Source organism: Beta vulgaris, chromosome 5 (genome assembly GCF_026745355.1).
Source record: "Beta vulgaris subsp. vulgaris cultivar EL10 chromosome 5, EL10.2, whole genome shotgun sequence".
Taxonomy (NCBI): Eukaryota; Viridiplantae; Streptophyta; class Magnoliopsida; order Caryophyllales; family Amaranthaceae; genus Beta; species Beta vulgaris.
The window spans coordinates 32,069,961-32,137,523 of record NC_079206.1 but is presented as its reverse complement, the minus strand read 5'-3'; the positions used below and the strand labels follow the sequence as shown (position 1 = coordinate 32,137,523).

The following is a 67,563-nucleotide window of genomic DNA, read 5'->3' as shown; positions in this document are numbered from 1 at the left end:
CTCGTGATTCAATAGATTAACAACAATAACAACATCATAGCAATGATAACAACAAACGACAACAACTTGGAATTAATTAACAAATAGAAAATAAGAAAGAAGAGGAATAGGTATATTATACCTCTGCTCTTGAAGCAGGGGAGACCACGACAAAGGGAGGAACTTTCCTCCGGCAACGACGGCGATCACCGACAACGATGAACAGAAGCCCCACAACCGTCGTCCACCGACGAACAGAAGCAGACCCACGAACATCGACGAACAGCCGAACAGGGCAGGCACGAGGACGAAGAAGAAAGAGAAAACAGAGAGTTGTAGCACGGCAGGCTACGAGGCTCCGATGAGCAGCAAAGGGGGTGAGGGAAACTCCGGCACAGAAACGCCGGCAAAGAGCAGCTAGGTGAGCGAGAGAGTTTCACGAGGTCTCTGGGTTTTTGGGTCTCACGAGTTTGGCGGTTCAGTTTGGGGTTTGGGGTTTTCAGTTTTGGGGGTTAGAAGACACGGGGAGAGAGAAGTAATTGGGGTGGGTTTGGGGTTTCATTAAACCGACAACAAGAAGGGATGAGAGCCCGACTTTGGTTTCCTAATCGGGTAAATACAAATCCACATTTGGCTAACTAAACGCGATATATAAAATAATATAATAATAACTCCATAAAAAATTAATATAACGAATATATTACAATAAGACAAATAAAATAAAACTCCATAACTCAATTAAAATAAGAATTTTCTAAACATAATTAACTTAATGAATATAATTAGCATTTAAATAAACGTTCTTAAAAACAGGGCTACTACAATATCCTAACAACCCAAATAATTTCACCCTACACATTAATTTCTCTCAATTCTCACGTCATTCTCTCTCCCTCTACTCGACTTTTTCTCTCTCCTCCTAGTTCATGCGTCTTTCTTGATTTTTCTCTCAAAATTCGTTTCTTCTTCTTCAAGTAACGACAAGAAACGTCACAAATCTTTTTCAAGAGCCAAGAACCCCGACCGCCAATCCCCTGTTGTGGCTGCTGCTGTCCGGCGCCTCCTTCCATCCTTATTGTTGGTTGTTTTCTTTCTTCCTTCCTAAGATTCCATTAAAAACTAGTTTTTATGTTATTTTACTATTATTTTTCATGTTTGCGAATTAAATTACTGTTTTATTTGTGTAAATAATTTTGGCTATCATGATTATTATTATAATAAATTTCAGATTTATTAGGTTGAGTTTATTTTTAGTTTTAATCATAGAAATAAGAGTTTTAAGGGTTTTTAATTTCTAAAAACTAAAGTTATATATTATAAAGTATGAGATTTATTTAGTACGTAATTTTAAATACGTTTTATATGTTTTGAGGATGGTTATTAAATTTTATAAGTGTTGTAATTTCAGAAAAATAGTATTTATGGAGTTTTCAAGGATTTTTAATTGCTAGAATAGTAATACTATACTAGAAATGAAAAATAACGTAAGTATGGTATTTAAAAACGATTTTTAAAACGTGTTTTATGGGGTTTTAATCGTTTTAAAGCTGCTGGAATTTTTGGTTCAAGTTATTAATTTTCATTACTTTATTTTCTAGGCGGAGATTACGTTGTAGGAGACTTTTAACGACTTAAAAGTGGCCTACATGCTAGTGTATACAAGGTAAGTACATTATCTACGTGCTATGTGATTAAGAAGCATGCTCTAAGAGTATTTTAATATTAGTATCATGTATAGGAACTTGTCTGTTCATATATGTGAATGCTGGAATTTATTTTACATGTTATGTGCCATGTGCAACATGTGATCTAGAAGTGATTATGTTATCAGATTATAAATGTTTGTATGGAATGTTTGATGCAAGCATGTTAAGTTAGTTTATTTATTAATTCGTGAGTGAATTAATATCATTTAAAGTGAATCATGTATTACATGTATTCTTGAAGTATTATTTAATATCTTATAAGGACTGTGGACCTTATTTGGTAAGTTACAAGTTATTGTTGGCTAGGTTCAACAAGTAAGTTAGTAAAGTATAAAAAGGAAGTTAAAGGAGTCTTGGTTGATAAGTTGTGATCACTTGTTAATCCAAAGATAAAAGATATTTTGTTATGACTGTATGGTTATTAATTATGTGTTACTTGCTTGGTTGTGTCAACACAAGTAATAAAATGTAATTAATGTAAAGTGCAACGAGAATAAGTTATAGACAATAGACTGGTGCACGTCTAGAGTTGGACACTAAGGGTTGGAATGCATGGTGAGCGTGCCATGTGTTCTTCTAGGAATGGATTGATCACCATCCATCTTTCAGTTTAAAGGTTTCTCGATATCGCAGGTCATTTTTGGAATATGTAGTAGCTCCCATATTTCATATTTTTAGATAAGTCAACTCGTCCAATAACTATTCCATTTAAAGAAAGAAATAATGTTTAGAGTCTAGTTCAGTAAAAGTTGTCTGCAGAGTATTATATGCTTATATTATTATTTATCCCTGCATGTTATTTTTGTAGTACCATGTTTAGGATTAGTTATGTCTGATATGTAGTACTCAGCTTTGCTGATTACGTTCTTGTTTGTGTGTGTGATCATGGCTTTCCCTATTGATCCTGTGATGATCCTTCTGGTGAGTAGAGTCAGTATTGCATTGACATTACAGGTTCGCAGATGCATCTCATTGGGAATCTGGAATGGATAGGCTATTTATATACCTAGCTTAGTTTAAATTCTGTTTTCGTAGGAACATCTTTATTTCAGTTTGTGGTTTATTTAAGTTGGTGTGTTTTAGTTTCAAACACTTGTCATTTATTTAATAAATTTTAATAAAGTTGGTTTTTAGTAAGTTGTTTTCCGCTGCAAAATTCTGAGTAAGCTGATACGTTATCACACGGGCTATAATGCCTGGGTAATAAAGGTTTATTATAAAAATATTTTCTAGAAAGAGAGAATTATAGGAGTGTTACAAAGTAGTATCTGGGAGCTTTAGGTTAGTTTAAGACTTATAGGCGCCTAACTAACTAGCTAGCTAGCTTACTAAGTCATTTAGTTTACTAAGTCATTTAGTTTACTAAGTCATTTAGCTTACTAAGTCATGTAGCTTACTAGTTATTTGAAGGAAACCTTAGAATTGCTCCTATGTATTCATTTCGAAAACTTAGACATAGAGTAATTTTTTTTTTAGAACCAAATTTTTTTTTTTTTTAATACCGAAATTTTTTTTTTCGTAAACCATGAGGTTCGAAATTTAATTTTTTTCGGAATACAAGAGTTCGAAATTTTTTTTCTTTTCTCAAATTGTAAGTCCGAAATTTTTTTTTTATTATGGTAGAGTTGAAAATTTTTTTTTCGAAAATTCATAGGTTAGAATTTTTTTTTATTATTCGAATTTTTTTTTTCAAACACTTAAGTAATGTTATTTATAAAAGTGTCTGCATTATTTTTCATGCCTTTAAGGTTTATAGTATTGCATTGTGAGAATGAGTAGTTTAGGAAGGGCATATAGGATAGAAATATTATATGCCTGCATCATTATTATTTTTCTTCACTGCAAATATGCATATTATCATTTGTTTCTATAATGATGCACACTTTCCTGCTAATGATGCATGAATATTTTTCTTCCCTGCTAAATGTTATATCCTTCTTGCCTGCTAAGGTGTTATATTTTTCATGCCTTTGTTTTTGTTTACCCCTATTATCTTATGGGAACACGTTCGAGAGTGCTAAACCACTATGGTTTATTGTGTTGTAGCTCTTCAATCATGTCTGCTAACCTAGGAAGCTATTTTAACCCCATCATCCTGAGCGACGACGAAGTCGACGAGTTCCATGCACCTAACGACCATAGAGAGTATAAAGATCTTCACTAGACGATGTGATGCATCTTAAGAAAAGGTTTTCCTAGTGATGATGAGATGATATTAGAAATGGATCATGCTCGAGGCACCACTAGGGACGATATCTACCATGCTTACTTCAGGTATGAATCGGAGACTGAACCTGAAGAGGATGAGGACACCATACCCATTAGAAGATCAAAGATACAGAGGAAATTCATTGATTATGATGAGGATGGGGAAGAAGAGGATTATGAGGATGCTACATTCCTGCCTGAACAATATAAGGAAGATAAGGATAAAGATAGCAATGTAGTGCCATAGGTTATATATATATACTTATATGTTTTTATATATATATATATATACAGATATACATAAGACATTAGTTATAGGAACAATGTTGGATGTGTGCCAACAAGGACCAAGGTGTTTTATAGAGTTATCATTTTAGGAAAAATATAGATACTATTATGTTATTTTTATTTTTATATGATTTCCCTTTTATGGAAGAATAAAGATATTATTTACCTTACTTGAGTGAGTAAGAATTTATTTTGGGCACGTGATGGGAATATTTTTTTTTATTTTTCATTATGTGATCATATTTTTTTTTTACTTGCTCAATTCCACTTCATGTTGATATGAATATATTTTACGTGAACAATTATGTGATTATTAGAGAACACTTCATGTTGGAACTTAGTGGAATTGTTTGTTGATGCGATCTTTAATGATCAAATCAAATGTTGCCTTATTAGATGACTATGTAAGTTATCTTGGAACCTAAGTAGAGTTATATTACTTTCAGGTCCCGGAGTAGAATGGCTAACAATACTGAACTAGCTGATGCTATTCGCCTCTTGGCGGAGAAACTGACTCAGGAAAAGGTTGAACGTCTTGAGACTGCTGGAGAGATGTTCGAAAGACTGGCCAAAGTGAAACCACCCTACTTTAAGGGACAATCTGACCCTACCTTCTTAGAGAATTGGATTAGGGAATTTGAAAAGTTGAGGTAGTGAACTGCCCTGCTAATATGAGAGTAGGTCAGGCTGTGCTATATCTGAAGGATGAGGGTGACCTATGGTGGAGAGAAAATGGTGCTAGATTGAGTGCTGCTGAGGGATTCAATTGGGAAGCCTTCGTGGTTGTTTTGAGGGGAAAGTTTTATCCTGCCTTCATGAGGAAACAAAAAGCTCAAGAGTTCATCAACCTTAGAATGGGTAGTATGACCATTTCTGAATACTATAGCAAATTCATAGCCCTGTCTAGGTTTGCACCTGAGGTTGTAGCTACTGAGGAGCTTAAGGCTCAGAGGTTCGAACAAGGGTTGACTGATGAAATTCAATTAGGATTAGAAGGTGAGACCTTTACATCCTTAGATGTGGTGTATGGGAGAGCTTCGCATATCTATGGGTTGCAATCAAGGAGAGATAAGAAGAATGGGATAGTTGGTGAGAAGAGGAAAGATGTTAGTGCTAGAGGAAACCAAGGAAATTTCAAGATAAACCGGAATGGTAATGGGAGTTTCCAGGGGAAGAATAACCAGGATAGTCGCAAAGGAAAACCTGAGAGAGTGCATCACTGCAAGTCTTGTGACAAAAACCATCCTGGGATAGACTGCAAGGGAGATTTAGTAACCTGTAACTATTGTCAGAAGAAGGGTCATAGGGAGTATGAGTGCTTCTCCAAGCACGGTAAAGATCTGAAGACTCAATGGAATGGTAATCAGGCTAGATCAGGGTCCAATCAGTCAGGGAACCAGGGTCCTAAGCCTGGAGGTCAGCAGAATAACCAAGGAAACTATAGTAAGCCTGCAAATGAGAATCCTAACCAGAATAAGCCTGCAGGAAAAATGTTTGTGATGAGTCGTAACGAAGCTGAGAGGTCCGCTGATGTGGTCACTAGTAATTTTTCTATCAATTCAGTTTTCGTTAAAACGCTATTTGATTCGGGGGGCGACTTATTCTTTTATATCGTCTTCTGTCCTAAAGACTCTGGGGTTAGTAGATTTCAAATCAATTGACTTGTCTATTAGTATTCCTACTGGGGAAGTCATAAGCTGTACTAAGTTGTTCAAAACCTGCCTTTTTTTTTGCTAAAATTTAGAGTATATAATCACCAAAAAACAATTACAACCTATACTCTTTCCAAGTATGAACAGCCCAACTAGGTTGGCCCCCTCAAAACCTGGAAGAGTTCACAACAATGTAGCTATACATTCATCAACGTTTGCTCTATCCAACTTTGATCTCTAGTACTAATTTTCTGAGGGAGCACTAGTCTAATTCTTTGCTATACTAGCTGCTTCAATTTCTTGAATAAGTTTTCTGGTTTCCAAACAACATGATTCCAGATAGCTTCATTCCTAGCCCACCACAGTTGATATACTAGCCCACTGTAAACAGCAGCCAGCACTTTCTTTTGCAGCCCTGATCTTTTGCTCTTCATAATATACTGTAGCTGTCTTGCAAATATATTATGATGATTTTTCATTCCAAGCCAGCCCCTGATCAGATTAAGGCATTGAGTTGAGTAAGGGCATTGAAAAAAGAGGTGATTATGGCTTTCATCACCATGCTCACACAACTGACAGGAGCTTGAATCCTGAACTCCAATCTTCACCATTATGTCTAAAGTTCTTAGCCTTTGTTTCATCACCAACCAACCAATCATCCTGTGCTTTGGGATCACTAATCTATTCCAGATTAGTTTATCCCAGTGTACAGCAGTATGTTCCCCAAGCAGCTTTTGGTAGACCTTCTGCACACAAAACTTAGGCATACTCTTCCATTCAGTCTCACTATATAACATCTTCACTTTGCTTTTAACTTTGCAAATTTGTTTCCAATACCAGGAGCTATCAATAGGAGGATCATGATCCCACCAGCTATTATCTTTTACATATACCTCATGCACCCATTTCACCCACAGGTTATCTTGTTTTGTAGAAATAGCCCAAACATATTTGGCTAGTGCAGCCACATTCCAAAGTTGGATTTTTCTAAAACCCACACCCCCTGCTTGTTTTGGTAAACAAACATGCTCCCAAGCTACATTACCTGATTTATGACTGCTCCATTCTCCCGTCCAAAGGAAGGCTCTACAAATTTTCTCAATTTCTTTTAAAACAGCTTTGGGGATGATAAACATTTGAGCCCAATATTGATGGATGCTGAGTAGAACTGAATTCACTAGAGTTACTCTAGCCATGTATGAAAGATTTCTACTACTCCAAACTTTTATTCTTGCACACATCTTCTCAATGATCCCATTACATTCAGCCATCCTGATTTTCCTTGCACACATAGGCACACCCAAGTACTTGAATGGAAGCTTGCTGTAAGTGAACTTTGTTACAGCTTTGATTCTCTGAATACACTCCTGATTAACCCCTGCTGTATAGAAGTCTGACTTTTGTTCACTTATTTGTAAACCAGAAGTAGCAGAGAACAGTTTGAAGGCCTTTAGCATAGTATAAACAGAGGGGAAATTCCCTTCGCAGCATAATATTATATCATCAGCAAACACCATATGATTCAACTTGCTCTTTTTACATCTTGGATGATAATTGAAATGTGGATGACTCTCCAAGGTCCCCATAAGCCTTGACAAATATTCCATACAGATGACAAATAAAAGAGGTGATATAGGGTCTCCCTGCCTTAATCCCCTTTTTGAGCTAAAATAACCATGCATAGAGCCATTTATCATTAAAGTAAACTTTGGAGTTTTCACACAGAGCATGATAAGACTCACAAACTTATCAGGGAAGTTGAGAGCCTTTAGCATTTCTTCCAGAAACTCCCATTCAATTGTATCATAGGCTTTTTTTAAATCTAGCTTCATAATACAACTTGGCTTGCTATATTTTTCCTCCCATAATGTCTTACCAAATCCTGACAGACCATTATGTTGTGTGCTATAAATCTTTCTTTCACAAAAGCTCCTTGGTTCTCAGCTATTATCTCAGGCAAAATCAAGCTCAATCTTTTACAAATCATTTTGGTTATGCATTTATATAGAGTGTTACAGCATGCTATTGGCCTAAACTCACTAACAGAACTTGGGCATCTAACTTTAGGAACTAGAGTTAGAGTTGTAGCGTTCAGTTCAGAAAGGAGCTTATCAGAGTGTATCATGTCTAACACAGCTTGAATGATCTCCTCACCTATTACATCCCATGCATCTCTGAAAAAATGAGTTCCATATCCATCTGGACCAGGGCTTTTATCACCTGGGATAGAAAACAAGGCTTCTTTCACCTCCTGAGCAGTATAAGGCATAGACAGCAACTGAATGTGTTCTCTCTTCAGTACTGGCCCTTTTGCAATCACCTGAGCATAGACTTATTTTCTATTAGGCATAGCAGAACCTAATAGTTGCTCATAATAAGCTAGAAAAGCTTTATTTACATCCTGAGGGTTATCATGCCACTGCCCTTCACTATCATTAATTGCATAACAGTGTTCTTCAATCTTCTATTCTTGATGGATTGATGAAATATTGCTGTATTTTCATCTCCATCTTTACACCATTGCATCTTAGCTTTCTGAGTAAGAAACTCTTGGTAGCTCTTGTGAATCTGCCTATATTCAGCAGCTGCCTGATCCTCTTCTCTTCGAGCTTCTGCACATCTAGGGTTCTGTTGCAGGTTCTCTTGACATTTGATCAATTTCTGATAAGCCTGAATATCTCTACATTGTATGTCAGAATATCCTTCTCTATTCAATTTCTTCAAAGCTAACTTTGTATTTTTCAACTTTTGCACCACTTGAAACATCAATGTACCTTGCACCATAATGCTCCAACTACTTCTGACAATATCAAGAAAATTTGGAGCATTACTCCACATTTTATAGTACTTAAAAGGGTGTCTACCAATCTCTAGATTTGGATAGACTGTTATGACCACAGGGCTGTGATCAAATTGCCCCTCAGGAAGAAAATGGGTGACTGCAGTTGGATAATGATCTAACCACTTCTGATTAACCATAGCCCTATCAAAGCTTACACAAAACCTTACTCTCTCCCTGTTGCTTGTTGTTCCATGTAAAATAGTTGCCAGTACTAACCATATCCTGCAAAGCACAAGTCTGCACACAACATTGCAATCTCATAGTCTCTTGTTGTCTCACAGTAGAGCCTATTCTTTCATCTGGAAGCAGCACACAGTTGAAGTCCCCTACTACCACCCAGGGTATACTATTATGATTTGCAATATTTTCTAAGTCCGTCCATACTTCATCTCTCTCATTTGCATCATTTGATGCATAAACAATAGAACAGCAGAATTGAGATAATCCACTAACTGGCTTGACAATACAGTTCATTAATTGACTGGTACTTTTCCCTATAGTGACATGGAAACTTAGAGGATTCCAAGCCAACACAATTCTTCCCCCTTTGTGATAAGCAGAGTTAGAGGTGAAACACCACCCTTTAAACAAACTAAGGTAAATCTCCCCCATTTTAGGAGCCTTTACTTTAGTTTCAAGGAGTCCAACAAGACCAACACTTTGGTTATTCAAAACCAATTTCACTTCCTTTTGTTTTTGTTGGCTGTTGAGACCCCTTACATTCCATATAAGAATCTTATCCATGGGCTTCAGGAGGTTTGCCGCCTCCTGAACCTTCCCCTATAGCCTCACAAGCTATCATTCCAACTATCACAGCTTCTTCAATCAATTCCTCCTTCTGCTCATTAGGCCTTTCATCCTCTTTTCCTCCTTCTATCTGCTCTAATACTGCAAAAGTATTGTGAACTGGCGTCACATTAGTACTAGTCAGGCTTCGTTTGATTGGATTCCGGACAGGTTGCAAATCTTGCTGTTCTGTTCTCTGCTGTACCCTCTGCCCCTAATCCTTCTGTCTCCACTCCTTCCTCACCTTAGGTTTTACACATGATGAAGTATCATGCCCTATCTTCTTACAAATGTTACATAATAATGGCTTCCACTCATAATACACAGCCACTTCTACCAGCTTATTATGTTCATTAAGGAATTGCAGTTTCTCAAGAAACTCCTGCCCTATGCATACCTCCACCATGATCCTGGCATATTGTAACTTTTCCCTCTTGCTTGTTGCCTGGTCAGTTTTTATCATTCTTCCTATTGGTCTGACAATCTTTTCCAAACAGGATTCCCCCCAATATTTGAAATCCAGTTGTAACTGGATCCATATAGGCATAACTTGGATATCCTCTTTGCTTAGGTCAATATCAGCTGACCATGGTTTCACTACAACAGGTTTACTATCAAAAAAGAGGTTGTTCCCAGTAAGAACCTTGTCTCGTTGCTCCATTGTAGTGAAACGAACAACAAAAATACCCTTCTTAACCATCGCAATTTTATCAATACATTGGGAAAGTAGCTTATAGATTAGCACTGCCAATGGAGTTTGAAAAGATGCATGATGTATTCCATATCTCCCAACTTAAGCGTTATATCCCTGATGAGCGTCATGTGTTAGAGCCTGAAAGAGTTCAGATAGATAGTAGTCTCGCATATGAGGAAAGGCCTGTCAAGATTCTCGACAGGAAAGTGCGTAGTACGCGCAACAAGGATGTTCATATTGTCAAGGTTCTTTGGTCTAACCACGAGTCAGATGAGGCAACGTGGGAAGCCGAAGAAGATATGAGGAAAAAGTATCCAGATCTATTCCTTGAGGTGAGTTACGAGGGCGTAACTCGTTTTCTTTAAGGAGGGTAGAATGCGATAAATTTCGCGCTTTTGTCTATTTTTATAAAATTTTCATGCATATGTATGCCTATGTTGAGCAAGTTGCACATGTTAGTGCAAAAGAAGTAGAGTCTCCGCGTAAGAAAAGTGTTTATAAGTAACACAAGTGTTTTAAAAATGGGAAAGTGCACAAGAGGCACTACCTTGTTTCAAAAAAAAAACTTTCGAAATGATGAGTTCAAAATTTTGAAAGTACGAGGATTTTGTGTCAAGTTTCAGGACGAAACTTCTTTTAAGGGGGGTAGACTATAATCCCCCACAATTTTAAAGAATTTTTATAGATATATTCAGTATTTATGTAGTTATATTTGAATCCAAATGAGTTTGGCAAATGGTTTGACTATTTAAAAAGGGTTGACTATTTTAAAAGTCAAATGAAATTATTTTCATAGCTTAATAAAATTAGAAAATATTTTAATTAAGCATGTTTTAATAAAAGTTTTAAATATTTAAAAGTATGTTGAAAAGGAAGTTTAATGGAATCGAAAATTCAAAAAGAGATAAAAAGGGAAAGAGTCATTTGATGGCTAAAGTCTAAAATAGCCCATCTTATTAGTCATTAAGTTTCATTAATTATAATCTCTTTTCCTAAGCCCATAAAGGGAAGCTTTTATATAAATATCCTAAAAACCCAAATTATTTCACCCTACACATTAATTTCTCTCAATTCTCACGTCATTCTCTCTCCCTCTACTCGACTTTTTCTCTCTCCTCCTTGTTCGTGCGTCTTTCTTGATTTTTCACTCAAAAATTCGTTTCTTCTTCTTCAAGTAACGTTTCTTGTTCAACAAGAAACGTCACAAATCTTTTTCAAGAGCCAAGAACCGCCGACCGCCAGTCCCCTGCTGTGGCTGCTGCTGTCCGGCGCCTCCTTCAAACTTATTATTGGTTGTTTTCTTTCTTCCTTCCTAAGATTCCATTAAAAACTAGTTTTTATGTTATTTTATTATTATTTTTCATGTTTGCAAATTAAATTACTGTTTTATTTGTGTAAATAATTTTGGTCATCATGATTATTATTATAATAAATTTCAGATTTATTATGTTGAGTTTATTTTTAGTTTTAATCATAGAAATAAGAGTTTTTAGGGTTTTTAATTTCTAAAAACTAAAGTTATATATTATAAAGTATGAGATTTATTTAGTACGTAATTTTAAATACGTTTTATATGTTTTGAGGATGGTTATTAAATTTTATAAGTGCTGTAATTTCAGAAAAATAGTATTTATGGAGTTTTCAAGGATTTTTAATTGCTAGAATAGTAATACTATACTAGAAATTAAAAATAACGTAAGTATGGTATTTAAAAACGACTTTTAAAACGTGTTTTATGGGGTTTTAATCGTTTTAAAGCTGCTGGAATTTTTAGTTCAAGCTATTAATTTTCATTACTTTATTTTATAGGCGGAGATTACGTTGTAGGGGACTTTTAACGACTTAAAAGTGGCCTACAGGCTAGTGTATACAAGGTACATACATTATCTACGTGCTATGTGATTTAGAAGCATGCTCTAAGAGTATTTTAATATTAGTATCATGTATAGGAACTCGTTTGTTCATATATGTGAATGCTGGAATTTATTTTACATGTTATGTGCCATGTGCAACATGTGATCTAGAAGTGATTATGTTATCAGATTATAAATGTTTGTATGGAATGTTTGATGCAAGCATGTTAAGTTTGTTTATTTATTAATTCGTGAGTGAATTAATATAAGTTAAAATGAATCATGCACTAATACAGAAAAGGCAATTTGCGTCGGATGTGGGGCGCCTATTTGCGTTGGACTATGGTGCGACGCCAAATCCCTCAATGCAAATGACTCATAAACGATCTGTGTCGTATGCGGAAACGACGCAGATGGTTCAGCTATTTGCATCGCACCTTTATACGCTACGACGCAAGTGGTTCTCCCTTGCCCAACATAGAGCGGTTATGTGCGTCGCACATTACCTATGGTGCGACGCAGATAAGTGATTTGCGTTGCACCTTAGGCTACGTGCGACGCAAATTTTAATTTTTAAAAAAAAAAAAATTGTTTTTTTTTGGGAAAAAAATTGATTTTATGAACAGAATGAGGCTCTGTGCAAACGCAATCGTAGATTTGTAATAATAAATTACAGAAAAATAAAGAAAAAGAGATAAATTACAACTCCACAACAATATTGTTTTGATTCTGCACATAATTTATTACTGTTACTATCAAAAAATGTATTACAAACTAAACGAATGAGAGAAAAAAATGTGTAAAATAAATACAAATAAATTACATTTTGCAGTAAAAAAAAATATGTAAAACCAAAACTGAATCTAGAATCATGAGAAATAATCTTGAAGAGGAAGAAGGCTTCGAGAACATGGCTTCGATAACAAGGCTTCGAGATCTGAAAACGAAAAAAAGGAATTTCAGAAGAGAAAATTTAAAAGAAAATCCTAAATCTGGAAAATAAAGCCTAGACTAGGATAAATACCATAAAAAAAACAAAAAAAATCAGATTTAAGAAAAACGAAATAAAAAACTTAAATATTCAGATCTAACATACAAAAAAACGAAATAAAAAAAAAAACCTAAAAAAAGAAAATCAGATCTAACATACAAGAATGAAATTGCACTAAATATATTTTAAAAAAAACCTAAATCACCAAAATCAGAGCGAGGAATTTTCGTTCTTTCTTCAAATCTCGTTCTTCTTGAATTTTCGTTCTTGAATTTGAGAAAACAGTAGCGAGGAATTCGGACTCGTCGGCGAAAAAAGGATGCTGAAGATTCGATGCTTGTCGGTCTTCGATGCTGAATTCGCTCGCCGGAATTACAGTTGAGTGAGGGAGAAATTAAACGGCTGAAGATTCGATGCTTGTCGGGTCTTCGATGCTGAGAGATGATGAGAGTTGATGATGATGAGATTTGAGAGAAATTATCACAAACAATGTTATTTCACTATTTTGATAATGACATATAATTAATGTTTTATTAGTTTATTTCGCTTTTTAGGTTCCTTGTTAGAAGTAACTGGTTTATGTCTTTGTTCTAGTTCTCTAGTTTGTTTTTGTTTTATTTATTTTACTTGTCTAGTTTTAATACGAATAAATGTTCGTATGGTTCACAAATAAAATGGTAAATATTTTATGAACATTTGATTAAGTATTTAATCAAGTTTAAATTTATTTATTATTTACTTGTGTTATCCGAATTATATTATGGTGATAACTAATGAAATATATGAAGATTCCATAATATCTTGTTTAGTGTAATGTATGCGCAGCATTTATATTTTCCTAGAAATATGGAGGGGCAAATCATTAACCTAAGCAGCAGCGCCAACAAAGTGAAAGTTGAAGTAGTTCCTAGAATTTAGGAACCACAACAACCTAACTATATGTAAGGCGTGTGATAATGGAGAAGTGGCTGAGATCATGGAGAAGATCGTGGAAGCCTAACAAACTAAACTGCCAACGGATAGATTACAACGGACAAAATGGAGAAGTGGCTAAGAGAACGTGTGTTCATGGAGAAGAACATGGAGAAGTTCGTGGAGAAGAAAGCAAGTAAATAGGTCTCTACAAATAGATGTTTGTAATGATCTTTTAAAATAACTTTCAGAATTTTTATGTATTATTCTTAGTGAAAGTTAGCTCGGTTTTTCTTCTTCTTAGACATTGATGTATTATAGATTGGGTTGAGAGAATCAAAATTTGTAATCATTCTTGAGAGAATGAGAGAAAGAGAAAGAGAAAAGACTTCGAGTGAAGTCAAGGGAGAAGTCAACTGTTCAGGGGGAACAGGCTGACGGGGAACAAGTTCCTAGAGGAACAGAGTTGGTCCAAGTTTAGGTTGTACAAAAGAGAGTCTTTTGGCCTAAAAGTGATTAAAGAGAATTGAGTCAAAATCCCTAGTGGTCAAAGGTTTTTCTTCCTATTGGCCTAGGAAGTTTTCCTTGTAAAAATTCGTGTTCCTAATTCTTTCTTATTCGTGCAATTATTCCTTCTTACTTATTCATTCTTTTATTTCGCAAAAAGTTTGAAAATCTCTCCAACTACAATTCACCCCCCCCCTCTTGTAGTTGCTTAAGTGTTCGTCCAAGACTAACAATTGGTATCAGAGCCTAGTTCCTCCAAAATCAGTTAACACTGAGGAGCTAGTTCCTGGAAACGATGAACACATCAGGGTAAAGATTGGAAGAAGGTTACTCAACTCAGCGTCCACCATGTTTAATGGCAAGTATTACCCATACTGGAAGAATGTATGGAAATCTTCATCAAGGCCGAAAACTATCAAGTTTGGAGAGTAATAGAGATTGGTGACTTCGAAGTCACAGATGAAAAATGAAAAAGGTGAAGACATCCCTAAACCTCTCTCCAAATTTGATAAAGATGACTTCGACAAAATGGAGATGAACAACTTGGCGAAGAAAATTCTTCACTGTGGTCTTGGTCCCCATGAACACAATCGAATCATGGGATGCAAGTCAGCCAAGCAAATGTGGGAACTTCTTCAAGTTACTCATGAAGGTCAAGCAAGTCAAGCGATCGAAGATTGACATGCTCATGCACAAATATGAGCTATTTCAAATGAAACCTAAGGAGTCTGTTCAAGTGATGTCACAAGATTCTCCAACATCATAAATGAGCTTGAATCTCTAGGAAAGATCATCACCCCTGAGGAACAAGTACGTAAAGTTCTACGAAGTCTTCCTCAGGATGAAAAATGGATGGCAAAGGTCACAGCCTTGCTCGAAACTAAAGATTTCACCACATTCAATATCGAGCAACTTTCCGATTCCTTGTTAACTCATGAAATCCATCTAGGAACTCATGAAGTTGACTCAAATAGACCTAAGGCCTTGGCTCTCAAGTCCGATGATCTGGAGGATTCAGATACTGATGATGAAGAAGCAGCACTGATCGTGAAAAGATTCAAAAAGTTCTTCAACAAGAACTACAAAGGGAAAAACTTGAAAAAGCCTGGAAAGTTAAGCACAAAGTGTGGAAGTCCGGATCACTTCAAAAAGAATGCCCTCTCTGGGAAAATGAAAAAGGGAAAGGCAAATACAAGGAGAAGGGAAAGGAAAAACAAAAACCTTTCTCAAAAGTTGATATGAGAAGGGCCATGGTAGCTGCCTGGGAGAACCGACTCAGACGGAGCAGGAACAACCAGAAAGGAAACAACACACTTATGTCTCATGGCAAAAACAGACGAAGAAGAAGACTTGCCAGACAACAAGGTACGCATAAATGTTATAGAAGAAGAATTAAAAGAACTTTCAAAGAATCAACTAATAAAACTACTTTTGGAAACCTTAGATGACTACAAGGCAATTTGTGTTAGAGAAGAAAATTTAGAAAAAGCCTTGGAAGTCACCAAAGGACATTCAAATTGGTTATTAAACAGTGAATGCAAACATTGAAGAAAGATTCTTTGAAGTTTTGATGAAAACCGACGTATTCGAGAAGCTTTTGAAAATGCTAAAAATAAAACTACTTCTTGAATATAAATGGCTGAATGAAACTATTTGTTCCTGAAGGAACCATTCCTCTATAAATACAAGATCCGAGTTCGAAAAATTAAAATTCGAACATGAAAAAGTTTTGAGTAAATATCTTGTACTTAAAGAGAAAAGGAAGCTTCAAGAACAACTCTTCCTGATCCAGTATGCTGGATACAAAAATATAAAATGAAGGAAGAAGTGGGATAGGTTTCAATCACAAGAAGAAGAACAAAATGAAAAAATATGTTGATCTTCCAAGCAGCCGAATATGCTCTTACTGTGGGAATAGTGGACACTTAGTGTCTGACTGTTCCTCCAAAGAAGAACATATTGAAATGAATATCCACTTAATCAAGTATGTCTGGAAAGCTAAGAGAAATATTAGCCCAACAGAGGAACCCAAGTCAAACTGGTTCCTACCACTGACTGATTGCTTTGATGTAGGCTAAAGTGGGGGGAAACAACCTGTGGTACCTCGACAGCGGTTGTTCTAAACTATGACAGGAGGTAAAGAGAAATTCCTCTCGCTTTCAGCCTATGATGGAGGAATGTGACCTTTGAGACAATCTTACCGGTAACATAGTTGCAATCGGGAAGGTAGGAAAGTCTAAGTCACATTCCATAGACAATGTATTTTTGGTCGAGGGTTTGAAACATAATCTGCTTAGTATTTCTCAATTTTGCGACAAAGGGAACAGTGTAAATTTTACTAATGAACATTGTATAGTAAGCAATACAGGAACAGGTACCAAAATTCTAGAAGGAATAAGGAAGAGAAATACCTATGTTGTTGATCTCAAATTCTCAACCTTGTTCCTAGGAACAATCTAACATGTTTAAGTGCCATTGATAATGAACCACTTCTTTGGCATAAAAGATGTGGTCATGCAAGCATGACATTACTCCAGAAGCTAAGTGATAAGGAATTGGTGATTGGATTACCAACTATCAAAGCCTCAAACCATGAAGTTTGTGGACCATGTGCAAAAGGTAAACAAGTTAGATCCTCGTTCAAGTCAAAGAAAATGGTAAGCTCACAAAGTCCCTTGAATTATTCATATGGATTTGTGTCCCTGTTCGAATCCAAAGTCGATCTGGTAAGAGATATGTACTTGTAATAGTTGATGATTTTTCAAGGTACACTTGTGTTTTTCTTCATAGCAAAGATGAAACATTTGACGAATTTGTTAACTTTGCTAAAAGAACTCAAAGAATAAGTGGTTTTAAGATTAAGCACTTGCGTTCTGATCATGGTAGAGAGTTTGAAAACTCAAAATTTGACGAGTTTTACAGGCATGAAGGTCTCGATCACAACTTCTCAGCTCCTAGAACCCCACAACAAAATGGCGTGGTAGAACGGAAGAATCGCACTTTGGAGAACATGGCAAGAACGATGATAATTGCAAGCAATCTTCCGAAGAATTTCTGGGCCGAAGCAGTGAATACGGCATGCTATATTATCAATAGAGTCATGCTAAGACCTATCATCTTAAAGACCCCTTATGAGCTACTTAAAGAAGAAAAACCCAATATCTCATACTTTAGAGTTTTTGGTTGTAAATGCTTTGTACATAATAACGGTAAAGACAATTTAGGAAAGTTTGATGCTAGAAGCGATGAGGCTGTTTTTATTGGATATGCCTTAAGTAGTAAGGCATATAGAGTTTACAACAATGAACAATGTGTGTTGAGGAAAGTATCCATGTCATTTTCGATGAAACTAACTCTCTGCAGGAACCAAGTCATGAAAATGACTTTGCAATAGGACTGACTCGTATTGAGGAGTCAGCAAACATTGATGAGGAACTAACACCTGCAGGTAACGACAAAAAGCATATTTCTGAGGAAGAGATGGTTGTTCCTGATCCTGTTATATAGGAGGAACAGGCACCAGAAATTCATCCAGAAGACGAGACGAATGAAGCTCCTCAAACTGGAGGAGCAGAGACAAGAAGAATTGAACCAAGACCGTGGAAACACTTAAAATCCCATCCATTGGATTTAATAGTAAGTGATATTGAAAAGGGAACTCAAACGAGATCCCAATTAAAAATATTTGTGCTTTCCATGCCTTTTTTCTATGACAGAACCAGGAGATCACAATGATGCCCTACTGGAGTCTGACTGGATAAACGCCATGCAAGAGGAACTAAATGAGTTCCAGAGGAACAAGGTCTGGCACCTAGAGACCAAACCTAAGAACCAGAAGGTAATTGGGCTAAAATGGGTCTTCAAGCTAATATACAGTCATAAGCCAGACTGTCCAAAGGTATAATAACAGAAGGTATGATTTTGATGAAACCTTTGCCCCTGTAGCTAGAATAGAGGCAATAAGAATCTTGATTGCCTTTGCATCATTCATGGGTTTTAGGTTGTATCAGATGGACGTCAAATGTGCCTTTTTAAATGGATATTTGATTGAAGACGTCTATGATGGAACAACCTCCTGGTTTTGAAAACCCGGATCTTCCAAACCATGTCTATAAGCTAGATAAAGCTCTTTATGGGCTTAAGCAAGCTCCTAGATCATGGTATAAAGACTCTCAAAATTCTTACTTTCTAATGATTTTATAAGAGGCAAAGTTATAGGACCCTGTTCCTTCGATCCAAAGGAACAGACATCCTAGTGGTTCAGATTTATGGTGATATAATTTTTGGTGCAACTAACGAATCTCTTTGTAAAGAATTTGCTGAGTTAATGCGTAGTAAATTTGAAATGAGTATGATGGGAGAATTAAACTTCTTTCTTGGTTTGCAAATCAAGCAAACTGAGAGAGGAACAATGATCCATCAACAAAAATACGTAAAATAGTTATTGAAAAAATATGGAATGGAACAAGCAAAAACAAACCATACTCCTATAGGAACAGGTACAAGGTTAGACGAGGATCAAAGTGGTAAGTCCGTAGATCAGAAACAATATAGAGGTATGATTGGTTCCTTACTCTATCTAACTGCAAGTAGGCCTGACATATCCTTTAGTGTTGGTTTATGTGCAAGATTCCAATCAAATCCTAAGGAATCCCATATGACAGCTGTTAAAAGGATTCTTAGATATTTGAAAGGAAGTGATGATTTTTGCTTGTTTTATCCTCGAAGTGACATCTTTAATCTTGTAAGCTATTCCGATGCTGACTATGCTGGAGACTTGGTGAATCGCAAAAGCACATCAGGTATTGTCTAGTTCCTAGGATCAAGCTTGGTATCTTGGAGTTCAAAAAACAAAATATCGTTGCTCTTTCCACAGCAGAAGCCGAATAGTGGCTGCTGATGCATGTTGTTCTCAGTATTGTGGATCAAGCAACAGGTACGTGACTTTGGCATAAAATTCAAGTGGTTCCTATATTTTGTGACAATACTAGTGCTATTTGCATTTCGAAGGATCCAGTTCATCATTCTAGAGTCAAACATATACACATTAGACATCATTTCCTAAAAGACAATGTAGAGAAAGGGTTAGTCAAAGTTGATTTATGTCCCACTGAAAATCAAATTTGATACTATTGACTGAACCTCTATCTATGGACAGGTTTGAAAAGATACGCTTGGAACTAGGAATGATAAAGATTGTTTAAATGTGCACATGATATGGTTTCCCCCAAATTGTTTCTTACTAAATATGTACTTTGCAATCTCATGAATTAATTTTCATACACCTAGGGTCAAGTATAAGGACTCACATATGTCTCTGAATATTACCCTTAGTGTCCTTACACATATTTGGTATGCTTGTAGTTTGTATATTATGGAACGAAAATTTTATCATATGCAAGAGTAAATTTTTTAAAAATTTCCTTGTTTCCTTTTCTTTTCACACCTTCCGTCCAAAAATTAAACACATCACTCTGAATTATGCCCAAAATTAAGCGTTCAATTAATCTAAAGTTAAGAGGAGTAACTTCATTAATTGCCTTCCGAAAACCCATAAAACCGCTTCATTAAACCACCTCTTCCATTTCTTTTCACACGGCATCATGATTACTTTATAAACCTAACACATCAAATCACTGAACCTTCACCTTTCTCACACATCAACTCAAGTCTCCCTCTCTCTCTCCTAATTCTCATCTTCAACCTCTCAAAATCTCTGAAAACATGTCTTCCAAAACTCAAACCTCTGATGCACATGCAAAATTACCCAAAGAGAAACCACCATCTCCTGAAGAAGAAAGTGCTCAAGAATCCTCCAAGAATGACGCAGATTCTTCTGGGTCAAAAACGGCATCTTCTTCTCCAATTTCTCACTCCCCGAAAAAGGAAGATGATGATCATGAAATTGAAAGTGAACAAGAACAAGAACTTGTTGTACCTACAAAAAGAGGTAAGAAAACAAAATCTTCGCAATTTCTTGTGGGTTTTTGTGTAGACATTGCATGGTGCAAAAAGTCTAAATGGAATGAGTTGTTGAAAATTTTAAAATTTCAGAAGTGGTTGAAAATTGTTAGCATAGATGAGGGTCTTTATGAAAAGGAGATGAAGGAATTTTGTTCTGGTTTGCAATAACAGAGGGTTGTGTGTATCGCTTGTTAATGGGTCAGTTGTTACAATCACTGAGAAGAAACTTGGGGACTGGTTTGATATTCCGAATGAGGGTTATAAGGATTACATTAAGGGAAGGGCTAAGTTAAATATAAATGGAGTCAATAATGCCAAAATTCTTGCCTACTTTAACGGACATTCTAATGCTTTATCTTTAGATCAAAAGGAGTTGTCTCCATTTCATAAGCTGTTGTTTCAGTTGGTTTGGCGTTTTATTTTACCTCGCTCTTCCAAAAGAACCCAGGCGAGCCTAATGGATCTTTCCATTATGTATTGCCTTGCTGAAAATATCAAAATCAACCTTCCCGCACTGATGATAGCCCATTTCTCTCACTGCATTACCCACAATACCAAAGTGGGTTATGGTAATCTTCTATCCTATGTATTCAAGCAATACAAGGTTAAACTCCCTTCCAGCCCCTCCTTTTCTCTTGAGCCCGAAAATTATCTTACAAAAGAAACTTTATCACGACTGAGTTTGAGGTTGGTAAAGGGAAAGCTAGAGTGTGAGAGAGAAGAAACTCCGGTTAAGGTTGAGGTAGGGAGTAAAAGAAAGTTAGAAGAAGAAGGGGTTGCCAGTGGGTCTGTCAGAAAAAGCCAAAGGTTGGCTGGGTCCAAGTTCCAGAAGGAACAGGATCAAGGTGAACCTGTCTTTATTCACCTAGATTATGATCATGTTCCTTCTACTGTCGTGGATTTCCCTTTACTTTCTACAACTGGACTAACAAGATGCTCCGGGAGATTCAGGATTCGTTGACCCTCCTACACACCAAGATCAATGCAATTGAAGCTACAGTTCATGTTCTCGACTCTCAGCAGCAGGATCAACTCCTTGCACTCAAGAATGCTGATACTGGGATCAGAAACAAGGTGGATGGTGTGCTTTCCAAGATAGATTCGGTGGTCTCCTCTCTCTTCAAACGAACCAAACCCTAACTTCTCTTAATCTTTGGCTAATTTGAACAATTTTATTTTGGGGCTTTAATTATTAAACACTCTTTTGGATTGTACTTTTTATGTCCTTCTGAGACATATGAAGTACTTTTAATATTTTCTTTGCTTTCTTCATTTTCTTTCTCATTACTCTGCATATTGATTGATTTTTGCTGTCCCTAATACTTCTCTCTGCTTGCCTATTATGCTTGTGTGTTTGGATGGCTAATATTATGAGATATCTGTTTGAGCAACTTGCTTGATGCCTAGACTGTTGACTCTCTAGTGCTGCAGGTACATCATTTGGTTTTGATAATGACAAAGGGGGAAGAGATAAAGTGTGTAACACAAAAATAAATTTTTTATCATAAGTTCCTTGTATATTCTGCTTGTCTCTGTTCCTACATATGTTGTCTCTGTTCCCAGACTGTAAAGTTGTTTACATTAGGTTAGTTTGTGTAGTTTGTTAAAGTTTGTGTAGTTTGCTTATTTTCTTCCTTCACAAAACAAAAAACCTTAAAAAAAAATTTTACTTAATTGTCATAATCAAAAAGGGGGAATATTGTTATTTAACTATTTTGATAATGACATATAATTAATGTTTTATTAGTTTATTTCGGTTTTTAGGTTCCTTGTTAGAAGTAACTGGTTTATGTCTTTGTTCTAGTTCTCTAGTTTGTTTTTGTTTTATTTATTTTACTTGTCTAGTTTTAATACGAATAAATGTTCCTATAGTTCACAAATAAAATGGTACATATTTTATGAACATTTGATTAAGTATTTAATCAAGTTTAAATTTATTTATTATTTACTTGTGTTATCCGAATTATATTATGGTGATAACTAATGAAATATATGAAAATTCCATAATATCTTGTTTAGTGTAATGTATGCGCAGCATTTATATTTTCCTAGAAATATGGAGGCGCAAATTATTAACCTAAGTAGCAGCGCCAACAAAGTGAAAGTTGAAGTAGTTCCTAGAATTTAGGAACCACAACAACCTAACTATATGTACGGCGTGTGATAATGGAGAAGTGGTTGAGATCATGGAGAAGATCGTGGAAGCCTAACAAACTAAACTGCCAACGGATAGATTACAACGGACAAAATGGAGAAGTGGCTAAGAGAACGTGTGTTCATGGAGAAGAACATGGAGAAGTTCGTGGAGAAGAAAGCAAGTAAATAGGTCTCTACAAATAGATGTTTGTAATGATCTTTTAGAATAACTTTCAGAATTTTTATGTATTATTCTTAGTGAAAGTTAGCTCGATTTTTCTTCTTCTTAGACATTGATGTATTATAGATTGGGTTGAGAGAATCAAAATCTGTAATCATTCTTGAGAGAAAGAGAGAAAGAGAAAAAGAAGAGAGAAAGAGAAAATACTTCGAGTGAAGTCAAGGGAGAAGTCAACTGTTCAGGGGGAACAGGCTGACGGGGAACAAGTTCCTAGAGGAACAGAGTTGGTCCAAGTTTAGGTTGTACAAAAGAGAGTCTTTTGGCTAAAAGTGATTAAAGAGAATTGAGTCAAAATCCCTAGTGGTCAAGGTTTTTCTTCCTATTGGGCCTAGGAAGTTTTCCTTGTAAAAATCTCGTGTTCCTAATTCTTTCTTTATTCGTGCAATTAGTTCCTTCTTACTTATTCATTCTTTTATTTCCGCAAAAAGTTTGAAAATCTCTCCAACTACAATTCACCCCTCCCCTCTTGTAGTTTCTCAAGTGTTCGTCCTAGACTAACAAATAATGAAGATCTTATTCAAACATAAACAAAAGTGAAAATAACAATAATTTAGTGGGCGAAAATTGAAAATCGAAACTAAAAATTACCTGGGACAAGAAGAAGAAGATTTGAGTGTGACGGAGGAGAATTACAGTTGAGTGAGAGAGAGGGGGAGAGAGAGAGAGAGAGAGAGAGCGAGAGAGAGAGATGAAACGGCTGAAACGGCTGGAGATGAGTGAGGAATTAGGTTAAGTGAGGGAGAGGGACGCGTTTTTAGGGTTTGAGTTTATGGGCCCAATGTGCGTCGGATGGTGGACTCGGTGCGACGCACATTAGGCTCAATCCCCCAAACTGAGAAGCTCAGTATGCGTCGCATGCGGAGCTGGGTGCGACACACAAAGGTAATTTGCGTCGCACTTACATACGGTGCGACGCATATTGCTCGTATGCTGATATGAATATTGATGTTTTGCGTCGAGTGCTCTTTGTCATGCAACGCACAAAGGTAATTTGCGTCACTTCCGTGTCTGTGCGACATAAATCCGGGGACGCAAATCATCCTTTTTCTACTAGTGATGTATTACATGTATTCTTGGAGTATTATTTATTATCGTATAAGGACAGTGGACCTTATTTGGTAAGTTACAAGTTATGCCTATATAAAGGTAAAGTTTATTGTTGGCTAGGTTCAACAAGTAAGTTAGTAAAGTATAAAAAGGAAGTTAAAGGAGTCTTGGTTGATAAGTTGTTATCACTTGTTAATCCAAAGATAAAAGAAATTCTGTTATGACTGTTTGGTTATTAATTATGTGTTACTTGCTTGGTTGTGTCAACACAAGTAATAAAATGTAATTAATGTAAAGTGCAACGAGAATAAGTTATAGACTTTAAACTGGTGCACGTCTAGAGTTGGACACTAAGGGTTGGAATGCATGGTGAGCGTGCCATGGGTTCTTCTAGGAATGGATTGATCACCATCCCTCTTTCAGTTCAAAGGTTCCTCGATATCGCATGTCATTTTTGGAATATGTGGTAGCTCCCATATTTCATATTTTTAGATAAGTCAACTCGTCCAATAACTATTCCATTTAAAGAAAGAAATAATGTTTAGAGTCTAGTTCAGTAAAAGTTATCTGCAGATTATTATATGCTTATATTATTATTTATCCCTGCATGTTATTTTTGTAGTACCATGTTTAGGATTGTTTATGTCTGATATGTAGTACTCAGCTTTGCTGATTACGTGCTTGTTTATGTGTGGATCATGGCTTTGCCTATTGATCCTGTGATGATCCTTCTGGTGAGCAGAGTCAGTATTGCATTGACATTACAGGTTCGCAGATGCATCTCATTGGGAATCTGGAATGGAGAGGCTATTTATATACCTAGCTTAGTTTAAATTCTGTTTTCGTAGGAACATCTTTATTTCAGTTTGTGGTTTATTTAAGTTGGTGTGTTTTAGTTTCAATCACTTGTCATTTATTTAATAAGTTTTAATAAAGTTGGTTTTTAGTAAGTTGTTTTCCGCTGCAAAATTATGAGTAAGCCGATACGTTATCACACGGGCGATAATGCCTGGGTAATTCTCTAAGGTTTATTATAAAAGTATTTTCTAGAAAGAGAGAATTATCGGGGTGTTACACGCTGGCCTGCCAACGCTCGCTGGTTAATGTTTGGGTTATAAATTTAAAAAAAAAGATTTCGAGGCGACGCTGCACGCACGTCGAGAGAGAAAGAGAAACGACAGCACTGCCACATAATCTCTCCCTCTCCGACGAACTTTCCTCCTCGCCGTCGCACCACCTGTCGGCCACTTCGACACCGCCGGTCCATCACAGCAGCACCCTGACTGTCTCCCAACCAAAAGAAAAAAAAAACTGAATCCCCAATTTTAACTATTGATTTGGGACTTTTGTTTTCTTATTGGTGATGCACAACTTGGAGTAATTGAAGAGTTATTTGGACTTCTTTGAATTTCTTTATGGGTTTTACACCCTGTTCTTAAGCGCGACAACATAGTAAGTTCAAAGTCATCAACTTTTATTCTTTATTTCCTATACTAAGCATGATTTTGATCTAAGTATTGGTGATGCTATTCTTCAAGTGCCTATGTGATTTTATGATGACTCGTTCTTTATTATTGAAATTGTGAATTCATTGATTATTTTAGTCAATTTCAATAGTAAGCATGGTAATTGGTGAATTGATTTGAAATTACTCATCGAAGTGGGTGAATTGGGTCTACAAGTGCTCTTTGGTTATTAGTTTGGTATCCCACTTGGTTAGCATCATGAAACCCACCAAAAGAGACCTTTCCAAGTACAAAACCAAGTCTAATTCACTAAGAACCATCAACACTACCAAAAAGAAACGAGCCCCTCCTCCAGCACCCCGTTCGCCTACACCCGAGCCAAGTCCTCCATCTTCCTCACAACTCTCTTTCCCATGGTTAACCCAACCTCAACAAGACCGTTCCACCACCCTTCGAAAACGTCGAATCAAGCCTACACTTCGCTACTCTCCTCATGATGCTAAGAAATTAGGGGTTGATAATTGCTTGCAACAACTTTCCCAAAGACATAAATTTTCGAAGGTTCTTAATTTGAGAGAGGAGGTCTATCCGATTTTGGTTTTGGAGTTTCTAGCTTCTCTTGAGGTTGTTTCAAAGAAGGGTGATATCTCCTTCTCTATTGGTGGTTTGAAAAAGAAATTGAGCCCAAAGACGGTCAATGAGCTATTTGTATTGCCTCTTAAAGGTACCATTGGTCCTGAGTCATTTAACTCCTTGTGTGAAGATGCAGATAATAAGCGATTTGTTGCAAAACACTTTTGGAAAGAGGTCACAGGTCGCAATGATTGGGTACTTGGTTTTACAAAGTCCTTTGCTTTTGTGAACTCTGCTATTCGCCATTACAGGTTTTCTACCATAAAGGGGAAACTGGACAAGTTGCTACTAATGATTTGTTCATGGTGATCCGGCTTAGACGGGTCAACTTGATTTTGGATGGCTCTTGATTGCTGCTTTTATATGGGAGAGAGATCATGATACAGGCTCTATCACTATGGGTAGCTTTGTTACTATCTTCGTCAAGCATGTTGGCGTTGACTTAACTTCTTTTACAACATTACCTACCTATGCCCTATTTGATATTCCAAAAATGATGAACAATTATAAATGGCTAGTGACATGTGGTGCCGATTTCTATGATTGGTATGTTAAGGGAGAAGGAAAGGATGATAAGAAGGTTGTTTATGCTCGTATCCCTAGTCCTGCAACCCGTTTGAGCGATCCAAATGCTTTGTTGTTCACTCCTAGTGCCTCATCTTCTGTTCCTCCTCCTGTTGATGACCCTTCTGCCAGTGTTCTTGACTCCTTTGCTCACCAAGCATATGTACCCCGGGATCAAAACACTCTCTTGGGCCCTGCTCACCCATACTCTCGTATGTCTCATTCAGAAATCTTTGATCCTAGTATTCCACTTTGCATACTAGTCACCACCAGAGATTTTCGACTCTTCATGGATTGTTTTGCTAGTTTCTCTCAATATGTGATTGATCACTTTGACCGACTTGAAAAGAAAGTCGTGGCGATTGATTCGAAGATTGTCTATTTGCATCGTCAGTTAGGAGCTTATGTCCCCACCGCTTGCACTCCCGACACTACTACTGAACCCTCCTCGATAGACGAGGCTCGTACTGAGTGAGCTTCTTCATTTCTTTTCCCTTGTTTTATGTATTCTCACAGTGAGGACACTGTGTTTCATTTAGCTTGGGGGAGGAATGCTTATCTTTATTCGCTTTCTTAGTGTAGTTTTTCTACTTTCATAATATGTTGTACGGTTTGTACTACTCATTAGGGGTGAGAGTTTACGTACAACGAAAAAATGTATTGTTTTCTTAGTTGCATATTATCTCATATTAGATTTCATCTCATTCTAGTTGCATTTATGGGACTATTGCTAGCACTCATTGAGAACCTTATTGATATTTTACTATAATCCCTAAGCATAATTCATCTGGTTCATGATTCTTCATAGCATGATTATTTTGCAATTGATTGTTTGTGGTAAGATTGATTGATCTCTCTCTGGCTTGATTTAACTTTACTATGCAGACACCTTAACCTAAGTGAGCTTTTGTGCCTGATAAACTGACGTATATGTGTCAATACTATTTTTTTCATGAGTGACTAGTTCCTCGGTGTTGCATTGATCTTGACTTTGACTTGGTACTCCTTGATATTTGATAGTGCGTGCATTTTGATATATATGATTAAGGCGTTTCATTTCATGATCTTAGCTCCAAAGTGATTCTTATTTTCTTATTATCCTTCCTCTAACCCCGCTGAGCCTTTTCTGACTTTGTTCGATTGCTACCTACATTACAACCCTTAGCCTCATTTGATTCTTGTCCCAAGCCTATCTTGGGGGAGTGAGTATTAGTTTTGGTTTGGTTTATATTGAATTAAAGTACTCTATTTGTGGTTTAGAAAGATGGAAAAGTATATTTAGTGAGCTTTGAAATTGAATTAAAAGTGTGAAAAAGAGGAAAAAAAATAAAAAGAAAAAAAGTGAAAAAGTGAAAAATGAAATGAAAAATAAGTGAAAGAAAAAAAGAGTTGAGAATAAAAGTGAAAAAAGGGTTACTATTGAATTTCTTGAATCAAAAAAGTTAGTTATTTTTGGAGGATTGTTGGTTGTTGTGTGGAGTTGTGACCCTTCTTGGATACGTTTTCAGTTATTTGATGCTCCCCCTTCTTGGTTTCCACCACAATTCCCAAATTATTTTCCATACCTTGAATATGAGCCTCATTACAACCCTTAAAAGTCCTCTTGATCATCATGTATTGTATTGTTGAGTATCAAGTGAGTCAAAAAGTCAAAGTTAAAGAGTTTGTGCTTCATCTGAGTCGATTTAATTTAGGTTGAGTGCCATTATTCCCTTAAACACATGAGAGTATAAGTGCACATAACTATAGTGAGGTCTGTCAAAGTTTGGTTAAGTCGAACTTGGGGGAGATGGTTTGCGGTATGATTGAAGAGTCAATTGTGTTACATGACATATTATGCGGCTTTGTTCGGGTTTGTTTCGATGCTTGGCTTGTGTAGTGACTCTCTCCTGCTTTCAATTGAGTGTTTGGCCCTATCGTAGTCCCTTTTGTAGGTCAACTTTCTTTTCCAATGTCTATATCTTATTGCTTGGAGACAAGCAATGGTTTAGCTTGGGGGAATTTGATAAATCATTTTTATATAGAGTTTTTAGGCATATTTAGGTTGCATTTTTAGAGCATATTGATTCATATAGCTGCATTTTAGTTGCCATTAGCATGGATTATCTATTATGTGCTCTATTACGCTTCATTTGTGGTTTTTTTTATGTTTCAGATAGTTTCATAGCTATTTGGACGTTTCCGAAGCGATTTTGGATGAATTGGATAATTCTTGTAAAGGGAGTTGATCAATGGTGGCTTCTGATCTATGAATTTATGTTCGTGGATTATTCTCTTGTTCCTTATAATCATATTAAGTGAAGTAGCTTCCATGAGGATCGCGGCATATCTCTCGAGAGTAAATTTGAGTTGAAAACGAAGAAATGCATTATTTCCGAAGTGATAAAAACCGACACATGTTTACTCTTTTTATCCTAACTCTAATTCTACAAATCTAATGGAATTGATTCAAGTTGTGTTGAAAACTAGACTTGAAGATCTTCACAACGATAGGTCACAGGCCTATAGACGATGCCTAGAACGCAAGATACAGCCATCGGAGGTTGACCTTGCTAATCTGCATGCCTGCAAAACAATGCCCAACGGGAGCTTCTTCTCTTGCGCCTGAATTTCTGCATGTCCCGCTGGCCAGCCAGCGCCCAATGGCCGGGCTTGACGCGAGACGCAAGCTCGTGGTGGCTTTACTATTATCATTCCATCATCAAACTTCTTTTATTAGTTTACTTTATTATTTCTTTTTCATGGACCCATTAAAGATTAGATTAGAGGAAAATATAAAAGGGGAGATTTATTTATTTCTCTCTCATGCTTTTATTCCTAGAAAACTCTAGTATTGCGTTTATTCTTCGTCTCTTTCCTTCAAACCCTAGTTTTTGCTTCGCTTTCATTAATTCAGGTTCTAGAGGTATTCTTCCATTGTTTTTCTTCTTTATTAATATTTGCTATTGTCTTTCTCTTTCTTTATTATTATTTTCAATATTTTTTAATCATGAATTCTAGGTTAGTTATTGATTTGCTTTAATTTAGTTATTTCAATTATGAGTGAGTAGTCTCTTTTCTAGGGCAAAGTGAGGGAAGCCATGTTTATACCATATTTTTTATGCTTTGAAATTAATTGATTTATAGATTAGGGTTCTGAGTAATTCCAATTGATAAGTTTTAAACAGTTTGATTCTTGTAATTGGCCAATATCAAGAGTTAATTAAATTGCTAATAGGAATTAGAATTGAAAGATCATATTCTTAGAGGCTTGATTACAGTTGGCAATTCTGAATATGTTAGTTAGCGTTCGTACTGCATAGGTTGAATTGAAAGTGTTGATACCCGACCGAAGGATTAAACCATTTCTTTAATTACTCACCCTCTAGTTTATTTGTTATTAAATTGATTTGTATTCTTTGAATGGTATGAGCATGGTGGACCAAACGTATGCCCTAGGCTTATAATTTATTGATTAAACCAACATTTTGTTATTACTTGCTTCTACTTTAGTTATTATTATTCAAATTAAACATTCGTTTTTCTGAGATAGTTTATTATAATTGAGCGGAAATCGATAGAAATCCTCTCCCTGTGGGATCGACACGTATTTGCTAAGTATATACTAACAACGGACACCGTGCACTTGCGGTATTACTTTTTAAAATCATCAAATTTTTATCATGATGCCAAGCATTACTATTGGGAAGACCCACTCTTATACAAGAAGTGCTCAGATGGCTTGTTCGGACGTTGTATTGCTGATTGAGAGATAGTTGGGATTCTACAACATTATCATAGTATGCCTTGTAGTGGACATCTTGGCTCACAAGCTAAAGCTTATAGAGTTCTCCAGAGTGGTTTTTATTGGCCTACTATTTTCAAATATGCATATGCCTTTTGTCTTTCCTGCAATGAATGCCAACGAACGGGAAATATTTCAAAGCGACAGGAGATGCCACAGATGGGAATTTTGGAGATTTAACCATTTGATAAGTGGGGCATTGATTTCATGGGCCCTTTCCCTTCTTGTGGAAACAGGTATATATTAGTTGATGTGGATTATATGACTAAGTGGGTTGAAGTTGTGGCTTCAATTACCAATGATTCTAAGGTAGCCATGAAGCTTTTCAATAAGATTATTTTTCCTCGATTTGGAGTCTCGAGAGTCGTGATCAATGATCGGGGGTCTCACTTTCATCAGAGAACCTTCAAGGCTTTACTGAAGAAATATGGAGTCACTCATAAGGTTAGTTTAACTTATCATCCTCAGCCCAGTGGTCAAGTTGAAGTCTTCAATCGTCAGATCAAGCGCATCTTAGAAAAGGTATTCAACAGGTCAAGGAAGGATTGATCCCAAAAGATTGGATGACACTTTGTGGGCTCTGCAAACTGCTTTCAAGACACCTCTTGGAACCACCCCATATCGATTGGTATATGGCAAAGCTTGCCATTTACCAGTTGAAATAGAGTATCGCTCAGCTTGGGCAGTTAAAGAAATTAACCTGGATTTGGAGGCTGCAGGTGAAGCACGACTTCTCTAATTGAATGAGTTAGATGAGCTTCGACTGGAAGCATATGAAAACCACAAACTTTACAAGGAGCAAACAAAGAGATTTCATGACAAGATGATTGTGAAGCGTGAGTTTCATGTTGGTGATAAAGTTCTATTATAAAACTATAGACTACGGCTCTTTCCTGGAAAGCTTGAGTCAAAATGGTCTGGACCTTTTGTTGTCACTGACGTGAAAGCACATGGAGCTATTGAAGTGGCTAATGCAGCTTGGACAAAGTTTAAAGTGAATGGGCAGCGTTTGAAACTGTACTATGAAGGAGCTTTCATAGGCCAAGTGGAGGTTATGTACTTAGACACTCCCCGATTTTGGACTCAAAGGTACTAAGGTCGTGCAGGACCATCTAAATCAGCGCTTTGCGGGAGGTAACCCGTCTTTTCTTTTCTTCTTTGTTAGTTTAGATTATTTCTTTTTTATTTTCATTTTTTTTTTTTTTAGAGAGGTGAGGGAGAGTGTACTGATATTTGGACGACTTTAGTGTGTGCAGGGGGCAAACCTCATAACATGGGGAAATTTTGACAGCAAAATAGCGAGAAATAAAACCGCCCGATCGACCGAGCGAGTTAGCCCGACGGGCACGTAGTTGTTTTAAAACAAAATGAAAAATTTGATGGTGGACAAAGTAATGTAATTTTCGCCCGATCAACCGGGCAAGGCCTCCCGATCGGGCGCACAAGCGAAATTTTGATTTTGGTGCCTCGTCAACCGGGCGAAAAAACCTGAGTAGAATTTGGAAAACGCCCGACCGGGTGGATTTTGCCCGGTCGACTAGGTGGATTTCGCCCGATCGACCGGGCGGATTTACTTAGCTTGCGAAAGCCCAGCGTAGTGGAGAAAACAAGGAATTCTTTTCGCCCGGTCGACTGGCGGACACCTCGACATATTATTTTATGCGCCTCTTTTCAATCTCCTCTTCATTCTTTCTTTTCATCCTCTCCAAACCCTCCCTTTCTCTCTCCTCACTACCTCCGTACTCACTCCTTTCTCCTACCTTTCTTCACTCACAAATTTCATCTTCTCCTTCAAATTTTCTTCACCCTCCTTCCTTTTCTTCATCTTTCTCACACAAAATACACAATTTTTCTCATTCTTTTCTTCCTCCCACTTCAATTCACTTTCTCACACAACTTTCACCATGTCAAGGCCAAACAAGAGGAGGCAAAGCACAAGAGGGGAATCAAGCAACCAAATTCCACCAGATTCAACTTTTTCCGAGGTAATATTTACATCCTTAGAGCAATAACAAAAATTTTAAAAGTTGAAATTTCGGAATATAATCCCAAGCATACTTTGGGTATATTAGCTGATATTAAGAATTTATTTGAAAAACTAGGATTAGGAAGTATGTTTGTCACGTTCTTCTGGACCTATAGGCACCTCACACTTGAATTACTGAGTTCCCTAGAAGTAGGGAACAAAAATCAGGTTCTTCGTTTTCGCCTCATGAATGAGGATCGAGAACTCACCGTAGGCCAATTGGATGCTATTTTTGGCCTACCCATAACTGAGGACCATCGCCACCCTCCCCACATTCGCATAAATACATTGTGGGCAGCATTTACGGGAGAGGAGGAAGTGAACACCCAACACATGTCCGTTGACCATTTACATTTTCCCAAGTTCGATTATTCTTTGTGCCTCTCCTACTTATTTGTGATAAAACCAACACAACACAGTCACACTATGAGATGATAAAAAGTTTACTAGCTTGTTCAGAGGCTCCGGCTTTGGATTAAGTCTAATACGAACATTGGCAAGTAGTATTATCAAGTTCTCCCGCGGGTTCCTGACATTGTCTCTCTACAAAAAAAAATGTGAATGTAGGCAACAAGGGAACATGCCTGAAATCTAAACATGGCTCTCAGCCAATCAAAAAGATCCAAGTCATTCGTTGTCCGCTCTTTCCCTTCTTTTTCGTACCACGGTAATTAAAAAAAAAAGTTCTTAACTGTTAGAATAATGGTCTTTTTGGTATTTGATACATTGCGGTCGATAACGTTAGTGAATTAGGGGAAGGTACGGAAAGAGAGGGATTCGAACCCTCGGTAAACAAAAGCCTACATAGCAGTTCCAATGCTACGCCTTAAACCACTCGGTCTCTCTTCAATAGAGAAATTCGGAGATATCCCCGGGCTCAGAGCTAAGCAGAGAAGGAGGAACGGAGCTTTCTCTAGTAGCAGTAGAGAAACTGCACTGTGGAAGTTCAACGGAGAGAATTTCCCAGCTAAAACGGACTGCAACTAGTTTGCCTGCCACGTTTGATGATGGTAGTGTTAGGGAGCAACCTATTATTTTAGGTGGCCTCCTTACCGCTATCGCTGTTCATTTTGGCTATGTGCCCGCCATTAATAATGCAGTAGTTGACCCTGCAAAGATTGGCATCGATTATATGATCAATGCCAAGTGGATAACTGCCCAATCGATCAATAAGTTTAGGTGGTACATTGCCAAGGAGTATATCCTTCTTCCTGACCGTGCCCAGCCCGCCTTGAACCTGGTGTAGGTTCATACCTACTTTCCCGATCGACCGAGCGAGTTAGCTCGACGGGCACGTAGCCGTTTCAAAACAGAATGAAAAATTCGATGGAGGACAAAGTAACGTAATTTCGCTCGGTCAACCGGGCAAGGCCGCCCGAGCGGGCGCGCAAGATAAATTTTGATTTTGGTGCCCGGTCAACCGGGCGAAAAAAGCTGAGCAGAATTTGGAAAACGCCTGACCGAGTGGATTTCGCCCAGTCGACCGGGCGGATTTACTTAGCTTGCGAAAGCCCAGCGCAGCGGAGAAAACAAGGAATTTTTTTCGCCCAGTCGACCGGACAAACACCCCAACATATTATTTTATGCGCCTCTTTTCAATCTCCTCTTCATTCTTTCTTTTTATCCTCTCGATTCTTCATCCTCTCCAAACCCTCCCTTTCTATTTCCATCAACCTTCCAGTTTTTCTGAATCCTCCTTTCGAAAAGCTTAAAAGCTTTGTATGCGATCTTAATTAAGATTTCTCCTGTTTTGGGTACTGCTAGTTTCCTTTGTTTGGCTTTTCGGGAACAAGCTCCTTAATTTTTTTCGTTTGCTAAAGCTCGGACTAAATCTTCTACTTTGGAAACAGATGTTCCTAAGCATTCTTCTCTCCTCAGTCATAATAATGTTGTGATTTCTCACTTAGGTAGCAACCTCATTTGGTCTCCCCCCTCCCCCTCCCTCAAGATTTCTTTAATCTTAATTTTGATGGTTCTTATATACAAAATTAATTTTTTTTTTTTTTTTGCTATCCAAAACTATAAAGGTGATGTTCTTGTTTCTATAGCTAAAGCTTTTGGCCCTCATCTTAGTATTCTTCAAGTTGAGGCTTGGGGCTAGTAGAAGACATTTGTGGTGATCTTCGCCTTAATATTACCAATAGCAATCTCTTAGTTATCAACTCGGTCAATTTTATTTGGAAAATCCCATCAAAAATTAACAATATTAATTCTGATAGAAAGGACATTGCCAAGTTCATGCACTGCCTGAATTCCAACTATTCTAAGGAAGCGAATATAGCGGTTGAGGTCATGGCTAACAAGAGTCATCTCAATCACAAGCTTTTGTATTAGTGCCCTCCTCATACTATAGATTTTTCTCTCATCATGAGCAAGGATGTTTAGCTCCCAAACTCATGGTGAATTATAAGTTTTTCTTTTAAAAAAGGGCCTATATTGCTAATAATGATGATAAATGGTGGTCAACACTCGTCGTAGACTCATTTTTTTACCTACATTTTGGTTTGTATGCATAATGCCCATCCTAGTCCCGTGTTTCCTACCATCGTGTGTAGCCTGTAGGATCCAATGTATGCATTTTTACCATCGGGCAATACCCCGCGTCAATTACAATATATATATATATATATATATATATTATATATATTATATATATATATATATATATATATATATATTGACAGACTTTATCAAATATATTATTATTCATAAATTTCATAACTGATTTTATGAGCTTCTCGTAATATTCTATATCTAGTGCAAAATCAGAAAATGGACGTTATAACATGGTAAGTTATTTTTAAAAAAAACTTCTAAAGAATTGGGGATAAAGATAGCAGTTTTAATGGAATTGGAGTAAAGGAATGTTATTCCTTTAGTGTTAGAGACCAAAAGACTTGTGTATGTCTTTATAGTTACATGAAGTATAATTTTCTTTTGGTTTTATAGAGCCACAAGGACGGGGATGAGGATCGATACTAGGATCTCCTAAAATCGGGAGGGGAGCTCTGACCAACTGAGCCATCCTCACTCTCATAGTTACATATAATTATAAGACTTTATTATGCTTTACTTTGAAACATTAAACAATGAAATTGTAGCGAATTAGTGGTTAAACTCGTACATTTAATTTCAATGCAAAGGTCATGTGTTCGATTCCTAATACTTATACATTGTTAATATTTTGATAGAAACATCTTTTAATACATTTATTTATATGGAGAAAGAAAAAAAGGGATATTTCATCAGTCACCCTTGAGTTTTACGAATATTCATAGATTACCCTTACAGTTTCAAAAATCCACAAGTTGTCCTTGAGGTTTTGAAAAATACATGACTTGACCCTTCTGTTAAGTTTGCGTCAATTCTATTAGTCGTAAAGGACAAATTCTCAATCGATGGCCTAAAAGCCCCTACCCAACCACCCATCCAGTCACCTCCTGTCCCCGAAAACCTCCCCCTCTCCTTCTCCACTGTTGAAAACTGCCCCTCCCCTTCCCCACCGCCGAAAATCGCCCCCTTTCCTTCCCTAGCCACGAAAACCTCCTCCCTCCCCTTTCCCACCGCTAAAACCACCCCCTCCCCTTCCCTAGCTTCGAAAACCTCCCCCTCCCATTGTCGATCCTCGAAAACCTTCCCTCCCCCCCCCCCCCCCGGTCGAGAATTGCCCCCTCCCCTTCCTTCAGTCCCCAAAAACCATCCCCTCCACATCCCCACACAAGTTTTTGGCGGTGGGGAGGGGGGGGGGGGGGCGATTTTCAACGTTGGGGAAGGGGAGGGGGAAGGTTTTCGGGGTGATGGTGTCTGGTATGGTGACATGACGGTGGTTGGGGTGGATGGTAGGTGAGTAGGGGGTAGGGATTTAATCAACTAAGGTTAATGAGATTCAATTAGAGTTAATTAGGATTAATTAGTACTCACTGTGTATTTTTTTATCTTTCCTACTTTGACTTTGCACGTTTGCTCATGCACTTATTCTACATTAAATATTTTGCATTATATATTAGTAAAAATTAAAATAATTGAATATTAATAAAGAACTCATTAAGACGAATCAAACAAGATCCCACATGACTATATTATTTATTTTTTTCTTATATATTGAGAAAAATCTAAAAGATCTATCTACTTGTAAATAGTGTCAAGATTCTAAGTGAGAAAGATAAAAAATACAGAGGGAGTATTGATTAGGTTAGTTATAGGTGAATTTGATTGCTTTAGCCTTAATGATTAACGGTCCATGACTAACGGAGTTGAGAGCCGTTAGTTATTAAGGACATTATGATGATTTTGCAAAACCTCACGAGCAGCTTATGCATTTTGAAAACTATGAAGATAACTGGTGAAATTTTCGTAAAATTCGGAAATACCAGGTGAAAATCCGAAAAAAAAAAAAACTCTAACAACCTCTCCTTGCGAACTTGAAAAAAGCCTTTAATAAAAGGACACGACACGAGTGACAATTCAAACCAGCTCGTTCGTTCAAACCAGTTCACATGTGGACTTTGGCAGTGCAGATTGCATAACCTTTCTATATTTTACCCGAGTCCTCTATTTCTTTTTATCATACTACTCCTCTCTGAAACTAAACTGCCATATGTTATTAAACTTTATTTTATGTAAAAAAAGTTTCCAATTTAATACTTCAAATTTTCAGCAAAAACGTCAGCTATCCAATTAGAATTGCATAATCCCAAATTTTGATCCCATCCCCGATTTTATTAAAATCTAATAATCGAAACAATACACAATTCCCCTCTTTGCTTGCTTCCCAAGGATTACAATATTATCATGCTTATATATATAGCAGGGGTCAGGGGAACTGAACATTAAGCCACGAAAGGTATACGTACTGTCGTAGAAATTTCATAGTCATTGCGATTCCTTCGTTTTAAAGGTATGATTCGTCTTCTTTGTGCTCTAATTTCTTGTCTTTGATTATGGGGTTTTTTAGGGTTTTTTTTTTTATTGGAATTTGATGATTAAATTGTCAAATTTGACGCAATTTAGGTCAAATTGATTGTGTGGAAGGTTTTGGAATTAGTTTGGTTATGTCATCGTCGTCTAATTTGAGGAGAAGGCTTCATCATGGGGATGTTGATGGAAGGAAGCGTGAGCTCTACGATACGTCGGACTTTGGAAGTTTAGGGGAACCGTTGCTCGGGAATGATCGTGAGTATGGTGATAGACATCGGGAGGTGAATTTTGTTTTCCTTGTAATTTGTTGTTCGTATCGATTAGTGGGATTCATTGTGCATTGTTGATTATGGTTTTATGTCTAATTTTGGTGTTGATTTTTTTCAGCAATATTCTTTGGAAGAGCTTCTGGATGATCCAGGGAGGAAGGTTCAACTCCATTGGTCGTTTATATTTTCTCAACTGCTTGCGCAGTGGGCCCAATGGCTAGGTACTAGATATGGAATTCATTGACCATTTTGTTTGTTATTACTATCTAGTACATGTGGTAGATTATGAAGGCATTAGTTTGTGTACTACAAACTTTAGTTACTGCAATGAACTCATTGCGGAATCCGCCTATTCTGAATTATATCATATGTAAGTAGTTAGAATCTGCTACTTAGACAGGAGCTGGCAGAATGTAGGAGGTATCCGGAATTTTTTCTTTCTTGGGGATGGACAGGAGTTGAGATGCATAGATAATGAACTTGTTGTACCTTCAGTGTGTTTTGCTTTACTGATAACCAAATCTGATCCAGCGGTTACTTGACAAGTCCAGTGACCAGTAGAAGCAGGAGCACGCAATGAGTTTTACCCTTGACTACATTGTGGAATATTTCGTGAACTGGTCTGCTAGGTAGGATACATGTTGAAGTTTGATTTAAGTCAAGGAAACAGTTTAAGTAGGAAGAAACACTGTTCGATCTCTCAAGCAGCAGGCGATGCAACTAAAACAAATCAGATAACTTAATTTGAAGTAAATGTTTTATATATCATGCAAACCAATATATATAATCAACCTGGTCCCTGAACCAACACGCATTCCCAGGCGTGTTGAGCGTCGTGTTGTCGTCGCATGGAGTAGATGCGCAATGCTCATGTCCAACAGGGTGTCTGAGTAACATAAACTAATAGCTTGTGATTGTATTAAGTTTTGTGACAATAGTAACTTGAGAAGAGTATTTCCTTTATCTCATGTGCGTTAATATCTTGATATTGTTATCCAGCAAATATTGTTCTTGGTTCGAGGTCACTCTTTGGACGCTTTACGAATCCTGCATTACCATCACAGACACGACTCCATGTGCCAGCTCTTACCTCTTTACAGGTATAGTCAGTCTTCTGGCTGATTTGCTCTCGTTCAGTTGGCTATTGATGTTTCATTGAGTTTATGTTAATTAATTTTATTGGGATCCAGCTTTATCTCTTATGCTTTTATGTGAAGTAAAAGTCATTCCCATAGCAAATTGGTCACTTTCCAACTTCTACATTTTTGCTTGAGTATCATTTTTCTTATGGAGGAGGATAATCTTTAATACTCTCATAAATAATTAGCATAGCATCTATGTCCAGAGTCTAGACTGCTCTTTGGGGGGGGGGGGGAATTCCATTTTTGGAAAAAATTGTGGCTTTTCTTCTTTTTGATACCTTTTTACAGGACATATTTGAAAATTTGTGCTATTTATGGGTTATCTATGGAATGGAAAGAGGATGAGGGGGAAAAGATTGCTTGGGGGCGGGGGAGGAGGAGAAGGTGAGAGAAGGTTCTATTGTTAGCAATCTTCTATCTCATTTGCAATATGTTAAAATTTCTAAATACTCTTTAAAAGCTTAGTGAATGCTGTGCTGTTTCTGTTGTAGGAAGAAAGACTCAGACAGCTGCAGAGCAGGCTGAAAGTTCCTTTTGATGGAAGCCGGATAGAGCATCAGGTTGACCATTTTCATAGTCGTTTCGACTGTTGTTGTCTCTTTTCCGTATGGTATGACACAATTTTTGTGAAAATTTGTTGATCATCACTGCAGCAAAGTTGCATTGACTGGTTATACCTTCAGATTGTTATACTCCGTATGATAAATAGAACATAACTAAAAACTATTCTGATCGTCCAGCTGATAATGATCACAATCTATGAATTAATATTTTGTCCCCCTTTTTTTCATTTCACATGATTTTGAGTTAAAATCTCAGGCACTTCTGTTTTTTCTCTGTGTGATTGTTACCTGTCAAATGGTTAATTAGATAATCATATCTGTAACTCTTTCTTCTGTTTCCTAATGTGTGTTTTGTTTTCTTTGAAACCAGCACTTCTCTATATATATTAGATGCATGTTTGGTAGTATCCAGATGGCTCATCAATAACTCATATACATTGTTCCAGGATGCTCTTAAGCAGTTGTGGAGGTTGGCTTTTCCTAATAGGGCGCTCCCACCTCTTAAATCAGAGCTTTGGAAGGAAATGGGCTGGCAAGGTACCGATCCCTCAACAGATTTTAGGTATGCCGACTGTTTGACTCTAAACATTAAAATTAAAGAATGAAAGTCATCTGACATCTTCCCATAATCCTATTATCTTCTTATGCTAGGGGTGGAGGATTTATATCACTTGAGAATCTCATATATTACGCCGAGAAATATCCGGTCTGTATCCAACTATGCAGTCTTACATTTTTGTTGTTGACCATTTTGCTTTCAGATTTCTGAGTATTTTTTTAATGTGCCATCTTTTACATTTTGTCTCATTAAATTTTCCTGCCTACAAAAGTTACGAGATGATGACTGTAATGAACTGATGTGATTCCGCGGATGCTTCGAACTCTTTTTGTGTTTTATGAATTTATGAACGAACAACAAGAAAAATAAAAAGGATAGGCTCTATATGTTCCCTAAAGAACTAGAGGATCTCTACCTAACCTCAATTAGGAGATTCACATAAACCACGATCTATGTGTTCTTGGTACGACGACCAAAATCAATGCAAACATGCACTTGACAAACTTTTACTCAAAGCAAACAACCAAATCCAACTTTATTAATGAAACTCGTGTACTTATATATACACGCCTAACACACCCTAAATCTTATCACCTTAATACTAATAAGATAAACACAAACTAAAAGATAAACATTAAAACTCTATCACACGCTTAAGTAAAATCCTAACCAACTTAGGATAAGAATTACCATATCTTATCTTATTTGGACTCCTAACTTGACTCAATGACAAAGGAATTAGACTCCTAAATATAATAGGATTCCTTTTATCACTTAGACAACTGAAATTAAACGCCTAATAAGATTAAATTACATAGTCTCCTAATAGAACTAGGACACTACGTATGAATCCTAACAGAACTAGGATTTGTAGAAAATGACCATATCCCATATGCATCATTCTCTCCCTCTTAGAATCCAACTTGTCTCAAGTTCCAAGGTAACCATGCAACAAGCCATATGCGAAACCCACGAACTAGAGCACTAAGGTTGCCATGAACATCCACACTTCCTTCACAAGCATGTTGTTTAATCTTTGTGTTTTCTGGACGTGTAAAACTCCAATCTTGAAAGAAATAATGTGTAACTTGGTGATGTAACTTGGTGAGTCTATTGGGTTACAAAGAAGTTTGTTTTCTAGTGCCCCTAATTTTTCCAACCATGAGACTCCCAAAATAACATTGAGTTCCCTATGTTCAAAAGTAAAAACTCTTCCACAATGACAACTCCTTGTAGCTCCAACCTTACTCCTTTGCACTATCCTCTCCCTTGCACCGCCATGCCTCTGCCAAGGGTCACCCCAAATTCCTCTCCTTTTCCACAGTTAGCCCTAGTTTTTCCACGGTGGCCACCGAAATAAAGTTGTGGGTGGCATCGGGATCCACTATCACCATCACATCCCACTCCCCAATATTCCGTACCATTTTCATAGTTTTAGGGTTAGTTAATCCTACAACTTAATTTAAGGATATTTTTACAAAGTTTACCTCGGGATTCGATGGCGCTGCCTCTTGCACGGCGAAGTTTTCTACTTCCCCCTCTTCGCTCGTGTCTTCGGTTATCAAGACACTCAGCTCCTTTACTTGACAACAATGACACGCCGTCCATTTCCCGTCACAACGGAAACAAAGGCCACTCTCACGCCAATACTTTAGTTCCTTGTCGGAGAGTCGCCGAACTCTTCCTTGGCTAGGTGTGTTCGGGGTTGGTTTCAGGTTGTATGCAGTGATGGCATATTGTTTGTTTGGGTTTAGAAGTTTCTAGGTTAAGGGGTGGTATGTTGTGGTATATGGGTTGTTGAGTGGATATTTAGTGGAGTTAGTTGGGTAGTATGGGTTGGGCTGCTGTTTAGTGGAGAAAGGCCCACTTTTGTTTCTTTCATTTGTAATGCCTAAACGTATCTTGTCCTCAGCCATAATGGCAAGTTCCATAGCATGGTCCAGGTTACGCATCCCAAGGAGTCTCACTTCTGCCCTTATATCGGGTTTTAGCCCATTAAGCAAGTGACCTAGAGCCAAGGCTTTAGGGTTGCTCTCCAATGGAGCAACCATTTCAATAAAGCTTCTCCTTTTGTTCAACCGCCAACCATTGTTCTTCAATGGATCCTACTAACGCCGGTCGAAATTGTCGGAGAACCAATCCCTTCATCTCCTCCCACCTTCATATGGGCATCCGTCGATCCTCCCATTGATACCAAAAAAGGGCATCCCCTCAAAAGACACCAATGCCGCCCTCTATATGCTCCCTCTCCGTGAGCCATAAAAAGAGAAATGCCTTTCTGCCCTTAGGACCCACCCATCCGGGTGGTTTTCGTGAAAGGTGTTATCCTTCTGGCCCATAGCGGTTTTCTCCCGGAGTGAACCCTTCGACACATGGTGGTACCCGCGGATCTCCGCTTGGTATTTCTGGTGGTGTGTTCCTCCGCTCTGTTAAGAAGGCCCGCATCTCCTCTTGTAACATGGGTTTTTACCTCCGCCATTTGGGGCGATAGACCGGTGAATTCTTCCCTAACAGCGCGCATTGAAGCCTCGGTCCCAACCCCTGTTCTATCACATCTCCCCGCAAGTTCTGGCACATGCCATCAAGCTCTTGGTGGAGTGTCTCCTTCAAGCCTGCAATTTCTTGCTCGCACACATCCATCCTCTGGGTTACGGTGGTTGCGGCATGGGTTGTTACCAAGTCGTTGTAGACTACTAAGATTCAGCTACACAACCAGAGGCTAGTCTCATTCACAAACAAAGAAGAAGAAGAATACAGAAGGAAAGGTTAAAGCTTTGTATTTCCGTAGCTCAAGGCTATAAAAGTTCACAGCTTTCTAGTCGCTGGAATACTCCAATGATTACAAAGATTAGCTCAATATTCAAGATAGATCCTTACAAAATGTGAGATATTTTCTCTCTCTACCTCTGGCATTCCCTGCTGCATTCTTGCTGTGACCTGACCCCTAGCAGAATTCCCCAACGGTATTCTCAAGTCACTCAAAAACTTGACACACTCCCAAGTTAACCACTAAAATAAACCCTCAATAATTTTCTTCATGACCTCTTCTCTTCCTTATCTCTTCTATTTATAGCATTTCATCCCTCACTTTCTATCTTATTCCCCAAGTTACTACTAATAACCAACTTATTATGCAATACCCATATTACCCCTCTGCCTTAGGTCAGCTAATCACAATGAGACAAGGAAACAATCTTCTAGAGTACAACTAGGGCTTGGGTAACTTTGCCGACCAAGTTTCAGCTCGAGAAAGACCTTTTTACATTACTAGTCAGCCACTGTGGCTGCATTACACCTGCCACAACGTAGCTGCACAGTTGCTGCAACTTTTCTACTGCTCCTCATTCTGTATATATTACTGGTAGCTTTGGTCATTTGCTTGGTATTTTTGCCACAACGTATTCACCATACCCCAACCCCTGTCTTCTTTTAATCATGGGCTTTGTAAAATTAGACATTCATGGTGAGGAGGATTTGTTATCTTTTGTAGATACAGAAGCTTTCTGTCGGATTTTGAAAATGTGAATGTTTTCTGGTCAATATGGAGTGGGGAAACTTGCATGACTTGATAAATTTTCTCAACTCTAACAGGAGTCTTTCCAGTGTTTATTGCTTAAGCAAGATGGGCAGAGGGCTGAGTGGGAATATCCCTTTGCTGTAGCTGGCATCAATATTTCGTTCATGTTGGCACAAATGCTGGATCTTCAATCTGGTAAGTGACTATCATCTATTTTTCCTTTTAACTGGTCAAGTTTGTAACATGGTAACTCATTTATTACTTGCATGAAAGAGTTCATATTACAGTAGTCAGTAAGGCACTGTCTACATATTTTCCTACAATATAGGAAGCGTAGGGATGGTGTTGTCCTCCTTGCAGGAAAATGATTCTGTTTCTCTATCCTCTACCTTTAGCGAATTAGGAAGTGAGGTTTGTGTGGGCAATTATGTTAAGGTTTTCTCAGAAAACAGAACTATGTAAAGAAGCCTGTGGAAAAGAAAGGGCTAGATAACAAGCAGTAAAGAAAGTTTTTGCTAAATGAAAGAAAGGGCTAGATAACAAGCATAGAGTCAAAATCTTTGCAGGAAAACCAACTTCCAGAGCAGCAGTGCGGTTTCTAGATTTACTCGCAGATGATGAAATGGCATTTGACAATTTGTACTGTGTAGCCTTTCAAATGATGGACGCACAATGGCTTGCAAAGGGAGCATCATATATGGAGTTTAATGTTAGTCCTTTTCTCTCCCCTTGCTATACAATCTATCAGCTGTTAACCCCCCCCCCCCCACACCAAAATATTGCAAGATTCATCAGGGAAAAAAAGGAAATTAACCGAACATTTTTTGTGGATATATATTTTCCAGGATGTTCTAAAATCTACAAGAGCTCAATTAGAACGGGAACTCGAGTTGGAAGACATCTCCAGTATAAAAGATTTGCCTGCCTACAATATGCTGAGAAGATAAATATATTTTTTCGAGATTTATGTAAACTGTCAATAGCAAATTAGCAATTTCTATCAAGAATTGGATTATGCATAAAGATGTACAATGTTTTAAGTTAACAATTCAAATCTTTCTTTTATGCGAAAGTGATCGTGATAGTGATACTGATATGTATGCATACTGTAAAAAATACTTAAAATTGTTGAATCCTAGAATCCCTTGTTCAAACTTCAAGTAAGAAAAAATACTTGAAATGTTGAATCATGATAGCATATGTTTCGTACTTTTATGCACTTTTAGATAGCAAGTTCTATATCTACTTCAAAGTTACTAATTTAGTATCAATATTGTTTGCCTTTGTCCTTCCTACCACGTCATCTGCCAGAATTAATCCTCCAATTCAATCCTGCAATGTATACATTACAGTGGAGGCTATTAGATTTTTATAGTTCTCTCGTGCCAGAAAAAAGGAAAGGCAAAAAACTTCGAATCATAGTCGAGACTGGAGTTGAGTTGAGAGGTTGGGGTTGATTTCTAGGACTAAGGGGGTCCAAGCATATTGTTTTTCCTACCTAAAACAAATTTCCTTTTTGCCTTAGATAAACCCAAAATGAGGTGAATTTATTACAAAATGTTACTGTTGAAGAAAAAAAAAGTATATAGAAGAAGGAATAGGGTAGATGAATTGTGTGCAATGCTGCAGTTCACATTGTAGTGACCGTTCTCTGTTATAGGTAAAGTTATTGACTATTGAGTTTACTATTCATGGATATGAAAATGCATAAAATGACTGTAATGACCGTTCTCTTAGCAGAACAGACACTCTCCAATGGCCTCAACAATTATATTATGGATACAGATGACTCAAAGGACGTGGTTGACTCGGCTTAGCCACGTCAATCGCCATGAAAATATTGTCCTGGAATTGTCGAGGGTTAAATGACAGTGATAGCCCGACAATTCTGTATTTACACTGGCTTCTGTCGCAGTTTAAACCTACTTTTTTGTTTTTGCAAGAAACTAAAACTACTGTAAACAATGTACATAGGTTGTTAAAAGCGTCGTTTCCTTCTAGTTGTCATGGGATAGATGCTATGGGAACTAGGGGTGGGTTAGTTCTTTTTTGTTGGGGTTCCTACTCGGTGGAGGTGGTAGCAAGCACTAGTAACTTTTTGTTCTGTAAGATAGTAGCAATAAATGGAGAATCCTGGCACTGCCTGTTTCTGTATGGAGCGTCACATCATAGTCACCGACTTGAATTATGGCAAAATCTTCAACTCCTTCTCCAACAATATACAAAGTTTTTTATTATTGGAGACATAAATCAACTTGATCATTATTCTGATAAACTCGGGGGCAGTGCAACTATTCGAGGTTGGGAGGATATCATGGAATGGAAGCTCAACCTTCAGGACGTTCCTTATTCCGGGCCTAGATATACCTCGTCCAATGGACGTGAAGGTGACGAATTAATCATGGAGAGATTTGATAGGGGTTATGCTACACTCGAGTGGATGTCTGCCTTTCCACAAACCCAAATTCAAAACTTGCCTATTCTACAATCGGATCATGGGGCTATTCTTTTAACATTATCATCGGAGATGCGGAAGCAACACCGGCTATACCAGATAGAAAACTGGTGTTTACAACAGCCTGAGGTAAAAAATATGGTTGTTTATTTCTGGCAATGTCGGCCTATTCTATTTGTCGTCGACTCGATGCCCTTAGGCGGCAACTTAAAAAATGGTGCCTTTATAGGAAACTCTTCTGGGGTATCAATTGGAAGGCTATCTTCGAGCGGTTAACTTTTTATGGAACCGATATCACTAATCACCTATAAGGAATACATTATGCCTCTCAACAAAAGACCCTTCACTAAGAAGCTTCTTTCGCCTACAGCTACTGGCGTCAACGAATGAAATCTAGGTTCATCCAACTAGATCTACCCTCTAAAGTTCTCTATGGCCGGCTTCGCCAAAAACAAAGGCGAAATACAATCCAAATGTTACGCAATAGCACGGGTGATTGGATCTCTAACCCCAATGAGATTTTGCACCACGTCCAAGAGCACTTCCGCTCTCTTCTCACTTCGAATGGGCAAGACCACACCCAGGGTGAGCAGCTAGATCATGGCGAGGCCATAGACCTCGTCCTCCGTGAATTAGACCTCCCGCAGTTACCAGCTAGTCAAAGCAATTTTTTACTACAGCCCTTCACGGCCACTGAAATTCAAGCGGCTCTTTTCTCAATATCCGATGACAAAACCCCGGGGCTCGATGGGTATAACGCCAAGTTCTTCAAAACCTATTGGACAATAGTAGGCGCAGACATTATACTGGCAGTTCAGCGATTCTTCATTACCGGGCACCTGCTAACAGAATGGAATAACACCCTTCTAGTTCTCATCCCAAAAATCTCCCCTCCGGACGAGGTAAATCATCTCCGTCCCATTAGTTTATGTAATGTGTTATATAAATGTATTGCCAAATGTATGGTTACCAGTATGCAACCGCTGCTGCCTTCTCCCATTGATAATTTCCAAAATGCGTTCGTCCCGGGGCGGCATATGGATGATAATATACTCATTTCACATGAACTTACCCATTTCATCAATAAACAACATCGTGGTAACAAGTTCCTGGCAGCTCTGAAAATAGATATGAACAAAGCTTATAACCGAGTGAATTGGCTCTTCTTATTGAAAGTACTAGCGGCTTATGGGTTCCCAACTCACTGGATTCACCTGGTTCGCCAATGTATCTCCACAGTCACTTATAAAGTTCTCATTAATGGCGAAGCGACTAATGCATTCCAGCCAACCTGCGGCCTTCGCCAGGGAGATCCACTCTCACCTTACTTGTTCCTATTTTGTATGGATATTTTGTCACGTATGACGACACTAGCTATAGATATTGGTCAATTCAAAGGTATTCAGGTAAACCGAAGAGCGTTAGCTATCTCGTACCTTTTTTTCGCCGATGATTCTATGTTCTTCTTCCACGCCTCTGCGACCTCTTGTCAAGCGGTTTCAACGGTAATCACTCGATTCTGCACTATTTCGGGTCAGATGCTCAACCGACAGAAATCTTTTGTCAAATTTAGCAAGAATATTCCAGAGAATCAACATCAGGATTATAAGGGCATCCTACAAGTGGCCACGGTTAATTCTCTAAGTGCGTATTTAGGGACGCCAATAGATATTCAGGGATCCAAGGTGGGTCATTTTACTCCATTACTGGACAAAATCTCTATGAAGATTACTCAATGGAACCAATCTACTATCTCTCAATCGGCAAAAATCATCATAATCAACTCTATCCTTCTGGGGACCATCACTCACCAGCTTTGTGTTTTTAAGATTCCTACAACAGTTGTCAATAAAATTGAGAGCCTAATGACTGTGTTCCTCTGGAGAAATCACCAAGGTAAAGGAATCCAATGGAAGAACAAGACTTTAGTGCAAGCCCCGAAGAACTATGGAGGCTTGGGTATTTGTAATGTGGGTGTTTTTAACAATGCTTTGCTCATGAAGAAGGCCTGGCGAATAAAACATAACCCCCATCTCCTGCTGGCATGTCTTTATAATAATTGGTGGTCCGCAGAGCGTAGAAGGCCGATCAACCCCCGCCGTATCTCGTGGGGCGTAAAGGAATTATTGCGGCAGATCAAGTCCTGAATAGTTTCAGCAACTGGAAAGTAGGAAACGGGTTCAGCATCCGGGTAACACAACAGAATTGGGTGCCGGGGGGCCTCCAACCTTTCGGGACATTGTTCCTCTTCTTGAGGCAGGAAGATTAAAAGTTGTCGATCTCATCCTACCAGATAATCATGGTTGGGATACGCGCAATCTAATTCGCTTATTTGAACCGGCGACCGTTCGCTATATCATGAGTATGAAATTCCAGTATCGTCAACGGAATGTGACTTGCAATATTGGCCTTTCAAAAAATCAGGATTTTACTCTACCAAATATGGGTACAATGTACTGCTCCATCAGCAAAATGAAATCTGTAGCATGACATCTCCCTTTGAATCGGACTTCTTCCGAACATTGTGGAGAGCGCGCATCATGCCAAAATGGAAATTGTTCTTGTGGAAATTGTGGCACAACGGATTAGCCACCTCAGATAATCTCTACAAGCGGGATATTACACAAAATAGTGCCTGTCCCATATGTTTAGCGGACACAGAAGATCTTCAGTATCTTTTCCATAGGTGCCCCCTAGCCCACGAGACATGGGAACAAAGTCAACTAAGAATTCCTTCAGGAGCGGACACTCGTCTGGAGTTTCAAAACTGGCTTGGTACATGGTTTCTTCACTACTGCAAATTAGATAGCCAACAGGAGGATAAACTGCCTACCTTTGTTGGCACTCTTTGGACAATCTAAAACGCTCGGAACCGACAAGTTTTCAATTCCCAGCGTCCGACTCCCCAATCGATTGCGGTTCGACTCCAAGAAAGCAGGCAACAACATACTTTGTTCCAACAACACTCCACTATTCCTGATAACTTTGGTAGGACCCCAAGTTTCCCCCCCGGGTTCCAAGTTGCGAGTTTTGGTTCTCCGAACTCGTCGAATGATGCTCTTAGCATCACAATCCAAGGATCATGGAATGCTGCAAATAACATGTTCGGAATGGCTTGGACGGCTGAAGATACTAATCTCACCATCCAACATAGTTATGGTTTTTTGGGTATGCTACTTCACTCATCCACACACAAGTTATGGCCTGCCTACGAGCTGTGCAATGGGTAGTTGCGAATTAGCATCCCCACATTCGCATTCTCACAGACTCTCACGAGCTAATCCACATGCTAAAGGCTGATGGTCGAACCAATATTCACACCTGTTGGACGTTATCAGAAATTCGTCGATTATTTGAGTGTCAGCTGACATCGTGTAAGGTGATTAAGGTTTCGAGTGCACAGGTAAGGTCCGCAAAGCAGCTTGCTTGTTGGTGCCGTGGCAATCAAATGGATGCAGGCTGAGGTGGTATTAAGGGGCGTTGAGTTCCTAGTGTGGTTAAGCATTTGCTTTTTGTGTGTTTTCTTTAGTATCGCTTCTATTCCGATGTCGCTTAAAAATGCTTCATCCATTTTAAGTACGAATAATGCTAAAATGTGCACAATAACTAAGAAAGGAGAGAAAGAGATAATATATTGTCTATATTATTTCGGGCAAATTTCACACTAAGGCTAATTTGCTTGGATAAGGGGTTGAAACAACTTGCAATATTTGACAATATAAATGAGCGAAATATAGTGCATAAATAAAGAAATAACACAAACAATTTTACTTGAAATCCATCTAAATAGGGAGAAAATCAAGGGGGAATCGGTGTTCCACCAATCCACTATATAATATCAATCTGCAATACAAGTATACTGGTTTTGCCTGATTGGCAGGACGAGCTACACATGTTTTAGAGAGAAAGAGATGGCCAATTAAGAATATAAAAGAAAAATAACGGAGAGAATGGTGAAATATAGTTTTTAGGAGTATCAATGAGTGGGAGAACATTTATATGTTTTGCATGGTTTACAATAGGAGTATTTATAGTTGGAAGAATGATGGTTTAAGCGAAATCTGTCAAATGTGCTGCAACTTGTTAGTTCCTACTTTTTAGGAATCTCCCTTGATTTTCTCAACAGTTTGCTAACCGCTTTGACCACTAACTTATTGTTTGCCTCTTCCTCCACTTGCCATCATTTTAGGAATTACCTACCACTATTTTAGGAGCTGCCAGAACAACCTGTCACGTTGGTGTATGCGTGTTTTTATTTGACCGACGCGGGATGAGCGTGTATTATTTCACTACCCCACTGTAAAGGTTTTTGTATCGAAAACGTTTTGAAGTCGCCAACAATTATTTTTAGGAAGAATCATAAACCTAATTGGATAAGGGAAAACAGTAGGGACAAATTAGGGACTAATACAATGTCGATTACCCTGTCATGACACTAGTGGAAACAAGCCTAAGCGATGTGGTAAAAATCGGACTTACTGATTCAGTTTTGGTCCGCATCGGATAGGCTCGCAGCAGATCCAATATATTTATTGATGCGGTCCCAAACTGCATCAGTAAATGATTTACTGATGCGGTTTTAAGGTAAAACTGCATCAGTATGTAGGAATCGATGGTCAAAAAAAGTTGCAGACCTACAGCAGCAGGTCTGCAGCTTTAACATTCCACTCACTTTTGGCGCACTATGTTAAATGTGAGTACTCTCAACTCATCTAGGCTATGGCAACATATATATACCAACAATAAACATTATACAGAAACAAAAATTATACAAAATACATATAAATAAGAATTTTAATATGTAAACTAAACTAAACATAAATTCATGATTAATATAAATAAAGAAAATTACACAAATACACAAAATAAGAATTTAACATATATACAGAAAATTACAAACCTAAAAATTGAGACTATACGAAAATTAAGAACTAAATCTCAAAATAAACGACCATAACGAGAATTTATATATTAAAACGAAACGAAACAAAAGATCTAAAAACTAATTATACGAAAATTGCAATATACGAATTATACGAAAATTGCAATATATGAAACGAAACAAAAATTAGATCTAAAAACTAATTATATGAAAAAACTAATTATATAGTCACCAAGTATACGCAAACTACAATATATAAGAAAAAAACGAAAAATTAGAAAACGAAGGAACTAAAAAACACTACCTAGATAATACGAAAATTAAGAGTTCGAACAAAAAAATCAAACGAAAATGGAAGCCTAAAAAAAGAAACGAAAATGGAATCCAAAAAATACGAAATAAAAACCTAAACCCAAAACCTGATCTAAAAACAAAATCCCAAAATATACGAAAAAAACACATAAAACCAAATCCAAAAACCTAAATCCCATAAAAACTCAAATGAACCAATTTCTTGTGTATGTACATATCTTCGATTCTTCGTTCTTCGTTTCGCTCTTCATTTCGTTCTTCATTTTCGATCTTCATTTTGTTCTTCTTTTTCGATCTTCTTTTTCGCACGATGAGAGAGAGAGGTGAGTGAGAATTTGGGCTTGAGGAGTAGAGAGGAGGGAGTTAGGGTTTGAGGAGAGTGGCTGGGACGAAGAGAGGAGAGAGGGAAGAGAATGGGAGCCGCGTGTGAGGGAGGAGTAGAGAGGAGGGAGTTAGGATTAGGAGGGTTAGAAATGAGGTGGGTTAAGGATTTAGGTTTTAGGTTTAAGTGAATATATGGGATTTGGGGTGTTTCTGTTTCATAGGCTGTTTCATGGACCACTCATATTTAAGTGAATATAGGATTTGGGCCGCGCAGATTTTCTGATGCGGTCCAACAAACCACATCAGATTTTTTTGCCAACTTTCCCACCCATTTTTTGGTTGCTTTTCGGATGCGGTTTATCTGTTACTGAGTGACATATAAGGTTTTTTCCACTAGTGTGACTTCATAGATGGTCAAAGTGAACCAAAGATTGAGTTCGAGGGTGAGGTACAATACAGTCAGGAACTATATTATTCCCATTGCTAGCCCCTACTAAATATTGATTCATTACAGATCTTATGCCAAAGAATAATCATATAATTTTTTAAACACCCTAAAAATAATTAGTCTCGATTGGTTAGGAAACACATAAAAAAAACTATTTTTAGTATATGTTATTTTGCAGTCAATTTACAAGGAACCTAGTAGGTTGTCCAAATTAATCTAATTACTATTAGAACAATTCTTTAGGTCTTGATTAGCAATACTAACATGTGGGAAATAAAAGCAATGACGTAGGACAATCATATAATATGAACAGAATGATCAAGCAAGCACATGATATACAAAGGCATGAATAACAATATTGATGTGAATTTTGTTGGCGGTTCGAACTCTTTTTGTGTTTTTATAAATTTATGGACGAACAACAAATATAATAAAAGGGATAGGCTCTTAAATCGCAGTTTAAGAGGTTCTCTTGTGAGTCTCGGCTCCAAGATCACACAAAGTCGCGGTTTGTGTATTTGAACACTCAGTTCTATGCAAGCACAAGCTTAACACTTTAATCTAAACTCAAAATCTGACCTTTATTAATGAACGAAATAGCCTTTATATAGTACAAGATTCCTAACTTATCTAGCAAAGCTTAAAGGATAAACAAAAATAACCAACAAACTTACTTATCTTTATCTTAAAGGATAAAGATAAATAACAACCTAATACTTATATCTAATTCACACGCCTATTTTAAAGATAATTATAAAAATAAAACTCCTAATTAGACTCAATGATAAGGAATTAGACTCCTAAGTATAATAGGATTCCTTTATCACTTAAATACTTAAATGAAAGTAATTAAAATTAATTAAACTACATAGTCTCCTAAAAGAACTAGGATACTACATAGATGTCCTAACAGAACTAGGACTCATAGAAAATGATCATATCCCATATGTATCAAATATGAATATGAAATAATGAAAAGAGGTTAGAATGTACAGTAGAACGATTATTACTTAAAGATCTACATTAGGAAAGAATACTGTTCGTAACTTCAATATAAAAATAAAGAATTTATTCAAGGACGCTCAAGATCATACCTATGCGGTTTAGATTGAAGAGTACAACGATCTTTAGGCGGAGCAATCGTGGAACCAAGAATGCAAAGTGATTAGGAATAGATTGAAAGTGTTTGAGAGAATTTGTGTTCGTAACTATTTGTAAGGATTTTTTGTACTCGTAAAACAATAATCAAAAGCCCCCCTTGTTTCAGGAAATCAGGAGTATTTATAGGCAGAACAACACTGCGCCTCACGCGCCTACTGTGCCTGGCGCAGCTGACGTGTCAAGTGCATGATGCGATATGCCCAGCAAAAGCGTACATGTGGCACGCGTTTTGAAAAAGATAAAAAAGAAACTCTGTGTCTCATGGGGAGACCTAAGCTTGACGCAAGATTCTGAATAAGTCAGGAATCCACGTGTCAGGTGCAGATTAATGCCCCTGATGCACAGACGTACGTTTGCTAGCTTTATTTGAAACACGTTTTAAAAGATTTCTTTTATCTTTTGACTACTATCTGATTTTACGAGATATAATATGATTTTAACTTATAGAAAATATTTTTTGAAAATATTTATTTATAAAATAAATCAATTAATTATCAAATAATTGGGCTTTTCAAAGAATGACTCAAATATAAATAATTATCATGAATAATTAATTGAGCTTTAAAATATTATTTCGAAACACAATTTTGGAGTGGTTCTTTAGATTGCTCTCCCGTTAGGTCGCCCCAACTGATACCATGGTATGTTTCATCATTGGATCCTTAAATGGAGAGACACGATTATGTGTCTACAGTTGGCATCCTGCTTCCATCTTCAAACCAGTCTTCTGCTGCCAAGTGGCAGTGCAGACTGATTATATTATTTCCAATGATTGATTGCCACGTGGACTGGAATTTTCCCCATAAAAATAGCCCCAATTTTCTGGTTCAGTTGAAGCAATGATGATGAATTAGGAAATTATGCTCTAGAATGTTGCTAAGTTGTGTATGGCAATCTGAAAAATGAATATGCCTCAATATTTTGCTATTTGTATGTATTTACTAGAAGCACTTTGTATATGCTTCTCGCATGTTGCTTGCTGGAAACAATTTGTATAAGTTTGTTTGAAATTTGCTTTTGTTTTACTTGTCATTTCACTCGAAATGACGTGTTTCATTTGTGTCATGCATGCATGTTGTGGCAAACTAAAACGTCGACCCGTTTTGAAGTTGCTTTTCGTATTCATATGTTTTGTAATTTGCGTAGGCATTTTTCCTTTCTTTTGAAAGGTCATACCAATCGTCTATTGCAAATGTTTTTATGATCAAGCGAAATTGCCATTAGATATTACTTTGTAATCGGGCAAAATGGACATTGTTTAATATTTGGGCGAAATTGCAATTGGATAAGAATCTCGCAAAACAAATTTAGTTAAAAGATTGTCTATTCGCTTGCATAAAAATAGAAATAAAATTAAAAGACAGAAATAACATGTTACTATTTTTGCTATGGAAAATGAATGCTTGATTTGCTAGGGAAAAATGCCTTATTTGATTTGCCATGAGATGATGAGAATATGCTTGTTGAGTTTTCCACGAGAAGATGCTTGTTGAGTTGCCATCTTGCTGGGATCTACCTATGAAGTTGTTCGAAAAGTTTCCTTAGAAGTTGCTTTGAAAATTGCCTGGATAGTTGCTTGTAAACTTGCCTAGGAAGTTGCTCCCAATCTGGTGTCAAAATCTTCCTCAAACCGAATTTGCACAAGAGCTTTGACTTGAGCATCTTCAAACGTCGGACAAAGGTATTTTGTCAATTCCTTGTACAAGTCTGATTCTACGAGTAAACCTCTTCGGAAGGCCTCTATGGCTGTAGGAGCATCACATCTTAGGATAAAGACTTTCTCGTGGTTGAATCTATTGAGGTAGTCTCTTAGCGTTTCACCATACCTTTGGACAACTCGGTACAAGTCGATAGTTTGCTTCTCAAGGCGTCTGCTATTGGCAAATCGGAGGCTGAACATGTCCACCAAACTTATAAAACTACAAATAGCACCATTAGGTAGATTAATGAACCATTGAAGGGCGGGACCTGATAAAGTCGACCCAAATCCCTTGCACATGTAAGCTTCGCACATCTTGCTGGGTATTGGAATGATAATCATCCTTTGTTTATATTGTGCAACATGCTCGCTAGGATTTGTCATTCCATCATATAACTTCATGGCTTGGACGACAAAACGCTTTGGAATTTTGACTAGAGCAATGGCATCTGCAAAAAGCAAATCTGCATAACTAGTTAGGACAGCTTTCTCGACATGCTTAGGGACTCCTAGAATCTTCAACATCATCTCCTCAACATATTTGAGTCGTTTGTACAATAGATCTCCCTTGGCGGATGCACCTGCAAAAGCAAAATCAGATGCGGTGCAAGTACATTGGTTTTGCCTGATTGGCAGGATGAGCAACTCAGGTTTTAGAGAGAAAGAGATGGAAAATTAAGAATATAAAAGAAAAATAATGGTGAGAGTGGCGAAATATAGTTTTTGGGGGTATGAGTGAGTGGGAGAAATTTATATTTTTTTTTATAAGTGTGTTTCAATCGCACTTTATGGACTCTTTTTAGCTCATTTTGATCCTCCTTCTCCCCTTTCTTTCCTCTTTCTTCTCCTTTTCCCCCCTCTATTTCATTCACTTGATCATGCTTGATCATAGTGACTTTTTGCTAGATTTTCAGTCATTTTTGACCGAATTTCTAGTACATTTGCTTTTACCTTGTTTTGCGATGTTCTTAATATAGGTGAAACTGCTTAGATGGCTACAATTTGTGGAGTGGGCAAAGGTAGAATTGAAAACAAAGCACACACTAAGAAATGGTGTGCTTGCACCATTCCCCATGTCCGCTCGCACAAAGGAGCACATTGCACAATAGAATCTTGAACAAAGAACTTCAAATAAACATAACTTTCAAATCACATATCGGATGAAGATAATTCCACTTGGAGGTGAAAGCTTGTTTCGATCGCTTTCCAACTACTGGTCATAAGCTTAATTTTGATCTAAAACGAAAGAGTCATGTGTTTTTTAAGTTGAACTGTCCGACTAGAGTAGAAAAGTTAATGCACCCGCACCATTTACTAAGGTGCGCCCGCACCATTTGACGATTGATTCAATTTTGAGGCAGGAGGATTTGTCTGCCCGCACCTTCTCTTGGTGCTCGCGCACCTTCTCTTGGTGCTCCCGCACCTTTCGTATCCGTAAAAGAAATCGAATTTCGAGGCATTTAAAAGAATGAGTTTTGTTTTAGTTTAACTTATGCTATTATTCTAGAGTTTAGAGAGTATTGTTAGGGTTCATACTACAGAGATAAACACATTAATTTTGTCAAAGATTTAAGATTCCTAGATCATAGTTTGTGATCCCTACAACATCGAAGGTACTGTTTATTCGATTTAATTTCAAAGTTTCAGTTGTTATTCCATCTTTTCATGGTTGTTCTTGTTCTTCCTCATTATTAGTTCTCCAGTCTTATAGTTTATTTCTATTAGATTAATTATCTCTTAATCATGTTTAGCTCTGGATTAGTCGTAGATTTCATGTTTCATTGCTTAGAATCCATGATCAGTGAGTAGTTTTCTATCTAGGGTTGAAAGTATTGTTTAGGGTTTAAATGTTTTGTTAATGTGATTGTCATGTTCTAAAGAAGTTTATGCATGAATCTTGGTGTTTTGAGATATTAGGATAGATATTGATCACATTTATACTTTGGCATTTCGAACTCAAATGTTCTTAAATCGAATTTTGAACTCTTTTATCATCCCAAGAATCAACTTAATTTCTAGGGGAAGATATTGGGTAGAAATTAAGGGGGTCCTTTATAAGGAGTTTTCCAAATTTATTTAATCTCTTAATTAATTGACTAAATACCATTCGAGAGGGTATTTAGTTCATTGATTAAGTGATTATGCTTAAGAACCATTCGAGAGAGGACTCAAGTATTTTAGAAGAAAACTAAACCTTGCATAATCGTCTCCTTTGCTTCACAATCGCATTAATGATCATTATCCATACCTATTCATACTAATAGTAACCTTAACTCTAGTGTCTTCGAAAAATGGGTGAAGCAAATCCACAACTCAAGTACAACCTTAACTCTATTCATACTAGTAACCTTAACTCTAGTGTCTTAGAAAGCTTCAAAAAAATTTCGAAGGTTTGTCTTTGGGTTCCGAGCCATCTTGCCCAGTCTCAAGTACAATAAGTGAAGTTGAACCAGAAATGGGTGAAGCAAATCCACAACTCTTTAGGATTTCGGAAATCCGGGTTCCTATGTTCTTCAAGGTGGTATTCGACTCCCCACCACTACCATTAATTTCAGCATTCATCCTCAGTATACTCGGATTGTGAAAGCAGAACAAATGTGTGGGGGGTCGGATGAGGATCCTCTTGACCATCTTGAAAGGTTTCTTGAGCATTCCTTTTGTAATTTAGAAAGGGAAGGGGGCAAAAATAGGCATTTCATTCGCGGACACCATAGCTCCCCCCGTCCCTTATATAATAGAGATATATTGTACTTTAATTCTTCAATGATATTTTACATAAACCTTTTTACCTTGATAATTAATCGCTATTATATAATAGAAAAAGATAGGTCCAAATATATGTAAAAGTTTTATTATATATAAGAAACACTATAAAAAAGTAATAATTTTTTTCCTTGTCTAACTTCTAAATTCTTATTTCACTACAAATACACCTCTATTTTTTTTTATCATGGCCCACTATTAGTTGTGAATGGTTCTTGAGAATAGTGATTTATAAGTAAATTTTTGTAAATTTTTTTTTTGTATGTATTCACGTTCTAGGCTATTAGTTCTAGTTTGTATGTTAATTTTAAGTTTTAATAAAGTATCATGATTATTTGAGTGATTTGCATGATTTTTATAACGTGATTTTCTCAATTGTATGAGTGGTTTGTAAAGTTTCTTCTTTTAGGTGATTTGTGAGTGAGTATTGTAAATTAATTTGCAATAGTTTTCTTTGAGTGTCGATTTTGATTTTGACATTCCTTTTGTAATTTAGAAAGGGAAGGGGGGCAAAATAGGCATTTCAAAAGAGGACATCATTGCTCCCCCCTTCCCTTATATAATAGAGATATATGACGATGCTAATCAAAAAACTTATTTCTATTGAATAATAATTTGTTTACTTAGTAAAATCTAATTCATTTTTTGTTTAGATTTTTTTTTTTTTTTTTTTTTTCGACAGGTGGTTAATATCAATTTACATGCAAGGTACAATACACTTAGGGCCTGTTCTCTTCGACATAAAATAGCTTAACTGAACTGAACTCAACTGAACTGAGCAGAATTGAAGTGAACTGAATTGAATTGAACTGAACTGACTTGAACTGAATTGAATTGAACTGAATTGAACTGAACTGAACTGAACTGAAATGAATAGTGATATGTGATAGTAAAAGTATTGTCTAGAGCTGAATTGAACTGAATTGAACTGAACTGAATTGAACTGAAAATAAGCTGGGGAGAACAGGCCCTTAGGCTCTCTTCTTTTTGGGCTAAACTAATCGAATTAAGTTTAGCTCAGTTGAGACAAATTCAGTTTAGTTCAATTTACTTTAACAAATTCACTTCAGTTCAATTTGGTTACTTTTCTCTCAAAGTTTTAAATCAGTTCAGTCCAACTTAATTTAATCTAAAAGAGAAGAGTCTTATTAAAAGTAGAAACCTGAAGAGAATGAAGTGGCAAAGAGTAGAGAGATCTTTCTTTTTTATTTGTTTTTGGGAATTTCTCAATGGAGACCTCGAACTTGGAATTTTCTATTGATGGCCCTAAGTTTTTTTTATTACCACTGGTAATCCTGAATTATCATTTTTACTAGCCTTTATATGCACGCTATGCATGCAAAGTCGAAGGATGAGTGGCAATTGCTTTATTTGCAATTTGTAGATGGATTTTTCTTTTTTTTTATTTTAAACTGGTAGAGTGGTAGGTGTTGTAGTTTTATCTTATATTTACGGATTTATTTGTCAAAAAGGCGGGGACATCAAAGTCCTCAAGTGTTTCCTATATAATAGAGATTCCCAAATGTGACTTTATATAGAAAAAACTGTTAGTTTTGTTAGCTTTTCATTAGAATACTTGTCTCAGTTTGTGTGCTTGAAAATTGTCTAGGTTTGCATGCCGCAACTATTGCTCGGTTAAAGTTTTGGGGCTCATTTTAGTCCTTAAAGGTCAAATTTTAAAGTTTAAATTGGTTTTCATGCCTGGTCGTCTAAGGAATTGAGTGTCATTTTGCAAAGCGTGGATGGTGGACTAGAGACCACCTTCCTCTACGTGGTCTTGTTCCAAGACGCATAGCTTGAAATATCAAACGCAATCTTGAAGAAAAGGAAATAATTTTTTATAAAAAAAATAATTGCGGGAAATCACTCCCACGACATGATAACATCGCATTGAACTTTTTTTTTAAAAAAAAATAAACTACTATTATTTATTAATTTTTGTTTTAGCAAACATTGATAACTTTTCAAGAATTGTGGCAAGTCACTCCCACGAGATGATAAAAAGTATGTATTTTTTTATGTCCTTATTCATTATTGTTATTTTTACAGATTTGTGCTTCTCAACTATTATATGTACGTGTTCTTTTATAATCAATATGTTGTTCATTATTGTATTATATCATGTTCTTTTATAATCAGTATGATGTTCTTTGTTTTAAAACTTCATGTTCTTTTTATATATTTATTCGTTGTTATGACTATTTTCATAATTTTTGCTTCTCAAGTCATATACGCATATGTTCTTTTATAATCAATATGGTGTTTCGTATTTGATATATTCATGTTCTTTTTTAGAAACGGGAAATCTATCAAAAAAATGAAGGTGGTATAATTAGCCTTTCCTCTAGAATAATTTTTCTAATGGAAAATATCTTTTTTTTTTTTCTCTTTACCATTCTTGTCTCTTGGACTATATATATCTTTATCTTTTGAAAAGTAGTAGATAATCCTTATAGAAAATATCTTCCTTATGTGAGAAAATATTGGGTAGTTACCCATTGTCGCAATTCGTGTGAAATAAACTGGGTTACTGCCGCAATTTCTGTCGAGTAAATTCATGTTTTTTATTTATTTATTTGAGGAGAGACAAACTTAACAACAAACCGCACAAAATCACCTAAACGGCGTCGTGATTAAACAGGTGCGCAGAGAGCACCATGGTCTCTGGTGCACCTACATATTTGCGGACATTTTGGCCCTTAAGGGTCAAAATTGACAAAAAAATGACTGGAAGCAACTTTTTTTGTGTGCCAAGACATTGGTTCTAACGGAAAGTTAATGGAATTAACTATGTTTTGCTTTATAAGGTCATATTTAGGATTAGATCAAACATTGAGGATTATCAATGGACATATAAACAAATGAGAGTCACCAATATGAAACTCGAAAACTTCAAGGTTAATATTGGAAAACTGGGTATGATTTGATATAATGGGTTACTTATTATAGCTAAAAAGCATGAACAAGTTCCTTCTTCTTGGAAAGAAAGCATGAACCACAAGAAATATGGAAAAAAATAGGAAAAAAGGACATGACAACGTAGTATGTGGCTTTGGTTTATTAGGATTTTTGTGGCCAGAAATTGATTTCTCTGTAGGACACTCCTTCAAAAAGATCCTCTCACATGTCGTAGCCAGAAAATGAAATTCACGTTCTGATAGGCCACTAGTTTTAATTTTGCGCAGGACACGAAATATTAGTCAAGTCAACAAAACGAAATATATCTTCATTGTAAACGTTTGTTGTTTCGTAATTATTCAGTCTCTACACTATACTCCTAACTGTCCAACTCCAATCTTTTCAAAATTTTAATACAAAATGCCTCTCGCGTTAAACATACATCATTAATCTTGTTTACTTTTTGTAATTTAGTAAAACTAATTTAATTTATACCTAGTTTAATTCTTATAAAGAACATTTTAAGGTTAGATCAGTTTCACATTTTCACTAAATTACGAAAAGTAAGCAAAATTCATTATGCATAGTTGACGTCAAGTCCATTTTTGCATCACAAAATGTAAGTGTAAGGGTTCTTATGGAATTTTAAAAAGTTTGAAAATTGAGATATAACGTAAAAAATGAAGAAACACAAAAAGAATATAACATAGAAAAATCCACCCTTTTTTTCTTTTTAAAGGAAGTAAATGTTCGTTCAAATGTCTCTAAATGCACAAAGTTTCATGTATTTTTGTTGAAATATTAATAACATGCATAATGAAATACATTTCAACAAAAATGACATATACTATACAAATAATGACATGAATCTCATGCCATTTTGTTATTTATTATTACATAGTAATCTTTGTATATATGTTAGGTTATGTTTGTTATCTTATTTCCTAGAATACTGTAACCTCTTTTCTAGCTTGTAATCCTATTTATTGAGAATGATAATGATAACTCTAATTAGGGGATTCACCATATTTCATGGTAATCAGAGCAAGGTGAATTTTCTTCCCCTTCCTCCTGGGACCTGGGCTACCACGACACCCTCCCACCACCTCTAAACACCGCCTGATCCCCACCATTAGCCTCAACAATGGCAGGCTCATCCAACGATGACTCACTCGTGTCCCACTCGGACCAATCTGCCACCAAAGGCCTCCACCCGGTGTACACCGTCGGGAACATTCAACATAAGGTCCGTGTGCTTTATGGCTTAAAAGTTTCCTACTCTTCACGGATTAAGCTTTTCAAACTACATCTTCATGGCTACAAGGTTTTGCATCACGTCGACGGCACGCCTCCACCTGACCAAACAGATGCTACCTTCTCAACATGGCAAGAGATTGACTCTCATGTTCTTCAATGGATTTACGGATCCATGTCTGATGATCTTTGCTTACGCATTCTCGAACCCGAAACCACCGCCTATGAGGCATTATTGAAACTGAAAAATTTGCTTCATAATAATAAAGGTTCACGTGCCGCAACTATTGAGCATGAATTCAATAATCTAAAGCTTGCCTCGATGCCCTCTCTCGATGATTATTGTCATCGTCTCAAAGAATTAGCCGATCAAATGTCCAACGTTGATTTCTCGGTCACACCGCAACGTCTTGCTCTTCAACTTGTTTGTGGATTATCGACGGAATTTGATACTGTGGCCTCTTTCATTTATCAACAAAATTTCGTCATTCGAAACGACTTGAAGTATGCTTCAATTGGAGCAACAAAGGAAAGCGGTTCGTGACGAGGTTGTAACGCCTCTTGCTGCCCTCGTCACCCCCTCTTCTTCACCGTCTGATTCACCAGGGTGGTCGGAACCACCTCGCCACCACAGTGGCCACCGCCAGCCACCAAAGGGTGGCCACCGCAGTTAAGGGCGCCATCCCAATGGCAGCCACGGGTCTGCTCACTTCTCCAGCCCTCGCCCATCCACTTACGGGCCTCAGCAGTGTCCTCCCATGGGCCAGCCCACTCAGCAGAAACCCTATTACCCCACGTGGGCCCCGTCATTCTACCGGGGTTTCCCTCCTTTCCCCTAACCAACTCAGGCAAGTTGGGCTCCACCTCGGCAGCCGCGGACTCCATCATGGCGCGACTCCTCTGCTCGGTCTTCGGCTCCACCAACCCGTGCCTATGGTCAAGCCCATCTCACAGATTGCGATGCCTTAGAGCCAATTGATATTGGTACTGCTTTCCAGACTATGTCTCTTCAACAACCGGATGACTCTTGGTATATGGACACCGGTGCTTCTTCTCATCTCACTGCGAATCCAGGTACTATTGTCCATTCATCTAATCTGAGTACTATTCGTTCTATTTATGTTGGTAATGGTAACTCTATTCCAGTTATTGGCTCGGGCATGTCTCACCTTCCCATCACAACCCGTCCCCTTACCCTTAAAAATGTTCTTTATACTCCTCAAATTATTAAAAACCTCATTTTCGTTCGTCTGTTTACTAAAGATAATAATGTGTTTATTGAATTTGACCCTAATGGCTTTTATGTGAAGGACCTTTAGAGTGGGACTACTATCCTGAGGAACAACAGTAACGGGGACCTTTATCCTGTCTCGCCCTCCACACCTAGTGCTTCCAATCATTCAGCCAACATCACTCACTCAGCTCATGATTTGTGGCATGAACGTCTTGGTCACACGGGACCTAATGTCATGGATTTTGTTAGAATATCAAATGTAATAAAGGCTCTAGTTCCTATCTTTGCAATTCATGTCAAATTAGTAAACACAAAAGACTTCCTTTTTACGATTCTACTTCTACCACTATTGCTCCTTTTGACAATATTCATAGCGACTTACGGACTTCTCCTTTGCTAAGTAAAAGTGGTTATAAGTATTATCTTGTGCTTATTGATGATTACACTCATTATGTGTAGGTTTATCCCCTCAAATACAAGTCTGAAGCGTTTATAAAATTCTTGCAATTTATTTCTTTTTGCCTTTGGATCTTTCTTTTTACACTTTTGTGCGTTTTTTCTTTTGCTTTTGATCTTTCATTCTTTTTTGCACTTTGAATTTTTTTTCACTTTTTTTGTTTTTTTCCTGGCATTGATTTATTTTGATGTACTAAGGCTTGCACACAAGTTATTGGTTTAGGGTATTGGAAGGTTTGAAGGTTATTTGTGGAGCTTTGCTTTGAAATGATAGTTTATGGATGATGGAGGGAAGACGGGAATAACTCCTGATCCAAAGTATGTCCTTTTTTTCATTTTTCTCTCTTTCTTTAATTTCATATCTTTTTTTTATTATTATTAGTCAAGCTCATTAGTTGATTTAAGTTTCATCATTGAATTAGAAACATCAATGATATAAGTCCAATGAAAATGCAATTATTTTATTAATTAGAAATAAATAGAAACAAGGCTTATTAGATTAAAAATTTAAATAACATAGACTCGACAGGAAAGGAAATGAAAGAGCTAGGGGAGGGACTCTCCAACTCAACCTAGAAAACTGCTCAAGGGGTTGCCACTATTGCTGACTTTTGCTGCAGGCGGAATTCGCAATCTATCGTCTTCAACCAATCCGGCAGATGATGTTTCAAAGTCCAGCAGTATGATGTCATATGCCCATTTCCTTGTTGATACTTGCAGTAGGCATTAGGGTTTCATTTATTGGATTTTTTCTTAGGAGCAAGGTCAAGAGTAGGGCCAAGAGGCTAAAGTTCTCCTTTTGCATGAAGCCTAGTGAAGGCTTCAACCACTTGGATGAATGTGCATCAAAAAGGTCAAGGGAAAACATAAGCAAACATATCCTTGCTCATGCCCTTGAGAGCTATATAGATGGAGAAAGCTCTCAGATGATCGTCTGGGTCTTTGACCCCCTTTGATTTTGGAAGGTCACCCAATGTTATCTTTTTAGGGATCTTGTCCCTCAGTTCAGGATCAATGATGTCATGGCCATGAGCCTGACTCTCGAGTGCAGGAATTGATTTGAGCAATTGGTCGAGTTTTTCGAACGTGAAATCCGTGTTAGACTTGATTGGAGGTGGTGGTGGAGGAGTGTCGCCCTGATCGTCTTCTTCAGTTAGTTTCTCTCTTAGTGCCTTAATCTCTTTGTCTTGTTCTTCAAGACGAGAGTTCGTCAGTGTAAGTTGAGTTATAATGGCACTGAGTTGTTAATTAGTGTCCCCCATTTTAGATGATGATTAAGAAGAGTTGAAGGATTCATCTGAAAATGTTAGGATGCGGTTGACGAGTCTGGGAGTAGGTCGACCTTGTTGTCTCTCTGTTGGGCGTTCCTAAGTTATAATCTCACGTCATGTCCTAAACAAAAATTGAATGGACCTCGTAAATTTTAAGAAATAATTTTCTAAATGAGAAATGGAAATGAGGGATGGAGAAATGGAAATGGAAATTAGAGATGAGCAATGAAGATGAAAGTGAAAACGAGAATGTGTGATTATTGGACTATTATCAGCTTGACCATGATAGAGACACAGGCCTAACTATATGTAAATGTGGACATGAACTGGACTATGCAAGCAGAATGAACAGAATGATTGGGATTTTATGCTAGTGTCACTATACTTAATTGCCTTTGTGGACTTATGGGTGATTAGATTCGCTAAGTCAAAGGGTGTCGTTATGGTCTTAAGGGTGACTAGCTTAGCTAAGTTAAGGAATGCCGTTATAATCTTAAGGGTGACTAGCTTAGCTAAGTCGAGGGGTGTCGTTATTGTCTTAAGGGTGACTAGCTTCGCTAAGTCAAGGGGTGCCGTTATGATCTTAAGGGAGACTAGTTTAGCTAAGTCGAGGGGTGTCGTTATGGTCTTAAGGGTGACTACCTTATTTAAGTCAAGGGGTGCCGTTATGGTCTTAAGGGAATGCTAGATTCGCTAGAATTAATGGTTTGGATTTCATCCAATATTAGTTTGGAATTGGACTGGACTGACTTAGGCTATGAGTGTGCGTTATATAGATCCAATTTTGGACTTAGTCCTATATTGGTTCAAAGTTAGACTTGAAAATGCACATAGGCTTGACATTGGAAATGTATTGGAATAGACTTGTATTATACTTGGATTGGGCTTGACATAGACTAGGGGTTCACATAAAGATGCAAATGGGCCTATATTTCGACACGAACTAGCCTTATATGGGCCTAAGATGGACTCCTATGCTAGCGGGCCTAATATGAATGCATGGACTCGAATGTAGATGGACCTAATATAATGCAAAATGGCAGCCCCCGGCAGCCCCCCACCCCTGCACCCCCTCCCCCATAACCCGCAACCCCCTCCCCCACTTCCCGAAGCCCCCTCTCTCCCACCCCACCCCTCGTGGCGAGCCTAGAACCCACCCCACCCCTCGTGGCGATCCCAGAACCTACCCGACCCCTCATTGCGAGCAGAGCCCAGAACCCTACCTCCCACCCCCACCCCTCGTCGTGAGCCCATAACCCTTCCCCACCCCTCGTCGCGAGTACAGCCAAGAACCCCCCCCCCCCCCCCATCGTGATTAGAGGAGAGCATAACCTACACTAAATTTGACTGTACAATCTCTCTAGGCAGGATAGCTGGCAAAAACTAGAGTAGAGTAGAGCATCGGGGAAATCAACAGGGGTGGGGGAGGGGGGCTGCCAGGGGGCGGGGGAGGGTAGGGAAAGGGGGTTGCTGGGGGGCTGCTTGGAGGTGGTGGGAGGGTGGGGAGGGGGTTAGGTTTAGGGTTAAAGTTAGAGGTTAGGGTTAGTTAGAGTTAGGTTAATTAGGGTTTAATTAGGGGTTAATTACATTTAAGACTAACAATGGTTAACGCCGTTAGTCCTCAAGGGTATTTGGGTGTATATACATAAAACTGAGGGGTACCTTGTGAATTTTGAAAATATAAGGGGTACCTAGTTAATTTTTTGAAAACTCGGGGGTATCTGGTGAAAAACTCATTTTTATAACGCGAACGCAAATAAACCGAATATAGGACCGAACATAAGATCGACCACCATGATGAATAAATCAAAGAAAAGCATGCGATACACTGAGTATGTGTCACGCAGCATTGCTGCGCGCGGTACACAGTTGTGTGTCTTGCACAGGAGTGGTGCGCCAGGCACAACTTAATGTGCTTGGCGCACTACTCCCCCGACATGCTTTTCAGGGATTTAGGTGATGTTTTGGTCGATTGACGATTTTGTTTAGATGCGATTTTCAGGAACGATGCATAATAATGGCAATTTGAAAAGATAGTAACAGTCAAAAATTGCAATCACACGCAAAAGTTTCAAACTAAAGTCCATTTTTTATGTTTGAGACTATTGGTCAGGTTTAAGTTAAGTCTAAAAGGGTTCATGAGTAAGAGATTGATCCAACGCTTCATACCCCTGCTTAAAGAGGTGGCCTCGTGTAAGACGCACTCCAGTTAATTCTCAAGTCAGGAACAAGAGAATAATGCCATGGTTGGGTAGGTTTACTTATAACTAAGATCAAACACTATTGCTCAGTAAGATTTTTGGAAGGACAAAGCGCAAACCCCCCGGGGTGACCTTACACATAGAACATGTGCTAATGAGCCAAGGTAGATTTTCCTATATAGTGGCTTAAATAATAGCCAAGGTAGATTGTCCTCCCCAGTGGAGTCGCCAAATTGTATGCGTGTTTTTATTTCGCCTACGCGGGATGAGCGTGTATTAGATTTGACTACCCCACTGTAAAGGTTTTTGTATTGAAAATATTTTTGAAGTCACCAATAAGTCTGTTAAGGAAGACTCATAAACCTAATTGGATTTCCGAAACTGTAAGGACAAAATTAGGGACTTATCCAATGTAAATTTCCCCGTCTAGACTCCATAGATGGTCAAAATGAACAAAAGATTGAGTTTAGGGGTGAAGATACAACACAGTCAGGAACTATGTTGTCCATTACTAGCCTCTACTAAATACTGATTCATGTCGATGTTTACGCAAAAGAATAACCAAATAATATTTTAATCACCCTAAAAATAGTTAGTCTAGGTTGGTTCAGGAAACACATAAAAATACTATTTTTAGTGGTATGTTATTATGCAATCAATTTATAGGAAACCTAGCAGGTTGTCCAAATTAATTTGATCAATGTTAGAACAATTCTTTAGGTCTTGATTAGCAAAAATAACATATGGGTGATAAAAACAAAGGCACGATTTTTATATTAAAGATCTACATCATGAAAGAAACAATTAGTAACTTCAATATAAAATAAAAATTTGTTTAAGAACCCTCAGGATTATACCATGGCTTGGGTTTGCGAGATTGACAACCTTCGGAACGAGAAATCGTGAATCCTGAAAATCTAAATGTCTGAATGTATGTAGATTGAATGTGTTTGTGTTTG

The 67,563-nt window shown here is 37.5% G+C and overlaps 2 protein-coding genes across 4 annotated transcripts; one reads left to right on the top strand and one right to left on the bottom strand.

Annotated features, from left to right (window-relative positions):
- Window positions 1–7,661: 7,661 nt before the first annotated feature.
- LOC130591389 (uncharacterized) lies at window positions 7,662–8,812 on the bottom strand. The gene is made up of 2 exons (XM_057394689.1): window positions 8,282–8,812; window positions 7,662–8,153 (listed from the first exon to the last, which is right to left on the bottom strand). Exons 1-2 carry the CDS (start codon window positions 8,810–8,812, stop codon window positions 7,662–7,664), a joined length of 1,023 nt encoding a protein of 340 aa, XP_057250672.1.
- Window positions 8,813–36,803: 27,991 nt separating this feature from the next.
- Window positions 36,804–44,436, top strand: LOC104893753 (uncharacterized). 3 transcript variants are annotated; one of them, XM_048644615.2, is made up of 10 exons: window positions 36,804–37,176; window positions 37,290–37,477; window positions 37,584–37,686; window positions 38,465–38,565; window positions 39,099–39,167; window positions 39,617–39,732; window positions 39,822–39,876; window positions 43,333–43,441; window positions 43,813–43,955; window positions 44,092–44,436. In XM_048644615.2, exons 2-10 carry the CDS (start codon window positions 37,331–37,333, stop codon window positions 44,191–44,193), a joined length of 945 nt encoding a protein of 314 aa, XP_048500572.1. In that variant the 5' UTR covers window positions 36,804–37,176; window positions 37,290–37,330; the 3' UTR covers window positions 44,194–44,436. The 3 variants fall into 3 exon arrangements, with proteins under 3 accessions (XP_048500572.1, XP_048500573.1, XP_010678186.1); XM_010679884.4 differs by having other exon boundaries at window positions 36,807–37,176; window positions 43,321–43,441; XM_048644616.2 differs by lacking the exon at window positions 39,099–39,167 and having other exon boundaries at window positions 43,321–43,441.
- Window positions 44,437–67,563: the final 23,127 nt, after the last annotated feature.

Coding starts and splice junctions, on each gene's coding strand:
- LOC130591389 (XM_057394689.1), bottom strand. CDS start 8,812: ATGGTTAATCAGAAGTGGTTAGATCATTATCCAACTGCAGTCACCCAT. Junction 8,154..8,281: donor ATAGAAGATTGAAGAACACT/GTTATGCAATTA, acceptor GTCTATGCTCAG/GTGATTGCAAAAGGGCCAGT.
- LOC104893753 (XM_010679884.4), top strand. CDS start 37,331: ATGTCATCGTCGTCTAATTTGAGGAGAAGGCTTCATCATGGGGATGTT. Junction 37,478..37,583: donor ATGGTGATAGACATCGGGAG/GTGAATTTTGTT, acceptor GATTTTTTTCAG/CAATATTCTTTGGAAGAGCT. Junction 43,442..43,812: donor AATGCTGGATCTTCAATCTG/GTAAGTGACTAT, acceptor AAATCTTTGCAG/GAAAACCAACTTCCAGAGCA.